Below are 50,879 nucleotides of genomic sequence, written 5' to 3' on the forward strand. Positions count from 1 at the left end.
AGCAACTTTTAAGTTAAAATTGAACAATCTGGCTGTTGAAGAAGGAGGAAAAAAAAAAGATGCTGCAGGTAAGTTTGGCAACAATAAATAGATGGTGAGACGGAGACGGCAGCGTAAATAACTGATTCAATGCAAATAGACAACAGTTTTCAGAGGATGGATAGCAGAACTGTCAGGCCGTGGCTGAAGACAGGATATGTATTACAAAGTATATTTCTTTTTACTTGATTCTTCTAACCAATGTGTCTTAAAGAAAACACTGAACCACAATCACAAAACTGCTTGACATGAACAGAGAAACCAAACACAAAACAGTACTGAAGCAAATGACCTCCAAAACAAAAGACAGAAATATAACAAAAATGTTGCTCACTACTGAGGTGGAAATGAAATAGCAATTTACTAAACTTCTACAACAAAAATTGCTTCAAAGAGGAAAAAAAGACTAAACAAAACTACTCTATGAAAAATGGACAAACAAAAAGTCACCCACCAACAAAAACAGAAATACAAACTTGATAGGGCTGTGTAGTCGTGACGAGGGACAAAGGTAAGTAAAAAAGTAAGTAATTTATATTTATACAGCGCTTTTCCAGACCAGGGTCACAAAGCGCTTAAACAATAAAAAATATTCAATAAAGTATATAGTATATACTTTAAAGATAACACTGAGAACAAAGGAGTTCTAGAAAATCAAGGAAAAGCCCACGCAAACAAAAATGACTTAAGATGTTTCTTGAACAAACACAAACCCTCTGGCTCAAGACAAAGGAAGACCCCGGACTATTTAATAACACATGAGGGAGGGGGACAGGTGGAAACATTCAGCAATTAGGGATGACATCAGACCAGGGAAACAAGAGGAGGGCCAAGTGACTACTGTGTTACAAGAACTTGACAATAAGTGTTTGGGTAGGGGTTTTTTTCATGTTACAACGTGGACCCCTAGAAAGACGTCCTTTACAGTATATGACACCCTAGATGGCACCCTCAGTGGAAATCAGGCCATTCAATTGGTAGCTCAGAGCCAAGGACTATAAAGCAGTCAGTGCCATCTAGTGGCCTTTTAAAATGAAAACACTGTATCATTAAACACGATAACCCGCTCAAGTAGAAGAACTCACATTTCTCCAATCCTTAAAACTCTTCACTGGCTTCCAGTTTCTTTCAGGATCAACTTTAAAATTCTGGTTCTTACTTTCAGATCTATTCATGGTCAGGCTCCTCCTTACATCACTGATCTGATCCAGCCTTACACCCCAGCTCGGGCTCTGAGGTCTGTGGATCAGAATCTACTGATGGTTCCTCGCACACGGTTCAGGACCAGAGGAGAGAAATCCTTCCAGACTGTTGCTCCTAAGCTTTGGAACGATCTTCCTCTCCCTCTGTTTTTGATGATCTACTGACTCCTTCAAGAAACATCTTAAGACGTTTTTACTTGATTTTCTGGAACTCCTGTTGTGTTATCAGTTTTATCTTGCCCTTTAAAGTATATACTTTATTGAATTTTGTTTTGATTGTTTAAGCGATTTGTGACCCTGGTCTAGAAAAGCGCTATACAAATAAAAATTACTTACTTAGTATCGTGAGGCCTCATCACCCATCATTACTTCATGTTATGCTAGTTGGACAAGTGGGCCTGCGGTTTGTTGCCTGTTATTTGAATGGGTTGAATTGAAGCCCACAGGCAGTAAAACAACTTCTCAGAACAACGTTCGTTTTTCCATCATTGTACCACCATCACCGAGCAGCTAAGACAGTGGAAAAATGAAGCTGGATTATTATTTGTCTCTATTTGGAAAAAAACGATAAATATCTTCACGGCTGGAAAACGCCGCTGCTTACTATCAGCATTCTTCATCGAGCGGCATGCTCTGGAGATTAGCTCGGCGCTGCGTTCTTCTTCAACCGGCATGTTTCTCCTCTTCCGCTCTCTCAAGGTCAAACCAGCATCAAATGCAAAGTGCATTAAAAACAGCATGGAAACGAGAGTCAGCAACTGTGCTCCGCTGTTTATTTGAACGCAAGAGGTTGGATTATAATTGCATGAGAAAGATGTTTGCTGCATGTCAATATGAGAAAGAGGGGGTGGGCGGGGGGTGTCAACAAAAGGCAAAGCAATTTGTGAGTCAAGCTGGAAATTAATCTCTTCCCATCTGAATTGAAAAGAGCGATGATGCAAGGTCTGGTGTTAATGGTCAGAACCTACCATTCTGCTTGACAGAAAAAAAGGTCCAAATATAGAGGTGGGAATAGCTTCTCATACAGCCAGGGCTCTGATGCTAAATGGTCTTGACTGCCTAATGCAAGCATCCTCACCCTCAGCCTCTGCTAATGCTCTGTCTGGCACTCTCAGAGCCTCGCGCATAAGCACACTCGGGGAGAAACAAATGTGTGCTAAGCTCCTGCACCGGCTCTACATTTCAATATTTGACTCTTTCTCATGTAAAACAGATGTAGAGTAGTCAAGTTCAGTCGCAGAAACACCTGCAGGTATACTCACTTGGAAAATCTGTGTTTGTGTGTGCATAAATTATGCTCCACTTTTGATATCTATTGCCATCTAGTGGTCATTAAGGAAACAGGGGAATCGCTTGTTCACGTTCATCAAAGAGAAATTAGGGCATAAAATATGAGTAAATCACATGAGAAGGAAAAGCAATGGGATTACGTGGGTATGTTTAAGCAAAGATAGTGATTGCATTTTAAATCAGACAGCTAGGATAATAAATGAAGGAGTCAATTGGGGGTCATCTGACTCGGTGTCCTCTAATGTTGGTCATTCAATTTCTCAAGGGGCCACATTATATACTGTGGTTGGTATCAAATAAAAACAAATGAAAGAGGGGAAAAAATGTATCCTTTTTTTGCTGATACTTTTAGGTATACAAACACAAATTGATCGATTGATTTAATATCATCCTTGCTTTATATGTATTAAATTGTGTTTTTCCAGGCCTGTCTTCTGCCTCTCTTTGCCTAAATGAGCTTAAATATAAACATATACTTATTTTAAGTTATGATCTATTTAATATGAATTATCATCTTGAGGTTGAAGAAGACAAAGTAGTCCTGGGTTCATCTTCATGCCTTATGTCATGACGTACTTTCTGAATTACTGACATCACGATGCCAATTAATTGTGATGGATTTCTTTTGGCATGCCCCTTTTTTCCTCGTGTCACATTAAGGAACCTGGATTACCACTGAAGAAGAGCGTGAAAGAAAGTGAAGAGAAGTACAAAATGAAGAAAATTGGGGAAGAATGATGATGTTGCACAAGCGGGGAGGAAAAAGGCAAAATATACACTGCAGCCCTCACAGCAAATATGTCACATATTGTGAGCCATCATGGCAGAGCGCCGTCGTCTTTATTGTCTCAGCACAGTCAGTTATGGTGACATTACATAATATTACTTGTCCACCCAAGTTATCTCTAAAGCGTTCATGCTCACACACTCAGCTCAGCAGTCTGCGATGAAACATGTCTTTATTGCCACTAAGACAGGAAGTGCTAGAAGGGTTCCTTCTGGCACCTTCACACTGGATAATGACTCCTGTCTCTCCTGCTCATTCATGCCTCACTTATCTGAACATAAAAACATCTTACTTTTTTTTTTGCTTGTTGTAAAAAAGACGGGACTCTATTCATTTAATTAATTTAAGAAAAATTAATATTCATAGTGGTCTAATAGAAATTCACAAAATTTGGAAGTGGAATTTACTTTAATTTAAAAAAAAATCTATTTATATAGAAACATGCTAACAAAATTAAAGGATGCACCAAAATAATTGGCCGAATGGACAAGGGTGCATTTAATGTGACATGGAAACACCATTTACTGTAAGATGTAAGAACATGATTCAAAAGCAAAAACCTCGGCCAATATACTCATTAAGTGGATGTGGGAATAAAGGAGTGTTCGCGGGAAAATATACAGGCTGGAAGGATGCAAAGAACCAGCTCTAGCAAAGATAGATAGATAGATAGATAGATAGATACAGATGTCATTTGTCGGCCTACATTATAAATATTGTTTTGTTTTTCATCAAACAGTCAGTTTTTAGGCCTGTACATTTATATAAGTAGGGTAAAGTATAACAAGAAATGTAATTTAATACTTTATTCTTCGTTGGTGAAATAATAATATTCTTTTTTTCAGGTTCGGCCATGAACGGGCTCCGTAATGATCTTAAATTTCCCTTTCCCAATTTTTATTTTATCTGAGAATTTCTTTATTAATGTAGCTCCTTCAATGACGTACTACTTACTTGATTTGATCTGTTCAATTCATGTATTATTGTTTAAATGTATTGCTTAAAATGTGATTTTGCACAGGGTTCTCACGTCTTTCCCCATCTCTTTGTGCAAATTATTATTATACTATTATCATAATATTATTAAAAAATAGTACTGGATATTTTAAGGCATGTAATTGATGTAAAAGAAAACCAAGTAAACCACAACAGTTCTAAATGGCTTTTTAAATAAATAAAAAAAAAAAGGTTAGACATACTTGTTTTATTATTGATGTTGTTTTTAATTATATTGTATTACATTTATTAATTAGTTTATCCTTCCCTTAATTGCAAATGTTTAACTGTGTGAGACATTGTTTAGTATTTGTGTGGCGGCTGCTCAGTTCATGACGTATATTACTCGCTCCACACACTGCGCATGCCCGGTTCATTGCTAAGGAAGAAAGCGGAATAAAATGTCGTTGGCAAGGTAGGTACCACAATGAGGCCATTTTTTGTTCAATCCAAGCGTTGTTAACTCGCTGAAGGCATCTTCTTTTTATAAAATGAGTGCAGGCGTGTTAATGTATTCTTTAATCACTGTTTTCTCGTGTTTTGTATGTAGAGTAGACGCTTACAGAAGCTATTAGCATAGCTGCTATCGTTAGCATGCCGACATTGTAGCATATAAAGTATATATATAAAGTACACAACATATCTCAGTCCAAACAGTTGCTTAATAAACACACTTATCTGTCAAATCGCGTTACTTTTTTAAAATTGAGAATGGAAATGTGGCTGTAGCCGTTTGTCTGCTCAACCAAACAAGGCCTGTCTTACACGCAGCTAGCATTAGCTAACTCGCCATGTTTTTTCCCTCTTCGTTCAAACAACGTGTCGTTTTTTTGTGTTCAGTTTTTTACCGGCGCCGATCCAGCTGTCCCAGGACCAGCTGGAGGCGGAGGAGAGGTTACGAGTGCAGAGGGCGCATTGCACAGCCGTTGTTTCCACCCGGAGAGAGCCACCTCCTTACGGGCACAGGCATGGCTGGGTGCCCCGTTCCATGGAGGTAAGATCATCCAGACAGGTCTCGGTGTACAGATCTTATGGATGGCTGGAATAGCGCAGAAAAGCCAGCCAGTGATAATAAGTTGAATATGTTAAACTGAAAAAACTGTTGCATGCAAATGTTTGTATACAGGGCTGATGTACACTATATAAGTAACCATATCCTCTTTTACCTATGTTTTGACCTTAGGACTTTGGAGATGGAGGTGCATTCCCAGAGATCCATGTCGCCCAGTTTCCTCTGGAGATGGGTAGGGCAAAGAAGACATCCAATGCCCTGGCAGTGCAGGTGGACGCAGAAGGGAAAATTAAATATGATGCAATTGCCAAACAAGGACAGAACAAGGACAAGGTATGTAAAAAAAAAAAACGATTGCAGAACAAGCACATTTGTAATTTTAACTCTCTGTAAATAATAGTGAAAAAGTATATTAATTATTGTAATATGAAATAATATTGACTAAGGTCATGTCTCACCAGCAAGATATGATAGAATCTAATTGCTTTTATGGGGAAAACGTAGTAAAATGGTGAATTCAATGACTTGCTCTTCCCGTAACGTTTTCCTGTAATGAAGCACATGATTGATATGCGTTAAAAGATTAAAACTTGTCAAACTATTTATATATCAAGTAGATTATGCACTCATTTTCTTGTCATTTAATGCAGGTCGTCTTCAGCAAATACACAGATCTTCTTCCAAAAGAAGTTATGAATGATGATTCCTCAGAACTACAGAAGCCCGATGAGGAATCCGTACAAGAGGTAAGGCATTCATTAATAAAGGCCTGATGGATATTTTTGTATTCATTTATTTGTTTGTCACTTATGATTTCAGTATGGTCATTCATTTTATAACTCCATTTCTAAACTAACTTGTGTACAATATTTTACCCATATGTGACATTTGTCTCTGATTTGATTGAAGCTTACAGAGAAGACACGGGACGCTCTGAGCAAGCAAGTGTCCCAAAAGATTGCTGCTGCCATGCCTGTAAGGGCAGCAGACAAACAGGCGCCAGCACAGTACATCAGGTATATAAAGATTATCATTTCTTTATCAACTTTGGACAATAAATGTTATTTTCCATTACATTAAGTTATTGTTTAAATGGTCCTTTTTAAACACGGCCAGAAATAAAATTAGAAATTAAATGAAAATGATTGTTTCTCTTTGTTTTCGTGCAGGTACACGCCATCACAGCAGGGAGTTGCCTTCAACTCGGGCGCTAAACAGAGAGTCATCCGTATGGTGGAAATGCAAAAAGACCCCATGGAGCCTCCTCGTTTCAAGTAAGTTTGCAGTTTCTTCACTCAACCAGGAGGAAAATTATTCTATTCACCTTTTATTTATTTCCAGATTTCTTTGTGTATTGATCTTATTTAATGTTTTGTTCCAACGTGTAAATCAAATGTCGTGTTAACAACACTGGCAATTAAAGTTTCTAATTCTGATCATAATCACTTCTTTCTTATAGAATAAACAAGAAGATTCCTCGAGGTCCTCCGTCTCCTCCTGCTCCTGTGATGCACTCTCCAAGCAGAAAGGTAGAAAAATATCTTAGAGCCATCTGACAAGTTTTATTTTTTTGGTTATAATATTATTATTACTAAAGGTTTAAATCTTTTATTTAATGATGTTCTTCCATTTTTTTTTATTTTTTTTTACCATCCTTTGACTTGTAGATGACGGTAAAGGAGCAGCAGGAGTGGAGAATTCCTCCATGCATTTCCAACTGGAAAAACGCAAAGGTAATGTTTTACATAAACCTATTAAAATATGCTTTTCTATGATGACGATGATGCATAATATCTGTCTGTGTTGCCAAACTTATTACTACTATATTCTGTAGCTGTTAGGAAAGTACTTTTATTTTTATTTTTTAATTTTTTTTAAATGGAACCAGACTTGGGACAAAAGGCTGTATTGTGAATTTTGACAAAAACCTTAAACATAAATGTAATGTCTTTTTTTTGTTTTTGTTCCAGGGTTACACTATTCCTCTTGATAAACGTCTGGCTGCAGATGGCCGGGGTCTACAAACGGTCCATATCAATGAGAACTTTGCAAAGCTGGCAGAGGCTCTATACATCGCAGACAGAAAAGTAATTTTCACTCGGCCTCATCCTTTTTTTTAAATTCCTTGCTCATCCAATTTTTGTTTCATCTTTTTAGGCCAGAGAGGCTGTCGAGATGAGAGCCCAGGTGGAGAAAAAGATGGCTCAGAAGGAGAAGGAAAAGAAGGAAGAAAAGCTCCGGGAGTTGGCACAGAAGGCCCGAGATCACAGAGCAGGCATTCGGGGGGGACAAGGTGATAAAGGTGAGCGTCACAGTAATGCAGTGATTGTACTCTCTCCTCACTTATCTTGAAACAGTATTGGCTTGGCAACATGCCTCTGCTGGTCTGTATCGACTCTACCTGGCCATGTTTTTTCACGCCGCCATGTTTATCCTCTCGCACGTCAGGTGGTGAGGACGGCGAGGCCAGGGAACGTGACGAGATCCGCCAGGACAGAAGGAAAGATCGCCAGCATGAAAGGAACATTTCAAGAGCAGCTCCCGATAAAAGGTACTGAACATGCGCTTTGGACAAAGTGTGACCTCGACTTTATCTTAACGCACTGACGCACCGATGCAGCTCTCATCGCTAAATCATTAATTTGGTCGCTGGAATTCCTTATAGACACTGCTAGATTGAGAGTGAGAGGTCCATCTCTCTCTCTCTGCAATCATCTTAACACCATTTATTCCAGTGCCTGCAATGTGGCTGCTCAAGGAAATATAGCTACATCTAATGGTTCTTACTTTACCTGCAAGTGATCAAGTTTTTTTTTTTAATAAAGTAGCCAAAACTCTGGCATTTCTCATCTTTTCCAAAGTATTAATGAATGCATCTTTCTTTTTTCAGGTCAAGGCTGCAGAGGGACCAGGACAGAGATATTAGTGAGCTCATTGCCATAGGGAAGCCCAACCCACGCACCACCAACGATGTCCAGTATGACCAGCGTCTCTTTAACCAGAGCAAGGTAAACTGATTTGCATCTTTTCTTAAATTCAAATAATGTGAAACCTCAACAACAAATACTTTTCTCTCTTTAGGGTATGGACAGCGGTTTTGCTGGTGGTGAGGATGAGTCCTACAATGTGTACGACCAGCCGTTCCGCAGTGGCAGAGACATGGCGGCAAACATTTACCGGCCCAGCAAAGGCATCGACAAGGATGCTTATGCCGATGACTTCGAGACACTCTCGCAGAACAACAGGTACATTTGTCACTCAAAGTGTTTATTTAAAATCCAGTGTGTAATAAGTTACTTAACCTAGCTACTAAGTTGCGCTCATGAAGGAAAAAAAGTTTTACACATGAAACATTTTACAAGTCAGGTTTCCTTTTTATTTATTTTTACCTCGTCTTGTCAGGTTTGTTCCAGACAAAGAGTTTTCTGGTGGAGACCACGGGCAGAGGCGTGATGGACCAGTGCAGTTTGAAGAGGATATCTTCGGTCTGGACAAGTTCTTGGAGGAAGCCAAGCTGCACGGTGGCTCCAAGAGGCCTTCCACCAGCGGCCGCTCAAAAGACGACTACCATGACAAGAAACGCAGGAAGGAGTAAAAGCCCCTTGTGTGTGCAGCCCTTGTCCACCTGTGTTTATTCCATTTTAGGAGGCTGAGGAGTTGAGCAGCATATCATGCAGATTTGGTTATTATTATTTTTGACATTGTTCTGGGCTCATGTAAAATAACACCGTCTGCTGATGAACAATTTTAGCTTCGGGATGCGACTATACCATCTGACAGACTTCCAATGCATATGTATATGGACATTCAACGACTTTCTAAGTATATTTTATCTTGTTTTTTTCAGTTTTTTTTTTGTTTTGTTTTTAAATCTCCATAGCTTATTGTTAAACTCCATGTTTAGACTTTCTTTTCAGTCTATTTTTAGTACAGCTGTGATTTAATGGCAGATTACAACAATGTCTCAACCCTTAAACATGTTACCAGGCTTTGTAAACCCCCAACTATAAAATAAATTTTCTCAAGAGACGACTGGACGGATGTTCGTACTAAATGTTTTGGGTTGCACGACCGAAAACAAAGCCTGTGGCCTTCCTGAAGCCTGATCGATGTTATCTCAGGAGAGTGGTTGGAGGGGAAGATTTAAATGGCTGTGAAAGTGTGACATTGTGGCCGGCTCGCCAGTATTGCCTGTTCCAAGGTCACCTTTCAGTGAAATGGCTTCAGATAATGAAAATGGAGGTTTTGAGTTAAAAGGTTTCAAGGCAGACAATTATAGGTACTAATGTGTGTATATCTATATTTACTGCTAGAATAGTTAGCGTTTTGCCACTGACTAGACATGGTACTGTGTCAGCCTTACAAATCTCATGCTCAGCCTCCCGACATCGGGATTCTCTGGCGCATCAACAGACCAGTGTTTGTATACAATATGAATCACAAATCAATGTAAAATGCATTTCTTTAAAGTGGAAATTAATAAGTTCACCTTTTACATTCTTTCCTCCATTCCCCTCCCCCAACATGGGTAAAACCTGTCAGGCGCTGAATGTATACAAAAGGCAAATGAGATTTGTATTCAAGAAAGTAAGAGATATTGGTTCCCTGACATTGCAATTGTGCGCTCTTCAGCGCCAGTTGTGTAAAGCAATAATGAAATCTCTGGGCTGTGAAGAAAGGGCCTTGATGGATAGCGTCTTATCTCCCGTTCCACAAGGCAACAATCTCCAAAATAATAAACTGCATTACCGGTGCTGTTGTGCACATTTAGGTTGAGCTCGGGTTATTTTGTCTTATCAGACATTTCTTCTTCACAGGCAGGGAAGCAATATGTGGGTGATAAATCCACAGCAATAACAGTGTCCAAGATGGTGGCATGTGCAGGATCTGATTCAACCTCCTTTAGTGGTTGGTTTTTCCTTTGACAATTGGAGTTTAAAGCTTATGTTCACATCGGTGTGGAGCAGGAGCCCTGACTAGATCTTCAATCCTCTGAAGTGTACACTTTTATTTTAGTCCCTCTCTCATAAAAATGATTCACATGATCACATTCTTGAAATAACATGCACTCAAACCTTTTTTATTCCCTGCATCGCATTCATTTTGTGGGCTTACCTGTGTAAATACTTAAGCAGCCAGACTGCTTCTGTCAGTCTGTCAGCAACCTTTCCACTGTCACTTAAAGAGTTCCCTATCATTACCTCCTCTCTTGAGCACATTAAGCTGCTCATCAGTATTCCGACATTGACGACGTGATGCTTGAAAGGGTTCTGCCGCTCCCTGGAAAAGGCGTTTGTCCGTCTATCTGACATGTTGTCCATCTCACCTGAATAGCGGAGAGCCAAATGTGTCCACCTCTCAGGAGTTTGCTTGGGAAAGATGATCCATTATGGTGAGATGGGTCGGACAGCCGTAACTATCTGTAATGATTGTGTCAATCACAGAGGAGCCGAGCATCTCCGCCCAATCCTCGGGAACAACTGAAACATTGTGAGAGTGTATGTGAGCTCTAGAAATGTAGAATCAAGGCTGTTTTTTGTTAAAGTACACATAAATATAAATAACAATTAAATCATCAGTCAACAAATTGAAACATTAGCCAAATCATGGAGTAGTAGTGTTTTTTGTTTAAGTTTTCTTGTTAAGAGAGATTACATTGGCTAGGAATTGTTGAAATTGGTGACAAGTACATCACTATCTTCACATTTTTATTTTATTTTAATCCAATTTCAATAAATGTATTCATAATATTGCCTTTGTTTATATAACCATTTCATGAAGATTATTTCTTACACCCAGTTACACATACCAACCTACAGGTTCAAGTTATCATATACGATTTCTGCCAGTGCTTATAAGAAACATTATCAACTTTTATGAAGAGCTCAAACTATAAGGGAAATAAACAGTACTGTAGCCAGTATTACATTTACAGTGTTTAATTTCATTAATTTGAAAGGCAAAACAAAACAGTTTTAAATTGTCGCGTTTATGTCAAATATTTTGACTACTCTTACATTTCATGGGTGTTTAGGTTTGGTTTTCCAGACCATCACTCAGACGAGCAACAGCATCATCCACACCTTAAGAAACATGATTATTTGTATTCAAAACATTTTGACTTGATTTTGGACTATAGGAGGAAACCGGAGTACCCGGAGAAAACCTGTGCAAACTCACAAAGAGCCCACAATCAATGGGGTCAGCTCACTCTTAAGTGCAACTAAACCTGGAGAGACTTCTCCTTTTTCAATTTCCCTTGACTGATGATTCGCTGGAAACCTTTCCAAGTGGAACCAGAAATTGAAGCCACCCTGCACTGTGTCTTCAGATGTTCAGGACCCTCCGATTCCTTCTCCCAGGCCTCTGGCTCTTTCGGGCCTTCACTATCTGCATCTAACATCTCCTGTTCGCAAACCTCGTTTGACTCTGCTTCATGAACCTCAACCGACACCGCCTTGAAAATCTCTCGTGGGTCTCTCTTGAGATCTCCCTCTAATGTTTGATCACAGCAGACATCCTCATCTGGGTCTCTCTGCGTGACCCCATCAGTCTTTTCTTTCTTACCGTCTCCATCTCGAAGGTCGGTCTCGCTATCAGTCCTCCCGTGATTCCTTACTCCATCTGTTGGATCATGATTGGCAGCTTCTCCTAATGGGTTCTCTGGAGACGCCTTTCCTGATGGCCCTTTCTGAAGAGCTTCCTCTTGTTGCGCTTGTTCACGGACTTCTGTCTGTCTTTCTTCACCAGGCTTTTCTTGTGAAAGAGAATTGTGTTTGTTCTCCGTCTTGAGCTTGCAAGGAGGATTTCGTTGAGACTCTGTCACTGAATCCTCTTCGCTGACCCTCTCCGAAAGGTTCTGTTTGTCATTCTCGTTCTCCAGCATTTTCGACAGCTCCAGGTTGAGAATGAATTGATCGTGCAGTTGCTGCTTCAGCTTCTCCACCTCCTCCGTCCTCCACGACCGTAATCTTCTCATCTCGGACGTAAACGACGCGATCAGCTGCTGATCTTGCGAACCGATGTTGTGGTAAAATCCACCACAGTTTTTGACTGACGGTTCAGGGTCTGACATGGACGCCAGCTCAGCCTTGAGAGCTTTCTTGACGTTGAACTCGCGCGGCAGGTTCTGCTGGCCCGCGACGTGAGCCTTCTTTAGATCATCTACTTTTCTCAGAAGATACTGCTGTGTCACGTCGACGTCTCTTTGAAGCGCTGTCTTCTTTTCGAACATCTTCCTACAGTTCTCCTTGTGCTCGGCTTTGAGGTTCTGAATGAAGTTGTGGTGATCTTTGTGCGACTTGCATTGCATGTTGAGCCTGTGCTGTAGGACCTGGACTTGCTGCGCGGTGGATTCAAACTTCTCTTCCAACCCTATGCATGATTCTTTGATCCTTTGAAGTTCCTTATTGATCGCCGAATTCCTTCGAGTCACCGACTCAAACTCGTCTACGGTGGATCCGATATTTACCAGGTGCTTTTGATCAAACTGGATGATGAACTCCTGGAACTTGTCGTCATCATACGGTGCAAACGGAGACGCCTCCATCTTGTGTATGGGTGAACAAAACGGTCGGATGTTCGGTTTCACATTAAGGGGGGGATTGTTAGGCGGCTTCGGTCTGGGCAGTGTCCTTCTTTGGTTGTGTCTGGACCCTGAAGTTGTATTCACTTTTTTTCGCGTTCCAAAAAACATGGATTGGATCGGCGGGTCGGGGAGCAACGGCGCTCTCCTCGCCGTTGGACGTGGAAGAAGGGGCGGTACATCGGGATCCGGGAGCAAGGGAGTGCTCCTGCCTGGTAGCTTGTGGATGACCCTTGGCAACAAGGGTGGAACCCCTGGGTGTGGGAGAAGTGGTGGATTTTTCCCTGTGAGCTTGGGCTTAGGTGACGGTAGTAGCAGGTGATGAACACCTCTGTCTGAGTACAAGGCTGGTTTCCTGGGTTGAGGCCTGCATTTGTTTCCTGTCGGCAGGTTTTGGGCCCTCGGTTTTATAAGGGAGTTATTGTTCCTTCCGGGGGTCTTTTGTCTGAGCCCATTTAGAACGGTTGTTTTCCTTGGTTGTGCTCGACGCCTGGGCCCTTGGTTTAAGAGTGAATATATAGGCGGGATCTCGGGGTCCGGTAGCAGGGGTGGGTTCCTCTCACTGGGTCCCTGTGCAATGTTTGCCCAGGTGTCATGCCGAGATTCACTTGTGGGATTCATGAGTGTGTCTAATTTCGGTTCAGGTTTGTTTGAAAATATCTGCTCTTGAATTATTTCAACGTGACAGCTGAGCTAGCAAAATGCCTTCTGACCGCGGACCTGGCTTGTACATAAATGTTTTTGTCCGTGTGAGTGCTTTGATGTTGCAGTAACATTCATGTCAGCACGTCGATATTGCTTTTATAAATCATGATTATGCCTTTGATTTTGAAACTTTGTAGCTTTAGATGGACTTACCACATAATTTGTCAGTTCATTAATCCATGTCTCAAATATTTTAAGAACCTGTCTGTCATCATTAAGGAATTAATATTTGTCGTTATTCATCGTAACTGAAAGGGGATTTTAAAATGAAAGGATCTAAAGCAGAATATCGCCCAATCTAAGTAATGAATGTATATTCCATCTAATAAACAGTTCGCATGAAAAAGAATGGGTGTTGCAGAACTTATTTTGACCAGCAGAGGACAGTATTTTTCAGTCATTCCCGGGTGTTTGGGTCACAGATATAAACTTAACTTTAACAGGATCCACGTTTTCTACCATAGACCAACTTTCGTGGGTATAATGCCTGCAGACTGGTGAGTTTTGTCAGGGTTCAGTTCAGAAAAATGGGCGACACTTTTATACAGGAGACAAACATGAAGTTCTAAGATTAAAATGTTAGGTAACAATTTGGCTTTAGGGAATGGATTTGGAATCGTTCTGGTTCTGAATTTTTTTTTTTTTACATAATAGATCATGATATTCCAATCTCAAATCGAGAACAGCGTGCATTTAATGAATGACCGGCAATGGAAATATTTATAATTTGAGCATTTGTTTAAATTTGTTTCAAAATGTGGTACATGTTTTTTTTTTTAAGATTATTAAATTTGTTCTTCCAAGCTATCGTAGGTTAAGCCTATAATTAAAAAACTTCAACAATGAGAACAATTACAATTACAATATTAACAGCGACCAAGACAATAACAACACCAATAATAAACAACATCATTAATAACATGGAACTCAATGAAAGTAACAGTTGCCTTTAACAACAACCACATACAATTTAACAGTTAACATTATGTTAAGTAGAAAACACTTTTATTTTTCTGCTCTTTTACACTCTCTGTAATGTGTTTGTTGAACATATACAGGGTAAATATATATAAACCCTATTCTATTCGCCTTATGTACAATTTAAACAACATTAACAATGTCTTCTCTGCTGGCCTAAACATATTCAGAAAATACATTTTATTTTTTAATAAATAATAATAATAAATTATTTTTATTATTGTTTTTTTATTTTTAAATTGTATCTACGATGCAGAGCGTATGTGTCGTGGCCATGGAAACCACACAGATTGTAGTGGGAGTGATATTTTGCAATGCACTGATAATGCACTGATGTCAATTTGACGATAAACATCTAGTTGACCTATAACAGTACATGGTCAGATCCCTGTGGTGTATAAAGAACCTTAAAGTAGTTATTGAGAGGTGGATTCATTCAAACGTGCGCCACTGAAGGCAACATGACACTTGCACCCTTACAACCCATGTAAATCAACGTAAGTAAGTAAGTAATTTGTATTTATATAGAGCTTTTCCAGACCAGGGTCCCAAGGCGCTTAAACAATCAAAACAATATTCAATAAAATATACACTTTAAAGGTCAAGATAACACAGAGACAAACACAGGAGTTCCAGAAAATCCAGGAAAAGCCTGCACAAATAAAAATGTCTTAAGATATTTGTAATAAAACAACCTCTCCATCTGTAGCACTTCTATCTGTATTCTAGTGTCTAAATTCTGTAAATAATTTAATTTCAAGCCTCTAAATGGTTTTGAAATAGATGTTCGAATTGTGCCTCAAATTCAGTGCATCTTGTTAGTGAGCCAATTCCACGAATGCTCCTTCCCAGGTGCAAAACAAATAGACTCAAGGACTCATTCATTCCTCGGGCTATTAAATCCTGAGTTCGGGGGCAGGGGTGGAGTGAAAGTACAATGATGTTCTGTTCTATGTTAGTCTATGCATTCTTTGTCTTGGTTATTTTTATTTTATTTATTTTTATTTGATCTTTGTTCTTTATCTTTATCTTTAGACTTAGATTGTAGCATCTTGTTCTTTCTCTTTGTTCTTGTTCTTGTTTTATTTTTGATTTATTTTTTATGAAAAATTGTTGTATTTGCTGTGGCTATTGGAAAAAAAACAATTTCCCGAAGACCTCCTGAGGGATCAATAAAGTTCTACCTTATCTTACCTTACCTCAAGACAACCTCTCCATCTGTAACACTTCTATCTGTAGTCGAGTGTCTAAATTCTGTAAATAATTCAATTTCAAGCCTCTAAATGGTTTTGAAAAAAATGTACGAATTGTCTCTCCAATTCAGTACATCTTGTTAGTGAGCCAATTTATAGAAGTAAGTAAGTAAGTATTTTTTATTTGTATAGCGCTTTTCCAGACCAGGGTCACAAAGCGCTTAAACAATCAAAACAATATTCAATAAAGTATATACTTTAAAGGTCAAGATAACACTGATAACACAACAGGAGTTCTTGAAAAATGAAGAAAAGCCTGAACAAATAAAAACGTCTTAAGACAACCTCTCCATCTGTAGCACTTCTATCTATCTCTTTTTTATTTTTATTTATTTTTTTTTTTTTTTGATCTATGTTCTTTATCTTTAGACTTAGATTGTATCATCTTGTTCTTTCTCTTTATTTCTCTTTGTGCTTGTTCTTATTTTATTTTGATCTCCATCTGTAACACTTCTTCTATCTGTAGTCTAGTGTCTAAATAGTGTGAAAAATTGCTGTGAAAAATTGCAGTATTTTCTGTGGCTATTGGAAAAAACAATTTCCCGAAAGAGAGCTCCTGAGGGATCAATAAAGTTTTACCTTACCTTACCTTACCTTAAATTCTGTAAATAATTCAATTTCAAGCCTCTAAATGGTTTTGAAATAAATGTACGAATTGTCTCTCAAATTCAGTGCATCTTGTTAGTGAGCCAATTAATACAATAAACAATAGGATTCCTACCTGTAGGTGGCAGTGTGCGCCTTAACTGAGCGCAACTCGTAGAAGAAGAGTCCGAGTAACCCACTCGGAGTGGACGATCTTTGTAAAAAGTGGGCGTCCATCACCGGGTGTGAGGGTCTCCTCCTCCTCTCTTGGACCAGCACAACTCCACGGAAGCGTCACAACACACACACACACCCGGTCGCCCCGGCAGAGATGACGGAGAGCTCCGCGAACAAGCCGACGAGCGGCGGGGGAGACGCCTGTCACAGGACCAGCCGCGGGGGGAAGAAGAACCAAAATGGCTTCGTGAAGAAGAGCGACTCTACTGTAAAGTACCGTCACCCCAGGGGGAAGGTGAGGCCGAGCCACTGTAAACAAGGATGGATGTGTTCGTTTCTGAGGGAAGGTTTTACATTCCTCCTCCATTGTTCTTCTTATCAGCTTTGTTTTTGGTTTGTTTGGACTGTCAATATATAAACAGGCAGCACGTATTGTGGTAATATTAGGTAATAACAATAATAATAATAATAATACTGTTTTTATTCCAACTGCAAATGACTACACATTTGTGTACTTTACATTATTTCTAATAACTTTTGTTACCCTATTGTTTGACCCTCCTCCACAATGCATTATTAAAGTTGTAGTGGAGCTCATGGCACCTGAGTAGTGTGTGTGTGTGTGTGTGTGTAACCTTACACCTTGTTGTTTTTTGTGCTCTTGGTGTGTGTTCGTTGAGGACACACAGACCGGTTCCACCAGTGTTGAGTTGGGAAGAGGAGAGAGAAGGACCTGCGTCCACATGACACTTGAGCAAAGGAGGGGAGGGATGTTTTTTTCGGGTTGTCACGGGTGTGGTCCTCCTTTAACAAGTGGTGGAGACAGTTTTTTTTTGTGTGACTTAACACACGAATTACACATTTTAATTTATCTAAAAAAAACTAAAAAAAACATACAATAATAATCTACTTTAATATACTATTTCCATACTGAATTCAAGTACTAAGAGAAAGTAAGTAAGTTAGTAAGTAAGTAATTTTTATTTATATAGTGCTTTTCCAGACCAGGGTCACAAAGCGCTTAAACAATCAAAACAATATTCATTAAAGTATATACTTTAAAGGTCAAGTTTCCAAGTGCACTGGCAAAAGCAATTTTGAGAAAAAAAAGGCTGAAAAGGTATGAACAATAAATAGAATAAACAAATAATAATAATAAAACATCTTAAACAGGGATTCTGTATTAAATATTATAATCAAGTAGTGCATAATAATAGACGTGTTATAAGCGTTAATACATTAAATTTATAATTGAATTAGTAAAACAGATTAAATGTGAAAAGATATTCAGTGTAAACAATTCAATGTAAAAAAAAAAGAAATGCGGAAAATGTAAATGGCTTCAATTTAAATTAAATTGCTTGTTTCAGACCTTGGCTCCAGCATTTTGTTTGACTGATTTCACCTGTTGTCCGTGATCTAACTTAGAGAGACAGTGTCTTTGTAATCGCCGGACTACGTTAGGGCTATGAGGTAGATTCCCCTAGTCTTTTCAGCATTCTCAGAAGTTAAATTAGTCGTTTCCTTTAAGCCTTGTGTTATTGACTTGCAAAAAGGGTGTTTGTGGTATCCCTTGTGTTGTCTCTGGGTTAAGTTGAACAACCTCCACCACTGCATGTGTATTCACGGAAGCCAGGGACCCAGAGACAACATAAGGGTTGAACACAATGTGCAAGTAAATCAATTGAAATCGCAATTATGGTATATTTGTCACGTAGCTCTTGAAAATAACCTATAAAAACCCCCAATATTGGTTTAGAGAGAACTTTACATACAGTAATCCACGTGATGTGTACAACAGTGCATGTTTGCATAGGCTTAACACTTACATAAGTAATAAAAACAACACTGGTAGAGGTGGTGTTCTCATTAGTAAGCCTTTAAATTAAATCGACAATGACTTTGAAATATAACATCGACGATTCATTACAATTGTTATTGTCTCAATGACTTCAAAAACTTCTTCTTAACTTAATAGTTTACTGACATAAAAATAATAATAACTCATGTTACCAACTTCAAAATGAATTTACTTATTATCAGTATATTTTACATTAACCTAGAGTTAAAGTTGACTTTGGAAAATGAACTTGAATTTGAATAAAATTCTCTCCTATCGTTAATAATTTTCTTAAAGTGTGTTTGAAAGACTCCTTTGGTGACTTATGACTGTATAAATAACCTTGTTATTGGGTCTGGATTCCGACAAGGTCAGAACATAATTTTATTTGAAACCAGGTTTTTCATGTATATACTGGAAGCTGAGAGAGAAAAAGTAAATTACTTAAAAATACACAAAGAGGTGGACACCAATGTTGATGCACAGACATTCAATTCAATTCAATTGTATTTAAAGTGTCTTATCATAACAAAGTTATCTCAAGACACTATACAGTTGAAATAAGTCTACAGTTGATTAAGGAAAAATAGATCCCAGCAATTCAACAAAGAGCAAGAAACAAAACACTGTACAGTGAGCTGTACAGTGAGCAATGGCGAGGAAAAACTTCCTTTTAAGACATGCACATATATGAGTATATATTATGCAAGCAGATAGTTAAATGTAAACATGCATATACTTGAATTTCTTCACACACTAACTGGAAGTTATTTCTTGCGCAGCTATGACCAGTCACCTGGTAACAGTTGCTGAGCAGCCGAGTCGTGTGTAGACAACGTTCATATAGTGTTGATTTGGCAGAGTGCCTGAAAAAAGGGGTTGAAACGTTCTAAATCAAGTTTGTTGTCCATAAAACCACCTGTATAGATGATTTGTTGGTCACCGTGTTGTGAGCTGTCTTCAGTCCAAATGGATATTTTTGTTTCGAAGCTATTAACTCCGAAGGAAGGATTCTGTGTGGTTGTTTTTGAATGTGCTCCAAATTTAGAAGCCAGTATCCAAAAAATAGAAAAGGACAGTTTTCTGGCTATATTCATCCCAACAAACAAACATTTATATTAATAACAGGAATGTTGAATTTCTTCGCCAGATCCAAAATGGCACGTATAACCCGAGTCTGTACAAGAAGCCCTTTGTGCAGTCTTTCGAAGAGACGCCCCTGCTGGTTGCCGTGCTCACCTACATGGGCTACGGCATTCTCACCATCTTCGGATACTTGCGGGATTTCCTTCGTCACTGGAACATCGAGAAGTGCAACGTTGCCAAAGAAAGAGACGCGCAGAAGGTGAGAAGAATAAGTAAACTAATTATTGTTAATGAACTTTCTGTTTATTCTGACACGTTATCACATTTTGCCAACTATATGTCAGACAATAATAGCACAGCAGAGTTTTTTACGCAATTATTTTTACGTTGTTTGTCTTCTATTTGCTGTGCTATGATATGAAAGTGGATACATTCATTCAAAATTCATTGAATTCGAACTTGTATGCGTTAAATCTATTATTTGCTATATCTACAATTTGCTGTTTATACACACAAATTAGCTGTTTCTAAACTAAATTAGCGTAATCTGGGGTTTAAAAACAACCAAACAATACATTGAAAACATATATAAATGTTTTTTTCTGCAGGATTTTGTTCCATTATATCAAGACTTTGAGAACTTCTACACCAGGAACTTATACATGAGAATACGGGATAACTGGAACCGACCCATCTGCAGTGTCCCTGGAGCCAAGATGGACCTGGTGGAAAGAGTTTCCCCCGATTACAATTGGACCTTCGAGTGAGTTGTTTCCATGTAGTGTGAGGCAATACTTTATGGGTATTGGTAAAGCGAGTGACTCAACAGATGTATCACGGGGCAGAGAAGTCACTAGTATCTGTCACATGATAACCGTGTGACTGGGGAAATCTGTTTTATCAAGGACTTTATTAATATAAATGTTTAACTAATTCTAATGACCTTAAACTTCCATATGAACAACACCAAGACATTTGTGTCAATCACAACAAATATGACAACAACAACATCTATTTTCTAATTGAATTTCCCTTGACCTCAAGTGACACCAAATGAAAAATTAAAATTAATAAACCCTGAAGCTTAAACAGAGTAACTAATCCTTCGTAAAACATTACATTACAGATGTGTATCAAGAAATGCCACAAAAAATCATCATCTGTTATTTTATGTTTGTCCGCATTTACTGAAAAATGTCAATCTATTTTCAAAAATGATTGTCTGATAAATGCTGACAGCCCAAAGCTTACATGGCACAGGTTATAAAAATATTAGTACGGGAATTTTTGTTTATATACCCTCTCCACTCCCCCAAACTTTGTCATGAACTGTTTCATGTGACTTTGCCGCATTATATCTGTGGTATTCCAAGAATCCAAACATTGGAACGGAAATGTTTGCCCAGTGAGAGTGTTCGGGAACTTGTGTCAACAATAGAGTTTCCCGTTTTTCTCCCGTCACAGACACACGGGCAGGGTGGTGAAGGACGTCATCAACATGGGCTCCTACAACTACTTGGGATTTGCCGAGAACAGGGGAGCTTGTGCCGATGCGGCGCGAGAAGTCACCGAGAAATACGGCGTGGGCGTCGCCAGCACGCGCTGTGAGAATGGTAACATGTTGATTCTTTTCTAGAACTAGATGTTGTTCTGTTCTACTAATCTGTGTACCTAAGGGTTCAAGTTACCCTCAGTAAAGATAATAAAAGTTTAATCTCTATCATCAGCCACAACTCAAGTAAATACTTAAGATCTTTGCATCAACATTAAACCGCATCTTATATCTCATTCCCTTTTTGAAACATACACATTATTTGTGACAGACCTTGTTATATATTTGTCATTATTCTTTGTGTTGATGACGTAGCATTTGCTGCAAGAGTCGATTTGGGTTTTGCATCACAACCAAACCGCTCGGTTGCACCATGAAAGTTTGTTTTGGGCCCTCATGAAATCTCAACCCGTAACACACCCTTTTGACTTGTCACACTGGAGCCGGTACTTATGTGTGATTACGAAACGAAGCTATCAAAACAGCTTTAATTTTATTTTCGAAGCAGTAGTTTCTGGGGGTTTTTTTGCAATTGTTTTATTTTACTTTTCATATTTAGGCATCTACAAATGTCCAATATATAGAGTTATTGGTGTGTTAGCGGTGTCTTGTCATTATTCATATTTATACTCAATTTGGTTGGTGTTAAGCATTTTTATTGTCCTAGAATGGGATGAAATCTGTTTCCCAGTGACAACAACACCATCATAAACAATCCAAAACAATCCAATAATAATAAGCTGCTGTAAAGTAAATATCTTAAATTTAAACTCACTCTTATAAAACCTTTTTCTCACATGAAGGGACCTTGGACATCCACCAGGAGCTGGAAACCTTGGTCGCCAGGTTCCTTGGCGTGGAGTCGTCCATGGCGTTCGGTATGGGCTTCGCAACCAACTCCATGAACATTCCTGCTCTGACAGGGAAGGTAAGACACTTTGTTCACCGCTTCCTATTCTGATGGTTATCTTTAAATGACGGTCGTACGGTCATTTTAATGGGAGATTTCCTGCCTGGTGTGGAAAGCAGGAGCTGTAATCCAGGCTTCACCCGTCAGAAAACATGCGTGTCTTCCTGCTGGAGCCGCTGTGTGAAAAGGGATCGGTACATTTGATAAAAAAAACCCTGCTGGTGTTGTTGTTAACATGGGTCACTCTACACTGCTCTTAAACAGGAAGTAGAAATCTGAACCCAAAGGTGTGTCCCCCACTCAGTCTTGAAATACATTTCCTTATGACTAACAAAAGGCATGTGCAGGGGGGCGGTCGAAACAAACACATGATTTGAGGAACAGGACTGAACATTCTTAGGGATTTTTGGGGTGAAATGCCAGTAAATATTTGGGTGTGTTGCATTTTTCAAAGTAAAATATGACTTGTATCATCTTTGATACATGTTATTTTGTGCAAAATGCATCTGAACTAAACAAGAAAATACTTTTTAAATTTCTCACCATTTTTATGGTCCATCTTCGGACTTTACTTCACGTTACGTTTACCTCACTTAGATGTGCATCTGGAAGCTATTATAATAAATATCTGGGATTTATGTATGATTTATTTTTTAAATCCTGGCAGTCCTGACTTGGTGTTCTCCATCTTCATGTCTTCAACTTTAAATCCAGATGTTCGCAGTCCGATGAAACCCCCATGAATGATAGAGTTGATGACTTTCGGAGCAGATCTGGCAAAGAAGACGTGTGATGTTTGTCAACACAGTTCTGAAAAGTAATAATGACTATACACCTGCTTACTGATGATGTACAAATCACATGTGGGGTGTGGTGTCCAGACATTCGTAGACGCGGTTCTGAGGGTGGTTACTCTGGGTGTGTCCGAGATAACACAAGTGTTGCTCAACTCTCAAATCCCCTGAAATATTTGGCAACAGCACTAGAAACTGTCCGGGAAGGATCATGCATGAGTCTGTTCTTCATCTAAAGTATCTCTTGAATGTGTTCTGTTTTCAAGGGGTGTCTTATCCTGAGCGACGAGCTGAATCACGCTTCACTGGTGCTGGGTGCCCGACTGTCTGGATCAACCATCCGGGTCTTCAAACACAACAGTGGGTTCCTCCCAGTTATAGTGTTCTTACTCTCGAGCAGTTGTATGAGGATGATGGGATTAAATTGCTAAAGCGGTCAGACAGGAACCAGTTTTATTCTGCTGTGCCACACAGAAAGCAAATACCTGTTATCTGGGTGTGTCTTTTATTCAAACATCATTTATTCAGTCCTTTATTAAAGAAAAAAACACAGACTTGGCTTGTTTAAAAAATTCAATTGCAGAAAAAGTAGGATATATAGCTGCTGAATAATAGCGACTTGAAATTTAATATCACAAGGGGCCACGTTATTTAAAATGTGGCCCCTTGTGATATTAAATTGCACTAAAGAGGGAGGAAAAAAAATGTGTTAATGATAAGGTAATGGGGAAGTTTTACTTAGTGATTTTAATTTATTTAATTTAAATATAAAATCAACAAACATCATGAAAAAATCATCATCATTTATGTCAAATTTCGACTTTCTTTCTTTTTATATTTAGTGACAAATGAAAGATATGAAGTCCTAAAAATGTTATATTTATGTTTACTGGTTAAACATACAAATAAGATTCAAACGTCAACATTAAATAGACAATAGGTATTCATTGCATATTTCAATCAGCAAATGTTGTTTGATGTTTAGGGGCTTTGCAGAGATTAATAGTAATATTTCTAACAGACATGCAGAGTCTAGAGAAGCTGCTGAGAGATGCGATCGTACACGGTCAACCAAGAACACATCGTCCGTGGAAGAAGATTCTGATTGTGGTGGAGGGAATTTACAGGTACATTTCTGAACAGGTCTTAACATCTTATATAAGTTTCATCTTTGACTTCTGACTATTTATTTTTTTTATTATTCTATTACGTTGTTGCTGAAGTATTGAGGTAGTCAAACTAGTTCCGATGGCTGATTTTATGTGGGGAACATGGCTCCGTCTCTACTAGAGCTTGCAAACCCATTAGCAGTAAAGCAAAGCAATCTCAGAAGATGAATAGAGGCCGGATTCCTTTTACAGCTTGACTCGAGAACATTTATGAACTATTGCTTTTACTGCTCGCCCTCGGAAATCATGCACCTAGATTCTTCTTCGCGTGCGTCTAATGTGACACAAAAAGAGTTTAATTTGAGAAATCGACACATGAACAGCTTTAATAAAAGGAGCTAGCTGAAATCACCTGTGACGCACAGACAATAGAAATATATATATATATATTAACATTCAGAAATGATCTCTATGAAAACAAGTCAGGCAATATTTATCTTATTTTCACATATATCATCTTATATCTCTTACGTCATAATGCAACTTTTCATTTGTTTATTTATTGCATTTTCTTTTCAGAATCAGAAATTTTTCTTGCCAGTGTTGTAAACACAAAATAGAAATTGGTCATAATAAAAGTAATAGAATATCAGTAAGTCTAATGAAACTGTTGATGTTTCATTAGACTTACTGATATTCTATTACTTTTATTATTTCATATAATATAATTTAAAACATTTTGATTGCTTTCAATTTTCTCTAATGCAAAAGTAATTATATTTAATTCATTATTTGTATTAATAAATCTTAAATAATAAACTCATTCATTCAATTGAATTTTTATTTTAAGTGTTTTCATAACAAAATTATCTCAAGACATTTTACAGCTTAATTTAGACTATATTGGAGAAAACATAAGCAATTCGATAGTGATTCACAGCGTGAAAGTGGCCAGGAAAAATGTACTTTTTGAAGGCAGAAACCTCAAGCAGAACCAGACTCAGTGTTGAAATAATATTAATAACATTAATGATATAACTGTGTAGATGTTAATGGTGGTTGCAACATGTTAAATTTTTGTTTTTACATTATTTTGTGTACTCAAGTATGGAGGGCTCCATTGTCCGCCTGCCAGAGATCATCGCCCTGAAGAAACGCTACAAGGCCTACCTCTACCTGGATGAGGCCCACAGCATTGGGGCGCTGGGACCCAATGGCAGAGGAGTGGTGGACCACTTTGGTCTTGATCCAAAGGATGTGGACATCATGATGGGAACCTTTACTAAGAGCTTTGGTGCGGCTGGAGGCTACATCGGAGGGAAAAAAGTAAGTGAATTCATATGCGTTCCTTTTTCTGCTGTCGTCAGTGGTAGGTTTGTTAATTATTTAAAATGCCTAATATTTTATCTAAATCTTTTAGGAGCTGATCGACTACCTGCGGAGTTACTCTCACAGTGCTCTGTACGCCACCTCCATGTCACCCCCTGTCGTCCAGCAAATAATAACCTCCATGAAGATCATTATGGGGGAAGATGGCACTAATCTCGGTAGGTGGATTATATTATATTGATCTTTAAATTTTAAATTTTGTCCCTTGGATTGTCTTCGTCAAAATATCCCTTTTGTGCCGCGTCTGTCACCTGCGATGCTTAACCACAAGATGGCAGAATAAGCCAAGCTCCAATGTGTTAGATTCAGTGGAAAAAATACCATTGATGAAATCTCTTTTTCTTCATAAACTCAAACGGCAAGTAATGAGTTTTCGTGTAAACGTTTTTTTTTTCTTAACTTTTGTTTGCTATTTTTCTTTGATTATTAAAAAAAAAAGCATTCTAAGAAGATGACTGTAGTCTTTAGCGATGGTTATTCACCGCAATTTGCAATAGTCTCCCTCCCTGCAATAGACCGAACTTATATACAGTAATTTGAGGGGCTTTGTTGAAATAAAGCAAAAATTTGGCGGTAGGATACGATAATGATAGCGATTTGCTGATGAAGCTTCATGAAAGAGAGTCATATATATTTTTTTTTAGATCAGTAGGTGGCGCCCTTGTTTTATAAATGATGTGAGGTTTCAATAAAGTAGTTGTTCAAAACAATAGATTATAAAGAAGAGAGTGACATCTAGTGGACTCTTTAAATAAAGACACTGCTTCATGAAGCTTCATCAACACATCACTAGTAAACGATACAGGTGCACTAATACTATACATTGCGATATATTGCAGTACTGTTGGAACAAGGATATATTTGAAGTATACTCTGTTAAAAGTCAAGTGGTCTGTAAATTCTGTGACACCAAAGTCGTAGCTTTTTTTTTTTTTTTTAACCGAATAAGTTCAAACATCAGCTTTAAAAGCTGCTGCAGTTGGTTATTACTGCTGACATCTTTAGAACAAACGCTGTAAATATTTCATGTTTTTTTCCACAATTACATACTTTAAAAAGTAGATTCAATATTGATACAGTATAGTGGAAAAAACTGATAGTCACATAGAAGGAGTTATTCATTTTTTGAATGAATCTTTTAATGTGTCCAGCAGGGAGAAATGATCAATGGGATTATCTGTTATATGAGAGATTGATTTACGAACTTCATTTATCCTTTGTAATATAAAACACGTTCATTTAGTAACATCCGAGTACATAGTGTTTTTTTTGTTGTTGCTGTGACCACCCATGTGCTTGAATGAATAAAAGGTTAGACTGTAAAAACAACACTTCCTCGTATGGCTCTCAGATGTTTGATTATATGTTGGACCTGAAGTCAAGACTGAGATCAGCGCAGATCCGTTGCTTGATCTTGTGTCCAACAAATACTCTATAAATTTTCCTTCCAACCCCTCTTCACCATTTATGAGGCGTGATGCTTGTGGCCTTTCCAGCAACTCTTCACTCACATGTTGCTCATCTAAATGCTCAAGCGTTTTTTCTGCCTGTCGAAGAATAGTTGCAGCTTCGTGGTAATCAGCTCATCTTGGAGGGAAACAGCAGTTTGTCTTGTGTTGGTACACAATGTATTACTTACTCACTAACTCCAGACATGCAGAGCACGTTCTTTAATTATACATTTGTATTCTTTTTATTTACCTTTTCTAATCAGGAACATGCTTTTTCAGAAAAAAAAGGTTGTGGATTTGATCCAATTCACTAATATTAATAAAAAATGATATCAGATGTATTTAACAAACAAATTGACATAATTGGTGACTTTTCTAATGTGTTTATTTGTATTATTACTTGTGCAATTTCCCTTTTTTCAATCATCTAATATAAGGATTTTTATATATTTCTTTGAAGCTAATGTTATTCTTTCTATTCTGACTCAGGAGCCATATTTCATAGTAACTCCATCTGAATCATAATGCATACAATTATTTTTATACATTCGATATCTAAAACAACATTAAATGTTTGTAAGGTCTTTAAACTTCTTTTTAACGTGGCTTGTTTCTTTCATGAGTAAACTTCAGTCTCTTTCTTTAATGTTTTGATTTTTGTAAAAACTATAACATATCTTCAAGACAGAACCGATTGTAGACAGACATCATCATACTCAAGAGCAAGGCTTTTGATTGTCATGGCTAATCCGAAAAAAACATGTAGCATTAATGTTTTACTTATATAAATTCTATGGTGCTTCTTCGTTTATTCAAGAAGATCATATTGAAAGATCTTTGAATAAAAGCATATCATTTACACTTTATTATTACGACATCTACTTCTACTTTATCTACGCCTGTTAAAATTTAAAATGGGTGTTGAATAGTATTGATCATGGACTAAAGTCTTACATTTGAATTTGATGAAACATGTGCCTGTACTTTAAAACTTTGTTATGGGTGGTATTTCACTTCAAAATATATTTCATGTAATTAAAATCTATACTTACAATTTTAGTATACTTTAGGTTACAGTTGAAAAACGTTTTTCAACATATTCCCTTTAATGATTTAATCAAATTAATTTGGTTTAATTGGATTTTCATGGGGAGATTTATTTATTGGTGAAAATGGTATTATGACATTAAACGAATATTTGTATAATTCGCTTTACTTCAATTGAAAGTTAAGATCCTTTTAACATAATTTTCCGAGCTGTTTTAAAGGCACCAGTTTTGCAAATTCGAATACATGTTCATTCAGCTCACCCTGCCCCAGTTTTCAGCATGTAACGTCAGCAGCAACAAGTCTTCATCCATCTGTGACGATCGCATCTTTCCGATTTTCTGCTCGTTCCCGACAGCACATGAACGTCTGATTAGACTTCGACAGTCACTTTGAAACGACACGCTCTCCCTCGCTTGGATGAAAAGCTATTTATGTTTCAGCCGGAGCTTAAAAAACATAAATAAGAAACGATGTTTATTGGACAGTCAATGGCTCCCTCAAAACATCCGAGGTGTTTTCATTTACTCTGTGAAATCATACATTCATTCTGCCTTCCTGGAAATGTTGTGAGGTGACCAGGTTCATGCTACATTTGTGTTGGCTCAAACTGCTAGCTGCATAATTCTGCCACATTGAAAGATACTGTGATGAGTTACAAAATAATGAAACGACTATCTATTTGGAAATAAAACTTGGATATATCGGTGTATTTGTGTCTGTCCTAGAATTTGACTCGGGTATGCAGAGTTTTCCGATATCGTTTGTCTTAAAATACAAAGAGTAAAATACCTGGTTTTATGAAATTTTCCCACTTTTGGCAACTTCCTATAGTCAGTTAAAAACTGGCTTCATTTCTGTTTTGCTCACTATGTGCAATAAATGTACTGGCATCCGCGGTTGGCTTACCAGTAAATTCATGAGTTTATTTCCCCTCTTCCAGGCGCTGATCGCCTCAGGCAACTCTCGCAAAACACCAACTACTTCCGGCGAAAACTCCAGGACATGGGTTTCATTATTTATGGAAACGAGGAGTCACCGGTCGTGCCCATGATGCTGTACATGCCAGCCAAAATCGGGTAGGGTTTCTTTTGTGAATACTGACAACAGATGTACATGGCAGTCACATGGCTGCACTTCTAACACCGGTGTTGAACATTGAACCAGGCATTTGAAACCTCGATGCTACTCCTCACTGCACACCTCGAGGATTTACTTTTACCTCTACGGCCATCCGTCTTCACAGACACTTGAGATATCTATGGCACCTCTGTGGGAAGAGTCCACCCCTCTCTCTCTCTCTCTCTCTCTCTCTCTCTCTCTCTCTGAGTTGGCTACTTTCTAAAACCTCCCCAAATCAACATTTTCTCTAACAGCCGTGAACTAAACCAACCCTGTTTAAGGAAGTTTAGAAGTCACTAATCAATAGTAATGTGCTGATGAAGCTTCATGAAACAATGCCCACTTGATGGCATTCTCTCTTTCTCTGAACAGCTATTCTTTTAAAACCTCACATGGTTTATGTCTCCTATTTCATGAAGCTTCATCAGCCCATCACCAGTCTTTTCTTCTAATTCAATAAAACCACATTTTTTTTAAAAACTGAGTGCAGAGAGAGTTCTTTAAATTATGACGGCTATAAATCTTTATTTATATATAAGCTTTAAACGATCATGATGATAATTAGTCTGATGAAGCTTCATGAAGCAGTTTCATTATCTTCAGAGTCCACTAGATGGCGGTGTCTGCACTAGTTTTGAACAACTGTTTGAATGAAACATCAGATCATTTTTAAACTGATGGCGCCACCTACTGACCTATAAACAACATGACACTGCTTCATGAAGCTTCGTCAGACCATCACTAATGATAACGTACATCTCTCTCTGCACTTTTGCTTTGATGTTTGTTTCTCTTGGTGAAATCCCTTTATTGTTTGTATTTCAGGGCATTCGGTCGTGAGATGTTGAAGCGAAACATCGGCACTGTGGTCGTCGGTTTCCCAGCGACTCCCATCATCGAGTCGAGGGCTCGGTTCTGCATCTCGGCTGCCCACACCAGGGAGATGCTCGATAAGGTCAGTCAGCAAAACATCCTGGTACCGTTCAGTAAAGCGAAAATGGATTGATATAAGTGAAGACTTTTAACTGTGTTAAACTTCATTCTCCCAACACAAACTAGAAAGTAGACGGTTGTCAAAGGCTGTTATTTATTGAAGAGCCTTTATTATTTTTATTAAGTCTTTTAAGGGTGTTTTTTTTTGATTATCTGTCGATTTGAATTTATATAGTGCTGCAGCCATTGAGTATTTATGTCATTTGTAAACATATTTTGAATCCGTCAAAGCAGTTTAATACCATTGAATATGATATTTTTATTAAAGTGTTAGTTCGCCGCTAATTCAAATTTCACTAGTTTCTTATTCACCCTCATGTCGACTAAGGGTTGGGATTTCTTTTTTAGAGTTTAGAGTTAGAGGTAAAAATGTATGTTCATATGATTGTCATGAATAGCACTCAGTTTATCTTTGTCCTTCTTGTCCAAAAAAAACACACCAAAAACATTAAGTGTCTACTGTCTATTCACGGTTTTACCAGATTTGGTGTGCTTGGGACTGGGTCACTGCTTTGATGACGTGGTCCTGTTGGCCTCATCAGACCGGAGTGCAAAGCAGCAGGGATGAGAAAGAGCACCTCCAAATTGGAGTTTGTGGTTTTCAGTTAGAACCCGGTGGGAAGCCTTTTCCGGGTTGGGGTTGAGATCCTGCCCCAAGTGGAGGTATTTAAGTACCTTGGGGTCTTGTTCACCTACTCTCACCTATGGTCACGATCGGTGGGTAGTGACCGAAAGAACAAGATCGCGGAGTAGATCTGGAGTCTGGCCTGGAGTTGAACTGCTGCTCTTCTGCGTTTTGAGTAGTCAGTTTAGGTGGATTGGGTATCTGAAGGTAACCAGAAGGTTACCATGATGTAGATCCAGGGTGTGCTGGAGAGACTTCGTCTCTCAGCTGGTCTGGGATCGCCTTGAAAACAACCTCCCTGCTGCCTCCACGACCCAAACCCGGATGAGCGGAACAAACAAAAATGAGATGATTCAGGTCTGTGTGTCATGTTAGCCTTAAACAAGCTTAATATAAAGACTTTTTTGTTTTTAACGATTCCTCATGTCGAGGGTTCAACACAAGATGGACTTTACAGACGAGCATTATGGATGAATTTGGATTTTCTTACGTGTATTTTTAAACAAGAAGGACGGAGAAAAGTGAGCGTTCCCTTGTCATTTAGACAAAAAAGTAATGGATTACTCTGAAAATAATCCCAACCCTTAGTTGACATTAGGGTGAGTAGAAAATGAGCGAAGTTTGTGCGAAGTAAACCTTTTATTAATGACTAACTAACAGTTTATGGACAAACTGTTGTCATTTGAAAAATATTGTTATTTTAGAAAACACAAAATAAAAATATGGTATTGTTGAAGCAATAATGTCCTACAATCGCGGTGAGAAGTTTTAAGTATGTAAAAAAAGTTCTTCATAAACTAGATATTCAATAAAATAGGTCAGAAGGTAAAAGAAGTCAGGATTGAAATTCAATTAAAGATGGATTATTAGTATTGAAGTAACTTGAAAATCTGTTTCATGCTGAAGTGTCTTTTTGTCCTCGTTAACCTTTGTGTTCTTGAATCTCCGGCTCCATAAATCAACCGGTTTCAATGCGTCTATGTGCGTGGAATAGTAAAATCCCCCAATATGGCCCGTATTATAAGGAAACTTAAGGAGTCCAAGCTGTCTCTGAGTCTTACAGTCAGGTTTTTATTTGAGCAGCTCTGTCCGTCCAAACAGACTCCATTCATCTTTCCGTGCAGCGTGTCAACACTGTGTGCAAAAATCCATTCATGCGGCATCAGTCCGCCTTTATTGAAGTGCCGCTTTTTTTCCATCTTTTTAAAACTCTGCTATGGCCACTTCTGCAGAAATGGAGTAGGTGGGGGGGGGGGGGGGTCAGGAGGAAGGTAAATTGTTTCCAGGTGGTGGGCCGTGTTGCAATACTGATAGTAAACCGTGGAAAGGAGTGGACGGCTTTGGACTCAGTTGTGGTTTAAACTGCTACCTTCTGTTCACCTCGGCTTCTTTTTTTTTATTTCCAAGCCTGTTTGTGATTACGGCCTGAATTTCACTGGCTTTTGAAGAAAACGTTAAAATTAGACTTTGTTTAATAACGTGTGTTTGAGTATATAGGATTCTTCCAGGCTTCTCTTTTTTACTTTAATCATTTTTATTTGTGTAGTTGAGGCTTGTAACTGTCATGCAGCAGATCACACGCAGTTGCACTACACAACCACTAGAGGCGTCTGGCTCCATTTAGATACGTCCTAATCCCATTACAACGAAGCCCTTTGAGAAAAATAAAATGTATTCTTGTAAAACCACATCAAAAAAGGTACAAAACAATTAGCCAAAATTACAGATAAATCACATAATTTAATTAAATGTTGAATGTTTAACTAAAGTATTGGTCTGTGAGGTTCCATAGTACTTATTCTTGAGTGACCAAAGAATTAATTTGTGAGGCTTCATAGTGTTACTCCGCAAGGCTCTATAGTATTACTCCGCGAGGCTCCATAGTAATCCTCCGCAAGGCTCCACAGTATTAATCCGCAAGGCTCTATAGTATTACTCCGCAAGGCTCCATAGTATTACTCCGCAAGGCTCCATAGCATTACTCCGCGAGGCTCCATAGTATTACTCCGCTAGGCTCTAAAGTATTACTCCACGAGGCTCCATAGTATTACTCCACTAGGCTCCAAAGTTTTACTCCGCGAAGCTCCATATTATTAATCCACAAGGCTCCAAAGTATTACTCCGCGAGGCTCCAAAGTATTACTCCACGAGGCTCCATAGTACTACTGTGCAAAGGTCCAAAGTATTACTCCACGAGGCTCCATAGTATTACTGTGCAAGGCTCCAAAGTATTACTCCGCGAGGCTCCATAGTATTACTCCACGAGGCTCCATGGTATTACTCCGCAAGGCTCCAAAGTATTTCTCTGTGAGGCTCCAAAGTATTACTCCGCGAGGCTCAATAGTATTACTCCGCGAGGCTCCATAGTATTACTCCACGAGGCTCCATAGTATTACTTTCCAAGGCACCATAGTATTACTCCGCGAGACTCCTTTGTATTACTTCCCGAGGCTCCATAGTATCACTCCATGAGGCTCCATTGTATTACTTCCCGAGGCTCCATAGTATTACTCTGCAAGGCTCCATAGTATTACTCCGTGAGACTCCTTTGTAATACTTCCCGAGGCTCCATAATATCACTCCATGAGGCTCCATTGTATTACTTCCCGAGGCTCCATAGTATTACTCTGCGAGGCTCCATTTTATTTCTTCATGATCTCTGTAGTATTGTACAGTTAAGACCTATGTTTGAATAAAATCTTTGTATTTGTTGAATCATTAAACATTCGTTCATAACCTATTGAGCTCTAAAAATCTTCTCCATGAAGCTTCATCAACACATAATTAGTTGTAGAAGAAATTAATATAGTTTATCAAATGATTTGATGGATTCTTGGGGGAAGAAAACAATGGTGTTGCTAGCTAGCATTAGCTCCTATAGCTTACACAGTTCGGAGCTACCTTCAGATAATTTGCCAGACTTGACTGATGTTTCCTGACCAATATAACGCACTATTGTTGTTCAACATGTTTGGAACCCACATTTACCGACAACACAAATGTTTCCATTTCTTTTGTTACCGTGTGTTTGATGTCTGACACTTCTGATCTCTTCTTCTCGCAGGCCTTGGAAGCCATCAGTGAAGTCGGTGACCTCCTGCAGCTGAAGTACTCCAGACGTGAGCAGCCTCGTCCGTCCTTCGGATGGATGTCAGAGGAGAGTTGTCTTCAGGACTAAGCTTTCCTTCATATCGCCCCTAGATTCACCTCACTGTGTGTCTTAATTCACCCGCCTTTTCTTTTTTTTTACTCCCCTGAACGACCTCGCAAAGTCTTCCAAACTGTCTTTGAAATCCACACACACTCCTCGACCGTCGCTCCCACTGGACCAAACATATCAACCGTGTCTCTGCTTGTTGCTGCTTCATGTTCCTGTGAGCACATCAAATGTGCAGCTTAGTTGTGCAATAAGATCAACAAGTTCAGAATCCAAACCTCAAACATGTGCACCTGAAGAGAAAACATGACGTCTACATGTTATTTATCATCATGTCTATTTATTCCTAGTCACTTGAGCAACGCTATAGAAGAGAGTCCTCACTTAACCGAAGTAGAAATATATATTTTCTAAATATATTCATCGCAAAGAGGCATATTTGAGCTATTTTATGCCAGATAAATATCAACTTTTAAATATGAATCACACATATTGTCACAAGTGTATGAATCAAAATCTCATTTGTAAAAGAGAATTATTTTTATTTTGTTAGTTTTAACAGCAATAACTATGAAGAATATTCACACATTTTAAGTTGATATTATTATTGTTGCCTTTTTAAAACAAATAAAATACTTATTATTATATTATAGTAAATCCCAGAAGCATATTAAAAATATGTTGAAGTATGTTTTAAGCTTAATTTCCACACTCATTTCAAGTACATAGTAAATATTTGATTTTATTTCTTGAATAGATCAAATGTGGCATGTTAAGAAGACAAAAAAGTCACTTGTTAAAGGGATCTTCGTTCTACGTTGAGTGATCTTGTAAAGTTATCATTTAAGTGCATTATTTCTTGAAATGACTACCAAAAAAGCATATTTTGTGCATTTTATTATTTTTTCTTTAATGCATTTGTGACTCCAAAGTCAAACATTTCACTAGCATTGAATCGACGTGTTACCGTTTTAATGTCGGTAATGCGACGCATCTAAATGAAAGTATATTTTCTAAACTTATCTTTTAACACCTTATTTGCCTTTTACTGTCTGCGATCCACTTGTGCAGACGAGCGTCTTTCACATTTCAAATTGTTCTATTTATAATATTGTTTTTTTCAAGTCACTTAAGTGCTTTATCCTCTCCACGCCGAGCTCGCTTTGTAGATTTGCTCTGTATGAATGACGATGCCGCCCATCGGATGTACAGACCGCTTTATTTATTTATTTTCAATCAAGGCCTTATCTATTTCTGTGAGCTATCTTACAGGCAGCTCCGCACGTGGGACCTCCGGAGGTGTTTCCATTTTTTTTATTTATTACTTTTTCCAATGCAAGAACTACTGAGAGGCATCTTAAACGTGCAGATGAAGTAGTCACTGAAATGCATATGTGTCACTGTGAAGTGCTTTTATTGTTGAGTCTGTCGTTTGTTTGTTTAAAACTGGAACCCTCCTCCTCCCCCATTGAATCAAACATGTCCTCTTTTTTTAAGAAGCCTTTTTTTTCCGTTTGTTGTCATTAAAGATTTCATAAACGCATCTGTTGTCATGTCAAGTTTCTTGTAGGAGGAGCCACATTGGACACTATGACTATTGTGTAAAGTTTAGCCCAGAAGGCGAAAAGAACATGGAAGAAGAAGCTTTTACATTATGAATGTGAGGAATGTTTAATGGACTATGGATAAAACATGACGTGTTTTTCAATATATGTTGAATAAAAATCATCGAAATGTAAATCGGTAAAAGAAAATAATTATTCAATGTTTTAAATATTAGTTAATTTGATTAACCCTTGTGTTATCTCTGGGTCAAGGGGACCCGTCAGGCCAAAAACAATTAATTTTGTGGTATCCCTTGTGTTGCCTCTTGGTCATGTTTTTTTTTTTTTGGTAGTGATGGCCTGAAAACTAGTGATGGTCTGATGAAGCTTCATGAAACAGTGTCATTATTTTCAGGGTCCACTAGATGGCGGTCTCTGCACTATTTCCCCTTTTTTTGAACAACTGTTCTAATGAAACATCACATGATTTTTAAACTGATGGCACCACCTACTGACCTCTAAACAACATGACACTGCTTCATGAAGCTTCATCAGCCCATCACTAACGAAAATAACCCAGAGGCAACACAAGGGTTACCACAAATACATTTGTTTTCGGGCCGCCGAGTCACCTTGACCCAGAGATAACACAAGGGTTAAGAAACATGCAGACATCCATGAGGGAAGAAAATTAAAATATTTTATCAGCAATTTGTTGTGATGATGAAGCTTCCTGATGCAGTGTCATATTTTTATAGGTCAGTAGGTGGCGCCCCCAGTTTAAAAAAAGGGTTTTAAATAGAATAGCTGTTCAAAACAATTTATCATAAATGATGAAAGAGTGACATCTAGTGGGAAACTGCTTCATGAAGCTTCATCAATGCATTATCTATATCTAAAACCTTTTGCTTTGTTTAAAAAACAAAGTTTTGGATACTGTTTGCGTTGCAGTTGTTGACCAGAAATGGTCTGTGAGTGGTTTTCATGTGTCTCTGTGAGGTGATGGTAAATCTCTTTCTGGCGTCTCATTCTGTCATAATGAATGCATTATGACATCTGGGATTGGTTCAGGCGGAATCAGGCACGACCTGGAATAGTAATAAACTCTTCAAAGACGCTCCTCAGCTGGACTCTAGCTTTGGGTCGTGTCTTTCTGGAGTGTTTGTATAGTCTCCCTGCTTGCTTTCAGTGGGGGAATCCAAACTTGTTTCTTTTTCCTTTTTTTTTTGGGCTAGCTTGAGTGAAAATGAAAATGTGTGAAATGATTTTTAATGATTTTCCACCTACACTAAATGCAAGTTAACAATATTGTGAATAAATCAAAGTAAATAAAACATGTTTAAAAGTGGAAAAACTAGCCCAGGTCTCAAAATCAATATAGATTATATACATGTTGATAGAGGTAAAAAAAAAAAAACTTTATTGATCCCTCAGGAGGTCTCCTTCGGGAAATTGTTTGAGTGACCTATGAAGATGCAATTGATGCAAAATAGACAAGGAAAGGAAAGAGATTATGGACGTCAACAATATGTTTAATACTGACATCGAAATAAAGCATTTGTTTGGTGAAAGAACAAAGAGATAGTCAATATAAATTAAGATGACTACTACAATACTAAGGTGAATAAAAGATTTGTTTAGCTCTTAACTTTACCTGGTAAAAGTTTTTGGTCTCTTGTTGGATTGAGTTTGAAACCCCTGGTTTATATTTTCTCTCTTTTACAGAGACACTGTTTCTTAAAGCGAGAAGTAGATGATATCACTCTAACCCCTTTCAGGAGCCAATGTCTCAAGCAGACAAACTCACACACAGTTTAACATGATTTATTAGCTGTTACGTTACAGTTAAACGTACCTGGTTAGTCCAGCTAGTCGGTAAGAGGGCTGTCATTCTGAGTTAACGTTAACCCCCTCTTGACCAGCACTTGAATAAAAATATTAAGACAACTATAGAATAATATTATTTATACTCATAAAAAGAGGACCTTTTTAGTGACAGGAAAATAATTTCAAATAGTAAGTAAGTAAGTAAGTAATTTTTATTTGTATAGCGCTTTTCCAGACCAGGGTCACAAAGCGCTTAAACAATCAAAACAATATTCAATAAAGTATATACTTTAAAGGGAAAAATAAAACTGATAACACAACAGAGATGTTCGTATTCATTTATGTCTCAAATGGAGTCCATCTCTGAGTGAATTGATGGAATGTACATACATTGATTTATCTTTTCTCTTCGATGCAAAGTGAAAATACTTAGTTAACCAGTGTTTTTTTTACATTTTGTATTTTAGGTCTCTTGAAAAGCCACTAATAAAGTCAAAGAAGCTGAAGACTCTTTTGGTATTGTTTGGTGGCACCATTATACCAACATTATATATTGAAATTAAAAGGCTACGATTTAAGTTTTTTTTTTATTATACGTGTTGGATTATTGAACTTGCAGTCATTTTTAAAATTAAATTATTTAATAGAAACTGAATCAACATTGCAATATTATAGATTATTTCTTGGTGGTGGACATGAATTGATGGAATGTACATACATTGATTTATCTTTTCTTTGAAAATACATAGTAAACCAGTGTTTTTTATTTTATTTTGTATTTTAGGTCTCTTGAAAAGCCACAAATAAAGTCAAAGGAGCCGAAGACTATTTTGATATTGTCCGGTGGCACCATTATACCAACATTAAATATTGAAAATTAAAAGGCTACGATTTAAGTATTTTTTTTATTATTATAGGTATTAGATTATTGAACTTGCAGTCATTATTAAAATTCAATTACTTATTAGAAACTGAACCAACATTGCAATATTATAGATTATTTCTGGGTGGTGAACATGAATTGATGGAATGTACATACATTGATTTATCTTTTCTTTGAAAATACATAGTTAACCAGTGTTTTTTTTACATTTTGTATTTAAGGTCTCTTGAAAAGCCACAAATAAAGTCAAAGAAGCTGAAGACTATTTTGGTATTGTCTGGTGACACCATTATACCATATACTGTAGATATATATAAAATTCAATTTAAATTTATTGAAATTATTGAAATTAAAAGGCTACGATTTAAGTATTTTTTTTATTATACGTATTAGATTATTGAACTTGCAGTCATTTTAAAAAATCAATTATTTAATATAACCTGAATCAACATTGCAATATTATAGATTATTTAATTTAATTATTCAATAAAAAAAACTTTCATTACAAAAACGAAGAAATTCGAAGAAAAAAAGTTTCAATATTTTAAATTTCTAATTCAACCATTCAGTTTGGTTTAAGATTTAATGTATGTTGCAAACTTTACAAACTTAACTTAATCTCAGGAAAACATACTCCAACCACATTTTTTGACTAAATCAATATAAACCTCTTTTTTTCCCTGCACAAAGTGCGTAAACAAACAATGAATTGAAGCCCCTCTCGGTCCAGGTCACACCCATGTACCCACCCACCCACCACCCACTCCTACGTCATCGCCGACAACACACTACATGCGTCAACGTCACCGACACCGGCAGAGACACACAAACCCTCGCGCGGATGAACTTCAGTGGATTATCAGTGAACTTCTTAAAAAAAGTCTCGGAAGAGAGGATCCGAAACGCTCCCTCTCTCTCCCGCGGGAATGAGTCACGACTGAAGTGAGGTTTTTGAAATCAATCGGTGCGGACTGGAGACCCTGCGTGGGGGTGTTCACGCGTCTGTGTCTGCGCCTTAAAGAGGACCAGCAGGACCGGTACACGGGCGCAGACCCTGGTGCCAGACATGGGTGACCTCTGGCATCTTCTCCTATCCCAGAACTTTTAAGATCCGAGGGGCTCTAAACTTTTTTTTTTGACTCAAACTTAATACTAAGTCTGACAAGAACCAACCCGTTCAAGTTCTCCAGACCCTGATCTCCAAAACCAAGATGCGTCCAAACGCTGCGTCCCGCTTCCAGATGCTGCTGCTGGTCCTCTGGTCCATCTTACTGGTTCGCTTCGGTTCTGGTTTTCCAACCCGACACAAGAATGCGCTCCTGAAGGTAAGGTCTGGTTCACATTAAGATTGGCCCTGAACCTTTAAACTTTTGGGGGCACATGTGTTCAAATAAACACGATTCAATGGATGGTAAACCAAATGTCTTCAACTTGCATGAATCTGAAGGATGTTGTTTTGGTTTTACTACGATTAAAGTTAAGGAAATTAATTAATTATTATTGTAAGAATGTCAAATATAAAGTTTATCTTCTATGTCATGGGGTGGAATTGGAGGAATGTGACCGCCACAGACTAACAATTTTCAATGAAAGTTTGAGCATTTTTTTTTGTATTGTTTATATTCTGCTGTATTTAATGTTAAAATAGCAACTTGGATAGTTTATGGAGCTACCTTGGCTACCAACCTTCCAGAGGGATTGGGGCAGTTTTTACTTTATTTATTTAATTTTTTTATGCAATTTTAAAGACATTTAACAGATATATATACAATTTTAAAGATATGTATTTTATTCAAACACAGTTGTCAGTTTCATTGAGCAGATACATTTTCTCTAACCAGAAAATAAATGCATTCCTATTAAGACGTAATTAAAATATTAATTTTAAACCATTCAATATTTTCCTTTGTTTGCATTATAAATATTCCATTATTCAAAATACACAGGGATACACATTGTGACAGGGTTGTGCGATCAATTCAGAATGAGAAGGAATATCATCCACTAGCTATGCTAGCAAGTAAACCATTTATAAGTAAGTAAGTAAGTAAGTAATATTTATTTATATAGCACTTTTCCAGACCAGGGTCACAAAGCGCCATATCCAATATCCATCTATATTAACGTTTGCTTATCCATTTTGTGTGTAAGGTTGGTATGGTTAAGCTTAACGGGAACTTATCTATCTTTTGAAAAAGGGCGCTTGATGGAGTCTTATGACTCCTTTAAGAAACACCTTAAGACGTTTCTATTTGTTCAGGCTTTTCCTTGTATTTCTCGAAATCATGTGTTGTTCTCAGTATTATCTTGATCTTTAAAGTATGTACTTTTTTGAGTATTGTTTTGATTGTTTAAGCGCTTTGTGAACCTGGTCTCGAAAAGCGCTATATAAATAAATATTACTTACTTACTTACTTACTAAATCATATGAAATTTTCTAGGAACTTGTCTTCTTGAGACTTTGGCTCCTCCTAGGGTTGGTGTCATTTCACTTTAAAAATGCCGTTGTAGTAGTCATGTTAGCATTACAGGGTGTATGTATGTATATATGTCAAATGAGATTGCTTACCTTTATATTTTTGTACTAAAATATTTTCATAAAACTTGTGATGACTAGGTGTTTTGTGTTATTTTTATTTTCACTGTAAAAGTTCTTGGGGATGGTGTGAACATGCTACATATCGCACTCGTTGTGGTGTTGTGGTGGGGGGGGGGGGATTACGGTACAAAAACAAAGGTAAAGTAATGTTATTTACAAAGCCATAAGTCATAATGCATATCATATTTAATTATCCACAATCTGATACAATACCTCATCAGTATCCATCCTTCATTCAGACAATGGAAGTCTGGAAACAAAATTTTCGTGCAACAGCTGCAAACCGGGACATGGAAACTTTTGCGACGTTAAACAAGTGCTCATGGGAAATGTAGCCTCCCGTCCGGCTAAAAACAACCACTTTGGTCCACTGGCGTCGCACGACTTCAAATCGCATAGAATCACTTTAAATGTAGCTTTAAAGTGCAATCTCTATGATTTACAATTCTAGGGTAATTGCTCATATCCCTTGTTCAACTACAGAATAAACTGTATATATTCAGATTTAAAATGATATTGTCCCTCATCTATCATAAATGAACTGTAGTATCAAGAGAATTTGGACAACGAAACACCTTTGGAACGTTTGTTTTGAAACCTAAAGGACTCCTAAATGCAATCATAAACAGGAAAATTGAACTAAGAAGATTGTTTTTAATTAATCGAATTACTCCAGTATCGTGATTCGTTCCTCGTGACTTCATTTAATGACCCAAGAGATGCAAAATTATGTTTTAGCAGTGCTAGCTTTCGTCTATTGTTCACCCTCTCCATGTATAGTAAGGTCTGCTCAAACTACTGTGTAGTGATAAATCCTGCTAACTCCCAGCACTCGCCCCCTCACACTCGCACAAAGTACAGAGGAAATGTTTGTCTTACACACAGACTCTGTCGGATCAAAGTCTGTTTGTGTTTGTGTCACGGTTCAGTTCTCTCGGTGTGTGGCCTCCACTGAGTATACCCCTGCTGAGTTTCTCCTTCTCTCTCATCATCTGTCCAACTGATGTTGACAACAAAACACGGAGATTTGGGAGGTAAATATGGATGAGAGAAGAAGAAAGAAACTGACTTCTGTTGTCAATAAATATAACAAACTTAAACTGGGCGAGTCCGTTTATGTACATAACTGCTGGTGAAAGTTAAAGTGGAGCGAAAGTTTCGTACCATGCACTTATGTAACGACAAATCTTAAGCAGACATTAATGCTTAGATGGAATAGATTGATAGTATAGCTTAGGTGCTAACATTTGATTGTTTTTTATTGAATTCAAAATGTTGTCACCGGCAACTTTCCAGTGCAACTTTCGAGTAATAGGCTGATGAATCTTCATGAATCGTCATAAGAGAGGATGCTTAAAGCACGGGTTAGGTTTTAACAAACGAGTACCCTCCTTTATGATGCTTGCCGGCACCTGTAAGCACCTGTAAATATGAGGCCATAGCTCGTGTGTGACAGCGACTGAATGTCAACAATAAGTAATTTAATCCTTCAACAATGTTGAGGAAGTTTTTGATGGCACATTAGAGCAACAAACTCAACTCAAGAAATGAGAGGACGCTCCCTTGTCTTATTGACTAACAACAAATGGCCAGAGACTGGAACCAACCCCCATTATTTACAGCATTGTTTAAGGAAAATTGTCATTTTAAACTGCTTACTGTAAACTCTCACTTTTACCATAAACACACCCCTTATCCTGTGATAGGTCAAGCATCAACGTTTGTCATGAAATCCTGGAAGTCTGCACCTCCAAGGGACTCAATGTGTAAACAAAGCGAGGTGTGATTACAGCTTGCTGGAGAAGGGTTTAAGCCCATTATTACATCATAATGGACTTCGCTCTTATAACCTCTTGTTTGCCCATGCTTCAGATAGAGGGGAGAACTTTAAAAATTAATAAGTGTAAAGTAATAGTGAAGTCTCAAAGATGTATGCTTGAAACTGAGTGTTGTTACTACGTTCCGATTACACAAAACACGATGTATAGTATCGAAAGTGAACAAAATGCCATTCGTAAAACTGAAACATCTTCCAGGGAATACATTTTTTACGCTATTTTAATTCGTACCACCAGACGTTGTTGCAATATGAGGAAACGTAGCTAGTGACTGACGGGTGAAAGCTTTGAATTAAAACAGTGCAGAAGTACAGTTATGTGAGCCCATTTGCAACCTGCAGTCCAATCGAGATTCCATGAACCACACATTTATTCTTGCAAATCCCTTATTGTTCTTCTTGAAAACGCCTTTGATATCTGCAGGCCCATAACTTCAGGGCTGTACCCTTCCTCCCCCACCACCAGGTCCTAAACCTCTCACCTCTGCACTCACCATGCCTCTCCAACTTCTCCCTGAACCTGAATATGTGCCGCCGATAGGAAAGGAATCTTTGTTGTTAGTAGTGATAGAGATATTTTTCTTCGTGTCTGGATTCTTCTACTTTCTCTGGTAAACACTCGTAAAGCCATCAGCGCTCTGCCCTTTGATCAGAACAGCCCCACTATGACAAGAAGGGCCGGATCAGAGAGAAGGAGGAGAGGGGGTGATATACAATGCGAAAGAACACAGGATCCAGATGTGTTACAAGATGAGGAGGGTGTTAAAGTTTGCCACTGACCCGTGGACTCCTGAGTTAACCGTCTCTACTTAAGTTTTTAATGCAAAGAAAGAACATACTAACATAATAGTTCAAACTGCTGAGACCTTCAGAAAGCTATAAGCATTTCCTTTAAACCCACTTGCTAACAAAATGCTATCTTAGGAATGTTGAGCTACGCACTGATGTGAGTCAGCGCTGACGGCAGTTCACTCTCCAATGCTGATGTCTTGATCATGCATGATGATTGAATGAGACCAGTAAATCTTCGTCAAGTATCAAATGATGTAGCAAATGAGTGAAGGCGAAGACAAGGCTCTTCAAGTGGATGACATCCAATGCTTCGTTTTCTGTATGCCTCTCGGGGTTCTCATCTAAACAAGCATTGTATGCTCACATTCTTGCATTTGACCTTGTGCATACCTTCTTTCTGGGACAACAGGCGATGAGGGGAGAGTACAGTGTGTTCATAAACTCTTCGGCATGTTGTCCACCGTGATTTGCTGAAGTAGCTTTTAATGGCCGTGGATTTGTGCTTCACAATTGTCCTTAAGTCATTTATTTGTTCTATTCCTGGATCTCTGTGGAAAGTAAAGGATTTAAAAAAATCTACTGCCATTGAAAAGGGTTTAATTTGCACTTTTACTGAAAGTTAAAAAGTGCTTCTGTGTTCAGAATGTGTGTAGCAGCGAAGGGGTCTTATGCCTTTGCACGCGCTCTCATTAAAGCTAAAAGAGAATCACTCTGGTATAGGCCCCTCTTTGTTAACAACCTAGATGCCATGAAATGTTTGGATGCCACTTGCTTGCTTATATGCCTGATGCCCTGGTCTCCAAAATAACTAGCCTTTGCTACTCAAAGATTGATTTTCTACCAAAACAATTTGTAAAGTTAGTTTCTAATACTGATATGTTGAAGTCACTATTTCCACTCAATTTAATAGCTGGACCATATAATTGATTTTTTATAACCCTATACCGATTTTTCCTCTTTCTCAAGGCTCATGGACACCCGGTACACAGTGGTGGGGTCCAATATATAACAGATGATTTGGATCAGCAGAACCAGGTCCAAAGTCTACTTCCTGAGCCTCACAATCAGCAGAGAAGATGGTCCCACCAACAACATCGCCCTATTGGGATTCTTCCTCAGCCGGAGCCGCAAGAGGAAACGGACCCCTTCATAGATTTCAAGAACTTTCCAGGCCTGGCCAACGCTGATATGAACTCGCAAAATCCCAATATACAGGTACATACTGTTAGATTGTTGCTTTTATAGCATCCTGTTTGTAAACAATATGTTGAAGATAATATATATCTGATAAAATGAGTAGTACCTGTCATAAAGCTTACATAAAGAGACGGTCATTCTGCACTGGGGCAGCATTTCCGAAGTCAGACAGGGTGACAGTCAAAACGTAGTGTATGAATTGAGCTTTTCTTAACTTGGACTGATTTCTTTTTTAACCGCTACTAAGATCTGATTTTAACATTTGCGTAAGTGGGACCGTGGCAACCTCTAAGATGAGTCATTGAGGTAATGCAAGGTATTCCTACCCAATAAATGAACACATTCTCTACTGCAGTGAACGGTTTGGTCGACTGAATGATGAAACTCCAGACTGGCTTTGGGCTGATTGTCTAAAAATGGAAGTGACTCCTGACGACAAGTCGGGCATAATGAATAAAGGAACAGAGGAGCCAACGAAATGTGCAAAAAGTGCTATTCTATATGTGACTCAAACATTTTCTATCTTTTCATTTCCGCTAAGGTTACCATTGAGGTAGTGGATGACCCACAGATGGAGGTTGAAATGGACTTGGCAAAGGAAACGGACTGGCTACCATCTTCTTCCTCCTCCCCTTCAACCGTAGATTGGATTGGTGGCAAGAAGCTTTTTTGGCCCCTTTTCTGGAGTTACACCGATGCTGATTCCAGCGAGGAGAGCACCAACCGTTCAGGAGCCGAAGAAACAGGCGAGGAAGAGGAAGATTACTCTCTTGATTATGGCAGTGAGGAGCCTTTGCCTAGTGGTGTGGGCGGAGACTGGGATAACCATTGGAACGAAGGATGGAATCCCATACAGAGTTACTATGGTGAGTATTTTCTATACTGGAGAAATGTCAATAGTTTGAGCATTATTTCGAATAAAGCTAGCTTATTTCTAGAGGACATCTTTGTCCTAATGTTTCCTTGTTCTGATTTCTAAAAGCCTGAATTCAATGTATAGCTCAGGAATCCCTGCTACAAAAAAACAGCAAATCAAAGGCAGACGTGACAAGGAAGCAGCACGGACCAAATAACAGCAGCATGCAAGCCAGTATAAGCACTCGACCGTCCGAAAATTGCGGGTTTTGGGCACTTTGAAGTCAACACTGGTCGTGCCGGTCGCGGAAGCCAGGCTTTTGAAGATGGGTTCGATGCACTCGCTAATGGCAGCGTGAGGCCGGCACTGTTCTCTGGGACAAAACAGCTCTCTGCTTATGGACAATTAGAGGGCAGATTGGGAACACAGACTCACAGGGGCCATTTGACCAGCCCTTTCATCCTTCCCCGGGATCCCAGAGACCCCCCTCCCCTTAAGACCCCGGCGGCCCTCACTGCCCTTTGCGGCACAGTCTTTTGAGCCAGTTCAAGAATTTAGTGAGGGGGGGCTTTTAGGGTTCCGCATAACTTTTACAGCTCCCTTTCCCCTCTTGATTTTGCCTTCCTGTGATGGGAAAATATTTTGTTTCAGCTTCAACAGATTACTCATTCAGTGACAAAAATAGCAAAGAATGAGAGAGAAGACAGAAGGTGGACAAAGACGAATGGAATGTAAAATAAATGTCAATTCACAAAGCGCTGGGAAGCGTAATATGACAAAATCAGAAACCTAAAGGCCAAGATTTTATTTCGCTCTGGCTTCAGCTTTTCACTCATGGGTTGTTTGTCTATCAGAGAACTACATTGAGTACTTCAAGGGGCAACAATGCCTGTTAAACGGACCATAAATCAAGCATGTATGCTGTAGCTCCTACTGTAATTAACCCCCTTCTTATGCTTCAATTCTGTTTGGCCACATGGCTAGTTGGCATATACCACAGAGTAAAATGGGTGCCTGCTTCACCCAAACTGGCATGTCTGCGTTCATTTTGCCTTTAATCAAGAATGCCCTGTTTTCCATGCAATTAACAATGAGGAGGAGGATGGCCACAATACTGCCGACCTCTAATTTACAGGAGCTGCCATAGCACTGACGTTTCTTTTTTTCCGTGGGAAAGGTTAGGGCATATGGTTCCTTCACTTTGGACTTAGAAGCAAATTGTGATATAAGAAGTTTTTTCCAGAACACCTACAAAATGTTGTCATTCATTCCTTGTCCCACCATCTCTTGAAATTTTAGATCTAAAAGCTGTCTGTTTATTTAGCATTTGTTTTACAATATATTTTGGAGTAAGGGAGTTTCATTTATCCTTTACAGAGAAGGGGACAGATGACTGGTCCACCTGGTCAACCTGTTCAGTCACTTGTGGTCAAGGTGAAAAAAAGAGGACCAAGGCTTGTGGTTATTCCTGCACACTCACCGAGGCTGCAAAGTGTGACTTAGACCCATGTCCTGGTGAGATCTGATTTTCATTAGAAACAAACAAAAAACAAGTGTTGTTTTTTCTCCGTTTTAATGCCAATTTATCTCCACAGGTGATTTGAACACAGTTTCGGAACCGTTTCCATTCGAAATGGAAAATGGTACGGAGCCATTTGGAACCGGTCAGTATCTAGTTTTATTACACTGAACACGTACCATACTAAATAGGGATTTATACCAAAGTGTGACTTAATATTCCGAATCTGATATTTAATAAATATTTATTGTTCTTCACTTTGACACCTATACTATGCCTTATAAATATAAAGAATACTTAACACTAGTAGTCCCAGTATTTAACTGTTCTACCTAGAATTCCCAGGCAAGAGCCGAATGGCCTGTGGACACTCATTTTTTATGTAAACGAGGCAATCATTGTCACTCCACAGGAGGGAACATGGTGAGAGGGAGTGGGGGGGGGGCTCTCTTCTTTGGTTTATGAGAAGACTCCTCATCTGCAGTGTGAACAAATGTTAGTGATGGATTGATGTGGCCTCATGAAGCAGCATCAGTTGTTTGGATCTTGATAATGATTCAGTGTTATCATTTTGAAAGGCCACTAGATGGCACTCGCTGCATTATAATATTTGGCTCTGATCTACCAACTTAACATGGCATAATTTTTAAACTGAGACTACCATCTAGTGGCCTTTTAAAATGATGACACTGAATCATGATTCAGCTTCGACAACTGATGCTGCTTCATGAAGCTTCATCAACCCATCACTAGTTAATAACTAGCTAACAGAATCTCATGTTGCTATTAGGCTAGTAAATGCACTTTTTGTGGATATAGATATGTGAAAAAGATACTGAGTGGCCTTATCTTCTCAGATGTTGACAGCTGTGAAAAGTGGATCAACTGTAAAAGTGACTTCCTGCAAAGGTACATGCACCAGGTTTGGTCCGAGTTGCCCAGCTGCCCCTGCTCCTACCCTTCGGAAGTCTCATACAAGGTGGTCAGTCTATTCGACGACGCTCACGAGAGGCCCTTCCGCTGGCGCGACGCAAGTGGTCCTAAGGAGCGACTGGATATCTACAAACCGTCGGCGCGGAGTTGTATCCGCTCCGCGCTGTCCAGCGACTCTTCCACTCTGGCCTCGCAACACTGTTGCTACGACGAGCGTGGCCGCCTTATCACTCGGGGGAAAGGCGCGGGAACGCCTAACCTGATCAGCACTGAGTTCTCTCCTGAGTTGCATTTCAAAGTCGACGTGCTGCCTTGGATCTTGTGCAAAGGCGACTGGAGTCGCTTCCATGCAGTTCGGCCACCGAACAACGGGATGAGCTGCCAAGAGAACCCCCATGAAGATGTTTTCTTAAACGAACTGGAAGAGGCCAGGGAGTACTGAGAAATCACTGCCAAAACGTTTCGTTTACTCAGATGGTCCGTCCTTTTTTGAATGCTTCCAGCCTTTAAACATCTCAAGTATACAGTACATCAGTCAATTCAGACTTAAAAGGATAAGTGGCTTTTTTCAAGTTGGGGGAAATATCTTTTCGGCATATCCAGGATACAGCTCCTTATCCTCCTGGTTTCTGGACAAATTTTTGGATCAATCCTCATCAAAAATGTGTCAACCAGACCAACTTGATAATTTCTTGTAGATCTGAAATGTAGGGACTGACCTACATTTCATAAATGCTGCTATTTAAAACGATACTTCAGGTTTGGTGCATCAGTAGACCCCGGGCGCCTCACAGTTTTTTTCAAACTGGTTTCTCCTGGACACAAAAAGATGGTGAACCAGATAGATAAGCTACAACAACAGTCGAGGAATTTGAGTTCAAATATCATCTTGCATTTCTCCAGTGCTTTTTCACGGTAAACATCCATTGATCAGGGTGCCAAAGAGTTGCAAATCAGACTGTTGGTGCCATTTTAATTCAAATCTCTACGGTGCAATTTCTTCAGCGATTAGATTTACTTGTAGATTTGTCTTTGCAATGCTCTCAGGGGAATTAACTGACCGTCAACAACCGGGCGAGGGGCACGTTTTAGGAGTGTTTAGATGATAGATGATTTTGTCCTAAATCAGAAGCCCCCTTATAAAGTGTCCATCAGCGTGTTGTCAGCTTCAGTACATACACTGAGCGGGTTTTTATTCTGACACTTATATGAGACAATAGCAGAACCTCTGTCCCTTCTGTGACATTCACTCCAAACCTAATTTCTTTCAAGGTTGTGTATTTGCAAAACAAAAACAAAAAAAACAACACATTGTGGATTTTATTCAAAGGCACTTTATTTAAATATATAAATGTATACAAAATATATATTACTCGTTTCTTGGTGACAGTATTGTTGTGAGGTGAAGCCACAAATGCTGCATCGTGGTCTGTCGGTTATTAAAAAAAAAAGCATGGTCTGTTTGTGATTTCTGGATCTAGTATTACATGAATAGCGTTGTACAGTATTTATTTGTTTATTTGTAAGTTTTGTTGAAGCTTTGAAAATGACGTGATGCACTAATTGGACTGAGAAGGAATAAAGGCTCCCGGTATCTAAAGGGAATCTCTTGCCTCATGTCACTTCAAAAAGCAACAACAACAAGTTTATTTTTGTGTGTGTTTTATTACTTGTTGTACTGCAACGATGGATTAATATGTCATTCCAATTATGATAAAGAAGTATATAAAGAATTTGCATTCATCCGCTGGCTTTCTGGTGTGTTGTTTTTGTTTTTAAAAACAGAAGAAAATCATAACTTCACAAGTGTGGCTTTATATTTAGATCTGCTAGAAACACAGGGATAACTAGAATTCACAAGTCAATTGTCATGATGATGATCAAACCCTTTTTCTTTTTTATTAATAATTCAAAACCTGCCATGAGACTTTAAAATTAGATAGATTTGTGATCCAACTAGTTATTAAAAATGTATGCATCCAACAAAAGTACTAATAAGAATTGAAATGTAAAATTCAATGAATACTTTTCTGGGCATTTAAAATAACTGTAAGAGCATGTCTTTACAGCGTTATGAAAGTCCCTGGCAAGCACACTTCACAAAACAGCAAGCGTCCTTTCTGGACCACAGGGAGTCACAAATCTTTAAATGATATGTTGATCCTGACCGTGATTCGGAACACCACCAAAATGATGTGATCCATTTCAACATCTCCCGTATATGTAATTGAAATCCATTGTTCCGTTATTTTGCCAACCGAAAGACAGATAAAAGCTGTAAATCACATATTCTCCCTTGTGGAAGTATCTTTTTTGTACACAATTTTAAACACTGCTGCTTTTAAGGTTGTGCAGCTAATCTATTGATTACTGATAAATGGCCTCCAGGAAGTGATCTAGTAGGTGGAGCGCAGATGAAGGCTATAGTTCGTTTTTTATTAGGTCAATTTGATCCATCACACTCATTCTCATAATGAAACACAGAGAAATACATATATGGCCATTTTTCAGTTAGAATTGATCAATTTGACTGCTGAAGAAGGTAATAGAGATGCTTTGATGGTAAGACATTGGAGACGGCAGCGTAATGCACACAACAAAAGCTTTTAGACAAAACAAAAGCTGTAGCCGTGTCACTGCCAAGTTACAGTCAATGTAGCAACACCTTTATTTAATCAACAATTTCCAAAAATTAATTTATCTTATGAGCCAAACATGTTTATTCTAAAAACCAAGTTTTTGCAGCTCTCGAAACCTGAAGAAGAAATAACGTATTTAGGAACTTTATAAGCAAGGTTAGATGCCTCACCACATGTTAAGCTTGGCCAACTCATTTGTCCCTGGAGTGATCCAGTATGTACATAACCGACATTATCTTGTCTAAAGCTTTATCCTCCCTGATGATTAAAAACCGCTGAGATTAGATGTACAGGGAAATCCATAAGATCAGACAATCTATACTAGAGAGAAACACATTAACCTCAGAGCTTTTGGTTTCAATGTGGATTAGGACTATACACGGGTATCATCATGTAGCATAAATACAGTCATACTTCGAGGTTCATCCACCAGATAGTCCATAATAAGTATCCACTGAATGATTAATAGCTCAGCGGTTGTCCTGTGGTCCTGTGACTAGACCACAGATGAGAGCCGTGTGGAGAAAATCCAGACTTATGTTGACCACATTGCTGCCGCAGAATAACAG

At 38.4% G+C, this 50,879-nt stretch overlaps 3 protein-coding genes across 3 annotated transcripts; all 3 read left to right on the forward strand.

The window, feature by feature from the left end:
* Positions 1-4,681: 4,681 nt before the first annotated feature.
* snw1 (SNW domain containing 1) lies at positions 4,682-9,358 on the forward strand. Its single transcript, XM_087805034.1, has 14 exons — positions 4,682-4,729; positions 5,155-5,308; positions 5,498-5,659; positions 5,977-6,072; positions 6,236-6,342; positions 6,496-6,600; positions 6,786-6,855; positions 6,994-7,059; positions 7,297-7,413; positions 7,484-7,628; positions 7,775-7,877; positions 8,217-8,334; positions 8,408-8,571; positions 8,729-9,358. Exons 1-14 carry the CDS (start codon positions 4,716-4,718, stop codon positions 8,919-8,921), a joined length of 1,614 nt encoding a protein of 537 aa, XP_087661160.1. The 5' UTR covers positions 4,682-4,715; the 3' UTR covers positions 8,922-9,358.
* Positions 9,359-16,701: 7,343 nt separating this feature from the next.
* Positions 16,702-35,257, forward strand: sptlc2b (serine palmitoyltransferase, long chain base subunit 2b). The gene is made up of 12 exons (XM_087805031.1): positions 16,702-16,904; positions 19,600-19,794; positions 20,144-20,298; positions 21,000-21,148; positions 21,891-22,015; positions 23,058-23,151; positions 23,813-23,918; positions 25,007-25,226; positions 25,321-25,447; positions 28,731-28,866; positions 29,735-29,864; positions 33,592-35,257. Exons 1-12 carry the CDS (start codon positions 16,764-16,766, stop codon positions 33,703-33,705), a joined length of 1,692 nt encoding a protein of 563 aa, XP_087661157.1. The 5' UTR covers positions 16,702-16,763; the 3' UTR covers positions 33,706-35,257.
* A 3,528-nt stretch (positions 35,258-38,785) lies between these two features.
* On the forward strand, positions 38,786-49,330 carry ism2b (isthmin 2b). The gene is made up of 6 exons (XM_087805044.1): positions 38,786-39,263; positions 44,133-44,381; positions 44,905-45,229; positions 46,597-46,734; positions 46,815-46,883; positions 47,596-49,330. The coding sequence occupies exons 1-6, from the start codon at positions 39,150-39,152 to the stop codon at positions 48,111-48,113; spliced, it is 1,413 nt and encodes a 470-aa protein (XP_087661170.1). The 5' UTR covers positions 38,786-39,149; the 3' UTR covers positions 48,114-49,330.
* Positions 49,331-50,879: the final 1,549 nt, after the last annotated feature.

Source organism: Callionymus lyra, chromosome 13, assembly GCF_982586985.1.
Source record: "Callionymus lyra chromosome 13, fCalLyr1.hap1.1, whole genome shotgun sequence".
Classification (NCBI taxonomy): domain Eukaryota; kingdom Metazoa; phylum Chordata; class Actinopteri; order Syngnathiformes; family Callionymidae; genus Callionymus; species Callionymus lyra.

Bases quoted from the DNA above. Each gene is read 5' to 3' on its own strand.
- ism2b (XM_087805044.1), top strand. From the start codon at position 39,150: ATGCGTCCAAACGCTGCGTCCCGCTTCCAGATGCTGCTGCTGGTCCTC. The intron at 45,230-46,596 runs GTGAGTATTTTC...TATCCTTTACAG, and splicing joins TCCCATACAGAGTTACTATG to AGAAGGGGACAGATGACTGG. The intron at 46,884-47,595 runs GTCAGTATCTAG...TTATCTTCTCAG, and splicing joins TACGGAGCCATTTGGAACCG to ATGTTGACAGCTGTGAAAAG.
- snw1 (XM_087805034.1), top strand. The intron at 6,343-6,495 runs GTATATAAAGAT...GTTTTCGTGCAG, and splicing joins GCGCCAGCACAGTACATCAG to GTACACGCCATCACAGCAGG. The intron at 8,572-8,728 runs GTACATTTGTCA...TCGTCTTGTCAG, and splicing joins ACACTCTCGCAGAACAACAG to GTTTGTTCCAGACAAAGAGT.
- sptlc2b (XM_087805031.1), top strand. From the start codon at position 16,764: ATGACGGAGAGCTCCGCGAACAAGCCGACGAGCGGCGGGGGAGACGCC. The intron at 25,227-25,320 runs GTAAGTGAATTC...TAAATCTTTTAG, and splicing joins GCTACATCGGAGGGAAAAAA to GAGCTGATCGACTACCTGCG. The intron at 29,865-33,591 runs GTCAGTCAGCAA...TTCTTCTCGCAG, and splicing joins CCAGGGAGATGCTCGATAAG to GCCTTGGAAGCCATCAGTGA.